Source organism: Somniosus microcephalus, chromosome 8 (assembly GCF_052327205.1).
Source record: "Somniosus microcephalus isolate GS21.2 chromosome 8, FLI_Smic_1.0, whole genome shotgun sequence".
NCBI lineage: Eukaryota > Metazoa > Chordata > Chondrichthyes > Squaliformes > Somniosidae > Somniosus > Somniosus microcephalus.
Genome location: NC_140994.1, coordinates 168,797,082 through 168,869,170, shown reverse-complemented (window position 1 = coordinate 168,869,170; position 72,089 = coordinate 168,797,082).

Here is a 72,089-nt window from a genome sequence, read left to right as displayed (position 1 = left end):
CCAGCCGGAGGTGAAATTCTTGGGTCTGACCATCCGCGCCGGTGAGAGAGCCATAGATAAGGCCAGGCGAGAATCGGTGCAAAATCTACCGATCCCCAACACCGTAACGGGTGTGAGGTCCTTTCTGGGACTGACCAGGTACTGCAGAGACTTTATTGAGGGCTATGCAGCCACAGCAGCCCCGCTGCTCCGACTCCTTCACAAGGGAGTGGAGTGGTCCTGGGGTGAGGGTTGCCAGGCAGCATTTGAGAAACTCAAGAGAGACTTGCAGACCGCGCCAGCCCTGGGGGCCATAGGTGGGGGAGATGAGTTTTTCCTGGAAGTAGCGGCTAGCGGGGATAGCTTGAGCGCTGTACTGCTTCAAGAGCGACACGGCAAGCTGAGGCCAGTGGTCTATTCCGCCAGGGTGCTCACTGATGTGGAAAGGAGCTTTTCCAATTGCGAGTGGCATCTCCTAGCCACGCATTGGGCTGTGAAAAGATCTCTGATCTTCACAGGCACCTCTCCCATCACTCTCATCACCCATCACACACCTACCCGAATGCTTCTAGATGGAAGGATTAAGGATGGGACCGTAAGCAGTGCATGCATTGCGTGCTGGACCCTCCTCCTTTCATAGATGGAGCTGAAGGTAAAGGGTCTCTGTGAGCCCAAGCTCGCGGCCAACATGGTATATCCCGGAACAGCCCATCGGTGTTCTGTAGAAGGGATATGGGAGGTGAACGTAGGTTTACGGGCCGGGATACATCCCACGGGCCGCGAGATCTACGTAGACGGTTCCAGCACGGTATCAGCTGGCGAACGACTCACAGGGTGTGGAGTTTATGACCCCACGGCAAGCATTGCCCTGGCGATTAAGCTCCCCAGCACCATGAGCGCCCAGCAGGCTGAACTGGCTGCGGTAGTGTACATCGTTCCACATCCCGAGATCTTCCCCACCCCATACACGATTTGCTCGGACAGCATGTTCACATGCAACTCGTGTACGGAGTACCTCGCCATCTGGTCCCGCCGCGGATATACCTCTGTGGACGGGCGACCCTTAACCGTGAAGCCCCTGTTGGAAAAGATCTTAGCTGCGGTGGGAGAGAAAGGGGAAGTCTTTATTCACAAGGTAAAGGCTCATTCTTCCACGGAACCCCGCAGCGAGGGTAATCAGCAATCGGATACGCTAGCCAGGGAGGGTGCCCGCACCGGTACCTTTTGGAATCCCTATGGGTCCAAACCCATGGCAGTGATCCGAGGCAGGGATGGGGCTCAGGAAACCACAGGGGTAACACTGCCCGCAGACCTCAAGACCGTCCAAACCCTAGATCCCGCCCTAAAAACAGTCCTCAAGGACATCACTGAGGGCAAAGAAGTAGAAAGTCCATACGGTACAGCAGCCCTCTCCATCAAGGAAGGCATGCTGTTCCGAGAGGAACAGTGGGTTGTGCCGCAACAGCACCGGAGGTAATTCCTTCAACTGGCCCATGAGGGTCCAGGAGCAGGACACCCCGGGCCTGAGGTCACCTGGCAACAGGTGGAACAGGCGGGGTGGTGGCCGGGACTTCGGGACGATGTCCGCGAGTTCTGCGCCAATTGCCTAGTGTGTGCTGCGAACAACCCAGACCCCCAGAAAAGGAAGGTGCCCATGGGGCATATCAGGAGGGTAGAGGGACCATGGCAGTCGATGCAGGTCGACTACATCGGGCCCCTGCCCACCGCCCAGGGTGGCTATAATTACTGCCTTGTCCTGGTGGATGTGTTCACCAAATGGGTAGAAGCCTTCTCATGCCGAACAGCCACGGCACTTAGTACTGCCAGGATCTTGGTCCGGGAGGTGTTCTCGCGGTGGGGACTACCACAATTTGTGGAATCTGACCAAGGGGCTCATTTCACTGGCCAAGTGATGCAGGACACCCTCATGCTCTTGGGCATTGAAGGGAAGTGGCACGTGGCCCACAACCCGCAGTCACCTGGGATTGTGGAGCGCATGAACCGCACCTTAAAGGAAAAGCTGAGGAAGGAGACGAGGGACTCACCCCAGAAATGGGCGGAGGCCTTGCCTCTAGTCCTCATGGGGATCCGGCCTAGCCAGTCTAAAAGTACGGGGTACTCCCCGCACGAATTAATGACTGGAAGAGTCATGCAAACCCCCACCCATGTACTAGCCCCGGTGCTCATTGAGGGGCAGCTCCAAGAGGTGAATCGGGACAAGTTTGCCTGAAACCTTTTTGAGCGCCTGAAACAGATCCATGGGCAAGTGGCTGGGAACATGGGGAGGCAGCATCAGGGGAACCGATTGCTGCTTGAACCCCGAAAAACAATCGGGTGGGAAGTTGGAGATCAGGTCATGGTGAGAAACTATGCCCAAGTAGGGAGTCTAGAACCACTGTACATGGGGCCCTACAGCATTGTAGACAAGGCTAGCCCCATGGTATATGCAATGAAGTTTCCCCGGCGCACTAAATGGTTTCACATTAATCAGTGCAATCTGTTTAAACCGGGTGCAAAAACATCAGCAACCGAAGCCAGGTCTGAGGATAAAGATCCTCAGCCTGAGGCGCGCGATGTGTCACAGACCACACAAGCTGGCGTTGTAGCCTGCTTGGAAGGAAAGGAGGTCCCGCCCACCTTGGGGGAGCTTTCTCCGATGGCCTGGGACTCAGACAAGGAGGGACCCGAACAACAAGGTCCTGCCCTCGACACGATTCTGGAAGAGGTGGAGTCGGAGGACGGAGGTCCCGCCCTCGAGTCGAGCGTGGGCGAGGTAGAAATTGGGGGCAGAGGTCCTCCACCTGTCGGGACAGGTGGGGAGGAGCCGTCTGCCACAGACCCAATTCTCGAAGGGGCGGAGCCTGAGGGGAGGGAGCCGAAGTCCACAGCCGTGGAAGAGCCACGGGCTGTGAGAGCCGAAGTCCCACCCGAAGGTCCACTCGCCAAGGGAGCCTGCCCAAATCCCAAAGGGGCGGAGCCTGAGGGAAGGGAGCTGAAGCCTACAGTCGTGGGAGAGCCACGGGCTGTGAGAGCTGAGGTCCCACCCGAAGGTCCACTCGCTAAGGGAGCCACGTCCAAAGTACCTCCTCGCAGGTCGACCCGAATGCCTCAGCCTGTAAAGTCTTGGCCCGAGTCACCCACTCCCAGTAGACGCCGACTTCAGAAGTCATTGAGAAAACACAGTCCCCGATTAACAGCAAAAGGCTGCGGGGAACCAGAGACGCAGGTCACTGCAGCCCCGCCACAGGGAGCGGCGAGCTGCAGCCCGATCAGGGATTAGGCAAGCTGCCCGGGGATGGGCGGCGCTGTACATAAGTTTAGTTTAAGTTTAAGTTTAGGGTGTGTATATATTAAAGATGATTAGAGTTTTAAGTAGTTTTAAATCTGCCCAGTGTGTGTGTGTTGTTTTGGATCGAGGTCGAAAGACCCGATCATGCCGTCACCTAAGCCAGAATCTCTCGGGAGCCTGGCTATATTTGTGTGGTTTGTTGCAGAAGCCAGTAAAGATGAGAGGGATCCTCATCGCGATCGCGATGGCTGGATGGAGCTGGGCCTATCTGGGCCGCACCAAGGACTCCACCGTCTACGGGTGCTCTGGAAATAGAGGCCCCATCGCGACTGACGGAACCGGCTCACGGGACGCTGAAGAGACTGCTGTCTACTTCCATGAAGGGTGATGACCAGGCTGGCTGGGGTCGAACTCTTCTGAATACTCCAGCCAGACGGGGTTTGCGTACAGAGAAATGTCTCTGATGTGCCCCAGGGTGCGGATCATTGCACCCAGGATCAGCGTCACCATGGGCAACAAGATTTGCCTTGTTTGCAATGGACATTTACCTTTGGACCGCTGGTGGTGGCTGCGCAAGTTGAGCAGCACCATGAAGAACTCAACTGTGGACTGGGAAAGATTGGGTAATAACACCCATCGGACAATTACGGGGACACACGAGGGGTTGAGTGTCTGTTGCGACAAATGGTGGGAGCCAGATGAGGGGATCTACATCTGTATGTGGGGTTCTGAAAGCGCTTGCCCCACAGGCGTCTCCATCTTTTTCCAAAGACAGTGGCAGGATGCTGGGCAAGGAATGATGTGGGACGTCAGCTCACGGGTGTGCGGAGTCCCATACTCACAGATCCCAGTAAACGCCACTGAGCTCATCACCCGACCCCGCAAGCTCCTGCCCACAGTTCCGGTAGCAAAAGCCCTCAAGGAAGGGTGCCCCACCACAACAAAGGGACCCGGGAATGGATTGGTATTGGTACCCACAGGTCAGGTACTGTACCAAGGGGTCCACTACGCGGTGGCTTCGGTGATTTTAAACCACACCGAGGTAAGATTGCCAGCGTGGTGCCCCAAGGAAATGGAGCAATTATACCAGGTCCTGTTAACAAACATGTTTAAACAGTTTTACGAATTCGACTTTGCCGATGTCGACAGAGCCGAGTTGTACATCACACCACATGAGGTCTTGGACAGAATAGGGAGACAAAGAAGGGGTGCAGTAAATGATATTTTTACAGCTTTTAATACAGGAACTTCCGTCATCAACACACTGGATGACGTGGAGCTGCAAACCCAGATTAATGGTTTGAAAACACAGCTAAGAAAGATACTGACTGATGAGAATAAGGTAGTGGGTTCTGAGTTACATGAGGACCAGGCCATGACAATACACCTAAAAGAGATAATAGCGGAGCTGGAGAAACACGCCTAATGCTCTCATTAGGGAGGATTAGGGGGGCCATGTGCCCCCGCAGGTGGCATATATAGGAGGTGGGACATGTTGTGTCACCACTGCAGCGCCCCACTACCAGCATGTACAGCACGGTTGGTGTCCGGCGAGTGACAGCAGCTTCTGTTTCAAGCCCAGGGCAGAAGTTCAAGTGGCCCAAGAGCGAATTGTCCCCATCCCTGAACCTTCCACTGTTCACCTCACTGTGAAAGAGAATTTCACGGATTTGCAGCGATTCGTTGCACATTTTGGATATATCAGTCCCCCTCTCCCTGAACACCTCAGCAAGATATTAAAAGCCGTTGTTGTTTCACAGAAACACTTCTACACACTGGAGCAGAAGACTTTAGAGATAGGGGCAGACATATTGGATATAGTGACCCCACCATGGTCAGACCTGTTCACTAATATAGAAGACCCTTCCTGGATTAGGATAGCCTCCCACATTCTTGTAGTGTGCCAGGGTGTCATTGTAGTTTATTTACCGTTTGTACACTGTAAAAAGGTCAAACATTCGCAAAAGTTTGAGAATAGAGGGGAATGGAGGGAGCATTATGTGCGGGTAGAAGAAGAGACACCCGTTTAGATTGATGATGCTTTGTATAAAGTTAAAGTTTTCCCTCCCTCCTCTGTATTATTTTTGATGTGTATTCATGTGTTTTGGGGATTTTCGTATGTATTTTATTTTATTATTGAAGTTTAATTAGATGTGATGTCATTATTAGAAGGTAATGTATATGCACTAGGTGATGTATGGGTATCAGGACCCCCTCCACGCCTGGAAGCAAGTTGTTAGATTTTAACTCCAAGGTATTGCCATCTATAGATGCTTAATGTACACTAGATTTTTCTGAAATGGGAAATGCATGTGTCGTGGGGTCGTAGATAGTTAAATACTGGGGACGGTTAGATTGTGGAAGGACAGAAAATTTTGCTCACCCAGAATTATGATACTCCAAGCAAGTTACACTATCATCAGGGGGGAGTGTAGGATTCGCAAAATTGGATTTCATATTAATAAGGATTAAATGGCAGAAAAGGCCATGATTTTAAAGACTGTTTTAAAAGAAGTCCAGAAAAAGGGGCATACAAAATGGCCACCATACCATGTGATCAGCTCATTGGGACACTTTAAAATGGTTCCTGCGCAACCTCAGACAGCTATGTGGATTGAACCAACAGTAAGTTCTGGAAGCCGTTTCGGAGAGAACGAAACCAGACCCACAGGCATGCATATGGATTAGATGCAGATCCACTCAAGATCGGTTTGGAGACAGGGGCCATCTAAATGTTGACCCAGACGAAAGAGTACAATATATATTCATGAGGACAACACCAAGGGCTCGGTAACGAGATCAGCAGGACATTCAAAACAATGAAAGCCATTTCCAACCAGAGATGGGCCTGTTACCAGCCGCTTAAAATGGTTTTTAATATAATAACTGCCCCGCTGTGCTCAAAGCCCGCCAAAGTTAAAACAAAGACTAACCTGATTTTGGGCAGGAAGTGAGGCCTCGGGAAGAAAGGTATATCTGGAGAGACTTTTCGGCAGTTGGGGCAAGCACTCGGAAGCAGTCGGGACAGGCAGGCCAGAAGGAGTTGACACGGCAGTGGGACACGACTCGACACGGCAGTAGATTGGGCAGACACACAGCTTGGGAGAAGACGCTGGAGGAAGCTTGAATCAACAAGCTTGAACAGCCACAAGGAGAGTCGAGCTATAAGACAGTTTACAGTCGGACAGTCGTTGCAGCCCCAGCAGCCGGTCCAGCTTTTCAGCTGGGCAAAGAGGAGCTGGCTTGGGGAAAGATCAGCAGACTCCTCTCCACCGTCGGAGGAGAAAGATAATTATGACTGTATAAAGAAAGTCGCTCGAAACTAGCGTCCCGCCCCGGGGAAAACTATTGGGAGATCATCGACCATCCCCGGGCCGTAGCTGAAGGTAGAAGGGGCCACACCAGCCCAAAGCTCCTCTAAACAGGGTCGAACCGACGATCCTCGACCCCGCCGACATCCAGGCCCGCCAGTGTCCAGCCGCCCCCGACCCCCACCTCAGGAGAGAGGTGTGGCGCAGTTCGCAGGAGCTCCACGATCCACGTGGAGACGAGACGCCTGAAAAGACCAAACACAGACTCGTTTTCAAAACCTTGCACTTCCTAGTGGGATTGGTGAGCATGTTTCTGGCCCTTCACAATCAGATCTAGATAGGTTTAATAAGGGGGTGGATTTAAGAGTACAATTAACATGAGTTGTTGTCCCTCGATGCTCCGTGTGTTTCCTTATTTCTTGATGATCTTTGTAGAATATAAGATGCCTGTATTTGCCTTAGTTAGTATAATGTCGTTATGATTTGTTTGTGTTTGTTTTTCCCTCCCATGTACCGTACTCTTATCTGTGTTGCATTTGATTTGATATATTTTTCCATTTGCAATAAAATTTCATTTTGATTCATCAAACTTGGTCTACACGAGTTTTCTCTACATTGTAGTTCCTGCGCCTAAGTCCAGAGTACAGAATCTAAGGGGCGAGTGGGTCGAACCACTCAAGGTTTACTGTGCAAGAGAGAGAGGCCTCTAGAGAGAGAAACCTCTGGGAAACCTCTCGTTGACAGTGGATGGGCAATGGCAAACATGCAAAGACCGAATGGATGAGCTACAGGAGTTGTTCATCCCTGTTTGGCATAAAAATAAAACAAAAAAGGTGACTCAACTGTGGCTAACAAGGGAAATTAGGGATAGCATAAGTTCCAAGGAGAGGACATGCAAATTGGCCAGAAAAAGCAATAATCCTGAGGATTGGGAGCAGTTCAGGATTCAACAAAGGAGGACAAAGGGATTAATTAAGAAAGAGAAAATGGAATATGAGAGTAAGCTTGCAGGGAACATAAAAACTGACTGTAAAAGCTTTTATAGATATGTGAAGAGAAAAAGATTGGTGAAGTCAAGCGTAGGTCCCTTGCAGTCAGAATCGGGGGAATTTATCATGGGGAACAAAGAAATGGCTGACGAGCTAAATACATATTTTGGTTCTGTCTTCACAAAGGAGGACACAAATAACCTCCCAGAAATACCGGAGAACATAGGGTCTGATGAAAGGGTGGAACTGAAAGAAATCAGTATTTGTAGGGAAATGTTGTTAGGAAAATTGATGGGACTGAAGGCCGATAAATCCCCAGGGCCTGATAATCTACATCCCAGGGTACTTAAGGAAGTGGCCCTAGAAATAGTAGATGCATTGCTGGTGAGCTTCCAGAACTCAATAGACTCTGGAACAGTACCCATGGATTGGAGGGTAGCTAATGATACCCCACTATTGAAAAAAGGTGGTAACGAGAAAACGGGGAATTATGAGCCTGACATCGGTAGTGGGGAAAATGCTAGAGTCCATTATAAAAGATGTAATAGCAGAGCACTTGGAAAGCAGTGACAGGATCGGACAAAGTCAACATGGATTTACAAAAGATAAATCATGCTTGACTAATCTACTGGAATTTTTTGAGGATGTAACTGGTGAAATAGATAAGGGAGAACCAGTGGATGTGCTGTATTTGGACTTTCAGAAGGCTTTCAATAAGGCCCCGCATAAGAGACTAGCGTGCAAAATTAAGGCACATGGGATTGGGGGCAAGGTATTGACTTGGATAGGGAACTGGTTGGCGGACAGAAAGCAAAGAGTTGGAATAAACGGGTCGTTTTCCGAGTGGCAGGCAGTGACTAGTGGGGTACCGCAAGGATCGGTCCTAGGACCCCAGCTGTTCACAATATATATTAATGATCTGGACGAGGGAATTGGATGTAATATCTCCAAATTTGCAGATGACACAAAGCTGGGTGGGAGGGTATGCTGTGAGGAGGATGTCATGAAACTCCAGTACGATTTGGACAGGTTAGGTGATTGGGCAGAAACATGGCAAATGCACTATAATGTGGATAAATGTGAAGTTATCCACGTTGGTGGCAAAAACAGGAAGGCAGATTATTATTTGAATGGCAATAGATTGGGAGAAGGGGAAGTGCAAAGAGACCTGGGTGTTCTTGTGCACCAGTCGCTGAAGGTAAGCATGCAGGTGCAGCAGGCGGTTAAGAAGGCAAATGGTATGTTGGCCTTCGTAGCAAGAGGGTTCGAGTACAAGAACAAGGATGTCTTGCTACAGTTGTGCAGGGCCTTGGTGAGACCGCACCTTGAGTATTGTGTGCAGTTTTGGTCGCCTTATCTGAGGAAGGACGTTCTTGCCATGGAAGGAGTGCAGCGAAGATTCACCAGGCTGATACCTGGGATGGCAGGAATGACGTATGAGGAGAGATTGCGACGATTGGGCTTATACTCACTGGAGTTTAGAAGATTGAGAGGGGATCTCATCGAAACCTATAAAATTCTGTCAGGCCTGGACAGACTAGATGCTGGAAGGATGTTCCCGATGGTCGGGGAGTCCAGAACCAGGGGTCATAGTCTAAGGATAAGGGGTAGGACATTTAGGACTGAAATGAGGAGGAATTTCTTCACCCAAAGAGTGGTGAACCTGTGGAATTCTCTGCCACAGAGGGCAGTGGAGGCCAGTTCATTAAATATATTCAAGAAAGAGTTGGATATATTTCTTAAGGCTAAAGGGATCAAGGGATATGGGGAGAGGGCAGGGACAGGGTACTGAATTTGAATGATCAGCCATGATCTCATTGAATGGCGGAGCAGGCTCGAAGAACCGAATGGCCTACTCCTGCTCCTATCTTCTATGTTTCTATGTTTCTATGTTTCTAAGAGGAGTGAGCCAAAGATAGATCCTTGTGGGACTCCGAAGACAATAGTATGGAGGCCGTAAGAAAAGCCATTACTAGAGATGCTGTGACTACAATCAGATAGGTAACAATGGAAACAAGCAAGGGCAATCCCACTGAGCTGGATAACAGAGGGCAGATGTTGGAGGAGGATGTTGTGGTTAACCATGTCAAAGTCTACAGGGAAGTTAAGGAGGATGAGGAAGGGTACTGCACCACAGTCACAGTCATAGTCATAGTTACAGAGGATGTCATTTGTGCCCTTGGTAGGGCCATTTCAATGCTGTGGAGGGATGGAAACCTAATTAGAAAGCTTCAAACAGGAAGTTGCGGAAAAATGGGCACAGATGTTCAAGGACTTTGGAAAGGAAAGAAAGGTTGGGATGCAGTAGTTTTCAAGGGCAGGTGGGAAAGGGTGAGTTTTTTGAGGAGGGTGTGGAATTCCATCATCTACAACACAATCCCACCACATAGCACATTTTCTCCTCCTCCCCCTTTGTGCTTTCCAGAGGGAGTGATCTCACTCTAATAACCGTGTTTATTCTTCCACCATTCTACTTCCAGCTGTCCATCTGCTGGCACTTTCTTGTGCAACCACAAAGATTGTTCATTTATCTCCTCCAGGGCTCCAAACATTCCTTCTATTCGAGACAGACGTTCCTGTATTTGTTCTGAGTGCAGTATTCTACATTGGGGAAAGCAAAGGCAAATTAGATGATTGCTTTGCTGAAGATCTTCGTTCTGTCTCCATGTGTGATCCTAACCTCCCTGTGGCTCATTATGTTAACATGCCCTACCATTTCCACTCTGACCTTTCCATCTTAAATCTCCTACACTATTTCAACAAAACTCACTGAGCTCTAGAACAGAATCTTATCTTTCTGCTGAGCACTCTGGAGTCCTCTTGCCTGAACATTGACTTGAGTATCTTCAGACCTTTGCTATATTCTCCATTTTCTTTACAACAGCAGCTTTTTCTGAAGTGAGGAGGGTCTGACAGTGTCCAGGGTAGGAGAGGGAGAGGCGAGTTGATGTTTAGGGCAGGGACCCTTTATTAGAGCACAGTTCAGGCGGGGGTCTGATATTTGAACATTCTTTTGTCCTTTTTATATCTCTGCATCATGGGGGTGAAATTCAACTTCAATTGAGTAATTTGGTCTCCATATTACAAAAAGGATATAAAGGCACTGGAGAAGGTGTAAAAAAGATTTACATGTATGATACCAGAACTGAGAGGTTATAGCTATCAGGAAACATTGAACAGGCTGGGGCTCTTTTCTCTAGAAAAGAGAAGGCTGAGGGGTGACCTAAAATTATGAAGGGGTTTAATATGGAAGACATGGAGAAAATGTTTCCACGTGGCGAAGTCCAAAGCTAGGGGTTATAAATATAAGATAGTCACTAATAAATCCAGTAAGGAATTCAGGAGGAACTTCTTTATCCAGAGTATGGTTAGAATGTGGAACGTGTGACATAGAGTAGTTGAGGCGAGTAGCCTAGATATATTTAAGGGGAAGAGGCCAAAAGGAATAGAATGATATGTTGATAGGGTCAGATGAAGTAGGGTAGGAGGAGGCTCATGTAGAGTATAAACATCGGCATAGACCAGTTGGGCTGAATGGCCTGTTTCTGTGCTGTAAATTCTATGTAAAAATTGGGCGCCTGTATAACAGGCAGGGGATCCGCTACCTTCCATTTTGCATCCCAATGCTGAATTTTAACCCCCCCCATTTCAATGATGATCAGTTAAGCAATTTGAAGATAGTTCAACCTATTAACTCCTTCTCTATGATTTATTTATCAGTTAATTCTCTTCCTCTCCCCCCTCCCATTTTTCTCTCTATTTCGCTCAACCTTTAGTCTTCAGTCCTGACGAAGGGTACGCACCAGAAATGTCTATAACCTGCATAACCTGCATTTTATCTTCACAGATGTTGAAGATGTGGCTTATTCTTGCTCTTATTTTATCTTTCTAGCATGTTTTGCTTTTATTTCAGATTTTCAGCATTTGCAGTTTTTCCTTTTTTACTGTATTTGTTATGTGAGTTGTTGACGGAAGTGATGGGGGAATTTTAACATGGAGGAGTACATGGGTTTGGGTGTGGGTGGGCGGTAAAAGTTGGCAAAATTGCGAGTGCATCTGGGAGCCAGCTCTAACCCACCAACTTTCATGTTTAACTCGGGCATGTTAGGCTGGTTGCGTGCACCATCCTCGGGAGAGGCAGGTTACCTATTAATATATGGTAATCACTCTATTGGAGCAATATTTCAACACACTTTTAAATTTATCGGCGCATCTAAAAGTTTCCCGGGCTTCCTGAAACCCACCATTGAAACTAAGGCAAGAACACAACGGTAATTGAGGGGGCTGATTAAAATTTGTGCAAATACTCCAATAAATACTCAGTACCCACAACTGCTTTTTTACCTACAGTGGGAAAGGGTTTGTTCATAGTACTTTTGCTGAGAGTTTACTTTCTACACTTTGGCGGTTTCCTGAATCAGATCAGGATGGGTTGCACCTTAGCTGTCTTAGATTGGACCTCAGATGAGGAGCAAGCTGACCATCAGATCTGCAGATGGACATTAGAGAGGGGACCACCAGCAGCAGCAGCCTGCTGTTGACAGACCTGCAGCTGGTCAGCAGGGAGGGGAGCAGAAGAGAAGGGAACAGCAGGAGGCACTACGCATGAAACAGAGTGTACAGGCAGAAGCTGAGCTTCCTTGATCTGTCAGAACAGCAGTGCTTCCAAAGGTTCAGGTTGTCGCGTCAGGTGGTGGCAGACATCTGCAGCATCCTAGAAGAAGACTTGCTCTCTGCTGGACCTGGTGGCCACGCGTTACCAGTGGCTGTCTAAGTGACCACCGTCCTCAACTTTTTTGCCTCTGGATCCTTCTTGGGCTCTGCTGGCGACATATCCAGGATCTCCCAGTCGACAGCGCAAAAATGCAGGCGACTGATGGGTTGTTTGCCATGGCCGGTAATTAAGTGAACTTCGCCTGTCAGAGTGAGTGGGTGCTCAGGTTTGCGTCTCTGGCTGGCTTCCCACAGGTGCAGGGCATCATTGACTACACACACATGGCAATCCGCGCACCCCCAGATCAACCAGGAGTTTTTGTCAACCGCAAGGGCTTCCATTCCATTAATGTGCAGCTGGTATGCAACCACAAAAAGATATTTATGCAGGTGTGTGCAAGATTCCCGGGGAACTGCCATGATGCTTTCATCCTGTGGCAGTCCAAGTTCCCTGATGGGTGAGAAGTGGAAACACTTTGAGTCCCCACTTGCATGTCTCCTTTCACCATCAACCCTCTCCTGGGCCAGCCGCAATTCACTGCTACCATTTTGCTGGAGAGCAGGTTGGTGCAGATCAGTGAGGTATTGTAAGGCCAAGGCTAAGGTATCTGTCATACTAGTTAAGATGTCAGACATGTTGGCATCCAGAGTGTGAACGGCTGTAGTCAAGGCATACATGGACTCATTTGATTACCGCGATTGATGTTCCACAGAGTTGGCCACTCTAGCCATGCAAGAAGACATCGTCACAATGCCCTATGACATCAATCCACTCGTGCTTGAGGCAGACTGTAGTTATGATGGGTGATTTTAATCTACATATAGATTGGGCTAACCAAATTAGTAACAATACTGTGGAGGAGGAATTCCTAGAGTGTATACGAGATGGTTTCCTGGACCAATATGTCGAGGAACCAACTAGAGATCAGGCCATCTTAGACTGGGTATTATGTAATGAGAAAGGATTAATTAGCAATCTTGTTGTGTGAGGCCCCTTGGGTCGGAGCGATCATAATATGATAGAATTCTTCATTAAGATGGAGAATGAAGTAGTTGACTCAGAGTCTAGGGTCCTGAATTTAAATAAAGGAAACTACGATGGTATGAGGCGCGAGTTGGGTAGGATTGATTGGGGAATGTTACTCAAAGTGTTGATGGTGGATAGGCAATGGCAAACATTCAAAGATCGCATGGATGAACTACAGAATTTGTTCATCCCTGTTTGGCATAAAAATAAATCAAAAAGGTGACTCAACCGTGGCTAACAAGGGAAATTAGGGATAGCATAAGATCCAAGGAGAAGACATATAAATTGGCCAGAAAAAGCAGTAAACCTGGGGATTGGGAGCAGTTTAGGATTCAGCAAAGGAGGACAAAGGGATTCATTAAGAGGGGGGAAATAGAGTGTGAGAGTAAGCCAGCAGGGAACATAAAAACTGACTGTAAAAGCTTTTATAGATATGTGAAGAGAAAAAGATTGGTGAAGTCAAGCATAGGTCCCTTGCAGTCAGAATCAGGGGAGTTTATAATGGGGAACAAAGAAATGGCAGACCAATTAAATACATACTTTGGTTCTGTCTTCACAAAGGAGGACACAAATAACATTGCAGAGATTTTGGGGAACATAGGGTCTAATGAGAGGGAGGAACTGAAAGAAATCAGTATTTGTAGGGAAATGGTGTTAGGGAAATTGACGGGATTGAAGGCCGATAAATCCCCAGGGCCTGATAATCTACATCCTAGGGTACTTAAGGAAGTGGCCTTAGAAATAATAGATGTATTGCTAGACATCTTCCACAATTTGATAGACTCTGGAACAGTTCCCATGGATTGGAGGGTAGCTAATGATACCCCACTATTCAAAAAAGGTGGTAGAGAGAAAACAGGGAACTATAGACCAGTAAGCCTGTCATCGGTAGTGCGGAAAATGCTAGAATCCATTATAAAAGATGTAATAGCAGAGCACTTGGAAAACAGTGACAGGATCGGACAAAGTCAACATGGATTTACAAAAGGTAAATCGTGCTTGACTAATCTACTGGAATTTTTGAGGATGTAACTGGTAGAATAGATAAGGGAGAACCAGTGGATGTGGTGTATTTGGACTTTCAGAAGGCTTTCGATAAGGTCCCGCATAAGAGATTAGCGTGTAAAGTTAAGGCACATGGGATTGGGGGAAAGGTACTGACTTGGATAAAGAACTGGTTGGCAGACAAGAAGCAAAGAGTTGGAATAAACAACTCTTTTTCCGATTGGCAGGCAGTCACTAGTGGGGTACCGCAGGGATCGGTCCTAGGACCCCAGCTATTCACAATATATATAAATGATCTAGACGAGGGAACTAGATGTAATATCTCCAAGTTTACAGACGACACAAAGCTGGGTGGATGTGTGCTGTGAGGAGGATGCCGAGAAACTCCAGCATGATTTGGACAGGTTGGGTGGTTGGGCAGAAGCATGGCAGATGCAGTATAATGTGGATAAATGCGAGGTTATCCACTTTGGTGGCAAAAACTGGAAGGCAGATTATTATCTGAATGGCAATAGATTGGGAGAAGAGGAAGTGCAACGAGACCTGGGTGTCCTTGTGCACCAGTTGCTGAAGGTAAGCATGCAGGTGCAGCAGGCGGTTAAGAAGGCAAATGGTATGTTGGCCTTCGTAGCGAGAGGGTACGAGTACTAGAACAAGGAAGTCTTGCTGCAGTTGTACAGTGCCTTGGTGAAACCACACCTTGAGTATTGTGTGCAGTTTTGGTCGCCTTATCTGAGGAAGGATGTTCTTGCCATGGAGGGAGTGCAGCAAAGATTCACCAGACTGATACCTGGGATGGCAGGAATGACTATGAGGAGAGATTGGGTCGATTGGGCTTATACTCGCTGGAGTTCAGAAGAATGAGAGGGGATCTCATTGAAACTTATAAAATTCTAACAGGACTGGACAGACTGAATGCAGGAAGGATGGTCCTGATGGCCGGTGAGTCCAGGACTAGGGGTCACAGTCTAAGGATAAGGGGTAAGCCATTTAGGACAGAGATGAGGAGGAATTTCTTCACCCAGAGAGTGGTGAACCTGTGGACTTCTCTACCACAGAAGGCAGTGGAGGCCAAGTCATTAAATATTTTCAAGAAGGAGTTGGGTATATTTCTTAAGGCTAAAGGGATCAAGGGATATGGGGAGAAGGCAGGGGCAGGGTACTGAATTTGGTTGATCAGCCATGATCTCATTGAATGGCGGAGCAGGCTCGAGGGGCTGAATGGCCTACTCCTGCTATGTTTTCTATGTTCCTCTATGTTTCTATGTTTCTCTGCACTCATGGACAGTGTGCTTGGAAGGCTTGTCAGTGCATCGCACATTGTCTGTTGCTCCTCAATGATTGTGCTCTTCATCGACAGCTCCCAGGGTATAGCATCTGTCTCCAGCTCAGTAGAGCTTGGAGAGGGCTACACCCGCCGACGCGGACACTCCACAGCTGTCCCTGCCACCACCGTCTGCTCTTGCTCACTTGTGAACTGTGAGTCACCAGGTGAAAACCCAACTATCTGTCTAACTGGTCGCACCAAAAGTGTGAGCATCTGAGCTGGTGCATGGTAAGCATGAGTCCTGTATGTTGCACCCTCAGAAGGAATCAGCTCCTCTGAGAATTTGTTGTCTGCAATGTCCATGGACTCTTGCTGCATGTGAAAAGGCCCTGGCGAAGGGAAAAGATATGAATTAGTACTGGCAAGATATCTATGTTGCAGCTTATCATTATTTCACTTGCTGCTGAACACAAGTCAACATGACTGAATGTTGCATGACATGTGTGTGCATTATATTTAATTCTGTCACCAGGTAGTGGCAAGATCCCCATCTCCGATGCCCAGTGATGTCGAGACACCACTGATCTCCAGCGCTACTTCCTCTGCAGTTGTTAGTTGTGAGGTCTGTGGAGGCGCACCTGTGGTTCTCTCCCTCTCCCTTGTGCTTTGCGCTCTCGTCTACTGTAATGGGGGAAAGAGTAGACCTGTGAGTGACTGTAATGGCATGTGTTCAACTAATGAATGGACTGCATTTGGTGACAGTGACTATCAACGAGAGGCCATGCGATATCGGACATCCCCCGCAACTCCCAATACACCTCGCGGTTAATATCAGGGCCAATGTGTCTGTAAGTGTATTTATTTGGCTCTGGTTCACTAGAACTGCAAGTTGACCCTTCACCTTGTACTCGCATGTCAAGTAAAATGTAAGATGAGTGGCAATTATTTTTCAAAGTAGTTTAATGCCAGCAAGAAGAGAAACATTTCATAATTGGATACATACATTAAAAAGAAGTAGAAGTGTTTAGTGTGGTCGCTCCTGTTCTGATCTCACAAATCATCTGATGCCACTAAATTTTATCTGAACTTTAAAAGATAAACCGCAAAGCCTTTTAATATTGAATTGTTTGATTTCCCTTTTCACTGTGTTGAGTGCAAAGCTCACGAAAAAGAAAGATTGAACAATCTTTAAAGTAAAACTTTCTTGCTTAAAACAGCCTAGCCATCATGATTGTGCCCTTTGAAATTTGATTAGTTGGCAGATTATGATCTAAAAAATGGTAAGCTTTTCAAACAGTTTCCTGTGGCATCTTCTTGCTGTTATTGTGTTATTTTAAGTGTAGTCATTGTTGAACTAACACTTTTATTTTTGGGTTGAGGTTCTGCCACCATTTATTCTGCAGTTTGTTGCTGCTCAGTGCCATTCCATTAGTTATGTGGGAAAATCTGTAAAAGGAGCAAGGTGATTTCATTAGCTTCTCATTTTATTACATAAAAAAGGCATTCATACATATTTTTGTGAAGAAGAATTTCTTTCCCAAAGTCAATTACTTAAACTTTTCAGAGTTGAACATGGAGCAAGCAGGCAAAGTGGAAGTGACAAAAGCAGGATTTTGCTATGTTAAAGACTGCATGCTATAAATCACTGAGAAAACAGTTTCCCAAGAAGTATATCCGTGGGGGTAATGACAGCCTAATGCTGCTGACCATGTCCTCATTTATCCATAGTCTGTGATCATGAGCCCAGTGTGTTGGGCTGCAATACAGCTTGAGTTTATTTCGAAATAGTATTTGCATTGTTATTTCACTAAAAGTTTATGTCAAATATGGTGAGACTCCTCTCAGTGTTAATTTGTCCCCATGGGTTTGCTTTGGCAGGCCCAAACACGAAGTATATATGTCTCAGGACTACAAGTTGCAGTCAGCTCATACTCAGCATACTCATGGATAGCAGCAGCAAGGGACAAAGTGTGACTTCTATGTTCAGCTTGCAGTCATTGACTTGCAACCCGAACCTTGTGTAGATACTAGTTACCATCCTTGGCAGATGTGATGTCCAATATGACTCCTCAGCCTCAAGAACCAGATACGTGCAAAATAGCACAAAGGAGGCGACAAGAGCGTGCTGTACAAGACTCAGAGTCACGATTACTGAACCAGACCTAAAGCCAGGGTGATTGATAAGGAGGTTATGACACAGAAAAACTTGATAACAATCCTATTTTGATACAGTTCTTCAAGTAACAAACAGTAAAACATTTTTTTTACTGTTTTCTGCCAATTTTCTACCTTTCTTTTTCCTCCTGAGGATGTTGCCTCTTCAGTGGATTATAGTTCTGTGGTCTTTGGCATCATCCACATACAAGCCAAGGTAAGAAAATTAGCTAGCAAAAGCTGACAAAGCCCCCAATGGGCTTTGAAAAATCCATGGAATTTCAACAAGGTAGTAAAGGTATTCATTCCAACCATGTCAAGAATGGCTCTGATTATAAGACCAAGACAGTTCTCCTTACTCCTCATTGCTACCCCTTCCACTAATGACAGTGTTTCTGGCCACTGTATGCTGAAGGTGGCAATTAATATTCTTGCAAGAATTCCAACCTACAGTATAAAGCATCCTGGATCTCTGCAACTAACAGTCCATTATCAGCTAAGGAGGAGGGGGCGGGGTGGGGGTGAGGGGTTGGGGGGGTGGGGGGTAGTGGTGGACAAGCAGGAAGGAGACAAATCGCAGTAATTTGCATTGATTTTTGTCAGCAAATGCCGACCATGCCTTCAAAATGCTTTCAGCATGAAGCGCCGAAGGTTGGAATGAATACCTCGACTACCTTGCTGAAATGGCCATGGATTTATCACAGCCCACTGCTAGCCTGCACAAACCCTCTGTGCAATTTTCCAAACAGAGTTAGGTACAGAGTATATAAAGTAGAGAGTCACAGTCACTACCACCACTTTTCTTACCGTTTAGTTTTTTGTTGTAAATTGCTGTCAATTGAAGCTGTAAATCTGTCCAAATTTAAGATGCCACTGCAAACAGGAACTATGGCTGCAATTTTCCCTACCTCGGCGGGTCTGTGGCGGGTGACGTCAGTAGCGGGTCGCGGCCCCACTGCTGGCTCCATCCTGGCCCTGAAATGACTTTCCGATGATTGGGCTTGTTAAGCCCACCCAGCACGTTTTCCGGCCAATTGAAGGATGCGGATCTGATGGCGTCATTTGATGACGCGTCATCAGCCAGTTTCCTTAAAGGGACCATGCGCAAATTTACTTTGACATTTGTACTGTTAGTGTTCTACAGCATTGAGGTGCCACAAACACCGACAAGCACTGCACAGAGGTGCACGGCTGCACCCAGGCTCTCCCATGACTCCCTCATATGCTTATGGAGAGAGTCACAGTACAGAGGGAGGTCCTCTTCCCTTCCAATGGGCAGAAGAGACCTCACCAGGAGGCCAACGCAGCCTGGTTGCACATTGACAGGAGGGCACAAGCAGGGATGTAGTCAGGAGGACTCGGCTGCAGTGGCGCAAACCTTTCAATGATCTCAGTAGATCACGAAACGATACTGCATAGCCACACTCAACATCATCCTGCTGTGCCACCCATCACATCCCCATAACTCTGCCTTCCCTACCCTACTCCTGCACATCCTTACTCACACCAACTTGCCTTGCACCTCCATCCATTCCTCTCTATCTACATTATCACATCCCCATCTCACTAGCCAACCTCTCATACTCACTCTCATCTTAGTCCAATCATACCAACTAACAACACACAAAGGTAGGCACTTGTGTGTTTTAGACAATGTTCATGTGAAGTTTCTGTTAATGTGCTGTCAAACATTGAAATCTTTATTTTCAACACTTTGCTTTCTTGGATAGATTTGCGTGCACCTTTGGAAGTAACTTAGTAAGTTGCAGTTGTAGGGGGTGGCGTGTGCCGAGTCAGTTATGCCCCTGACTGCCTGTGAGCAGTTCGAATCGCTCCCACACCCCTGGGTTCTCGACACCGGACTTAGGTACAGGCGGCGATACAGAAAACGAGTAGACAAGTGGTTTGGTGTAAGAAAACCAAGATTTTATTAAAACAGAAATAAAAATTACAAATACTGAAAAGTCACTATGTAGTTACAGGCTTATCAAAAGAATATACTCAAATGGGAATGGGGAACACACGGCACATCGAGTCAACAACACACATTAATAAAATCCCTTAGCCCTTATCCCACCTATAATACCTAACTAGATTAAGCTAAGAGGGGCCAGGAATTCATGCTCACCAAGTCAAAATCTGCTGAGTTATAACGGTTGTGGGGTTTGGGGTTTGCTTTTTGTGCTCTCTGGGGCCTGCCATGGTCACGTGGTCTCAGGGCGCTGCGAGAACGTCATCCCGGTAAAGTACCCCGAGATTAAAGTCTTTGCTTGGGTACTTTACCTCGCAGGGATGATGGTTCTTCTTCTTCGGGTGGCGGTTGAATTTTGCATGAAGATCGTCGAAGGTCGGCTGGATTGAAGGCCGATTATTCTAAATGTTCTTCAATCTTCTTCCAAATCATCTCGTCTCAATTCATCTCATCTCGTCTCATCTCGTCTCGTCTCATCTCGTCCAGCCTGGTCTGCCCGTGTTCGCCTGGTGCTGCGCCGGGCGTCCCTGATGGATTTGGGGAAGACACGGGCAGTGGCCAGGTAGCAAGCACAGGAGGAAGAGAGAGCAACGTGGCTACCAATGGGCCCATAATTATACTCCCGTTGAAAGCCCTTATCTGCGTGCCAAATCAGGTCAGTCTATTGTCCAACTTTTGGCGGGCTGTTTTAAATGATTATACCAATCTAAGTTAACTGGCTTTAGATGGCCATTTATCGCACCTGATGGCCCCGATGTCCGGGTTGTATTGTCATTAATGCATTTTAATCGGCCTGTCCAGCCTTGGTGGCTCCCTTGAGCTATTTCCGATTATTTATGCGGACAAACTAATGGCCTCATGCTTAGGCCTAACTGGGCTGATCTGTTTCGATCTGACGCAATGCATATTCAATGTTTGCCTAGCTGTCTGGCTTTCCAAACACAAAGTCCTTTTCACAGAAATGCATTTTAAGTTTCAATTTCCCAAAACTGCCTGCTTGTGCTGCAGAGTTCATGCTTTAAAAAATCTTACAGGTGTTTGGTCACGATGTGCGGACGCCATCTTTTTGGGTACCCTTTCTTTAAATTGTCCATACAGGGTCCCTTTTATTAATAACCTTGGGGGAATGTGGGAATTTTGAGAACTTTACACTCCCCCCTGTGATACTAAAACTTGCTTGAAGTATCATCCTTACAAGGTGAGCAAAATTTTTGACACTCCTTAGTCAATCTTCCCCTGTAATTACCCATTTTTGATCCCACAACACATGCACTTCCCATTCCGCGAGAATGTAGTGTACATAAGTATACATAGAATAATTAGTCTTTTACACACATCCAAGCACGGAGGGGCCCAACACCCCTGCACCACTTGGTACACATACATCTTTATTAACAACGAGTTGCAAAAATCTTTATTAAAAAAACAACAAACAAAAAAAAAAACAACAATCTTTAATCAGAAATACAATAAACTCAAACAGGAGTATCTCCCTCCACCTTCACATAATGTTCCTTCCAGATCATCTGGTTTCAGAATTCTAGCATCTGACCTTTTCTCTTGCACTGAGTGCAGACTAGATACAACACTATCCCTAACTGGCAAACCACGAGAATGTGGGAAGCCAACCTGATCCACGAAGGGACCTCTATGTTATTGAAAATGTCCCACCAGGGTGGAATCACAATATCCAATATCTTAGCCCCTATCTCTACTGTTTTCTGCTCTAGAGTGTAAAAATGTTTCTGTGAAACTATAACGGCTTTGAGTATTTTGGTAAGGTGTTCAGGGAGAGGGAGAATTTCATAGTCAAAATGCGCTACATACTTCTGAAAGTTGGTAAAATTCTCCTTTACAGTGAGATGAACAGTGGAGGGTTCAGGAATGGGGACAATTCGCTCCTGGGCCACTTGAACTTCTGCCTCGGGTTTAAAACAGAAACTGCTGTCACCAGCTATGCTGTCCATGCTGGTAGTGGGACGCACCTGTTGTGACACAATATGTCCCACCTCCTATATATGCTACCTGCGTGGGAACATGGCCTTGTGCCATTGCCTCCATGGTACAATTTATAGGTTTTGCGCCAGCAGCTCTGAACCCGCACTGTGGTTTTGAATAGGCATTCAAGTGCTGGGGACACAGGATTATGTGTGCTCCCTGGCTCCGGCTCCCTGAGAGGTCAGTACCTGTCATAGCGTGCTCCCACTTTATGACGTAAGGTGGGACCGCTGTGAAACGAATGTGTGCACCCCCTTGAATGACTGCAATGTTCTCAACCCTGTATACCGGTGAAGGTCGGGCTGTCCTACCCATGACCGGCATCCTAACTACTACTCTCATGATCGTGTGGTTGGACCGTACACAATCCACTGAGACTGGGTAGGCCTCGGAAGCTAGCCGGAGTTGGCACGGGCTTAATGCATTCTCAAATGGATGGAGAGCTGCGAGGTGCTTGTTGATGATCCAGGAGGGGACTAAACCCTGTTTTAAATCCTCCAGATTACTGCGGCCCTCACCCAGCAACCACGCCCCATACAGCACGCACACCTCATTCTGCGCAGCCTGGTCAGAAGCATTCCTGTCCTCCCTGATGTGGGCATTTACCGTCTTTGCATGCTTCTCCAACTCTGCTATAATCTCCTTTAAATGGACCATCATGGCCTGGTCCTCATGCAACTCCGAGCCCACTACTTTGTTCTCGTCCATTAATATCTTCCTTAACTTTGTTTTTAAACCGTTTACCTGGGTCTGCAACTCTATGTCATCCAAACTGTTGATGACAGAGGATCCAGTGTTAACCGCAGTAAAAACATAATTCCATACTCCCCTTCTTTGTCTCCCTGCATCACCCAATAACTCGCGGTGTGTGGTGTACAGTTTGGTTTTGTCGACATTGGCGAAATCGAACTCATAAAACTTCCTGAACATGTCCTTTAATAGGGCCTGGTATAGCTGCTCTGTTTCTTTGGGGCACCACTCCGGTAAATGTACCTTGGTGAGATTTAAAATCACGGAGGCTACCGCGTAGTGCACCCCTTGGTACAGTACCTGATCGGTAGGCACTAGTACCAGCCCATTCCCTGGTCCCTTGGTGATGGTGGGGCACCCTTCCCTGAGTAACCTCGCTGCCTGCGCCGTGGGCGGGGGCTTACGGGGGCGGGTTACATGCTCAGTGGCATTGACTGGGATCGGGGAGAATGGGACCGTGCACGCCTTCAGGCTGGTATCCCATTTCATCCCCTCCCCGGCGTCTTGCCACTGCCGGTGGAAAATGATAGATATGCCTGCGGGGCAGGCCCTCTCTGACCCCCCACATACAGATATAAATCCCCTGGTCCGGTTCCCACCACTTGTCCCAACACACACTTAATCCTCCGTGAGTCCCCGTAATCGTCCGGTGGGTATTGTTCCCCAACCGTTCCCACTCGACTGCGGGGTTTCTCATATCTTTGCTCAGCTTTCTGAGCCACCACCACCTATCCAGAGGAATGTGTCCCTTGCATGTTAAACAGATCTGTTCTGATAATGGACCGCAATTTGTGTCCGAAGAATTCAGGAAGTTCTTAAAAAACAATGGGGTTAAGCACTACATGTCCGCCCCATACCATCCCGCCACCAATGGATTAGCTGAAAGGTTTGTCCAGACCTTCAAGAAGGCCATAAAGGCCATGGGTAATGAAGACATAAATTAAACCCGAAACGTCAACTCAAATTTCTCTCCACGGATGTTGCCTGACTTGCTGAGTTTTTCCAGCATTTTCTGTTGTTATTTTAGATAGCTTCTTGTTTGCGTACAGGAATGCAACACATGTGGTTACAAACCAAACTCCCGCCATGATGTTTTTCAATAGAAGATTAAGATGCCGGCTGGATTTGATCAAGCCAAACATCAGAAGGGACGTAGAGAACCGACAATTTCAAGGCATGAATGAAAGGCCAACTAGAACCTTCCAGATAGGTCAACAAGTTTTGACCCGGGACTACCGTACCGAGAAATGGCAGTCTGGAACTATTTGCACATGACTAGGACCGCTGATGTATACCGTGGACATTGGAGAAAGCATAATAAGGCGCCATGCTGACCAGATCATAGAGTCATCCGAAAAGGGACAACCTGCACCACAACTCTATACGCCTAATGATGAAGCAGAGATACCCATAGTATCTACCTCCGATCCGGTGATACTGGAACCAGATGAACCCGACACTGGCATTCAAGCCGAATCGACTTTGCCAAAAGAACCTACTACACCACCAAAAACTACTACACCACCGAGGCGTTATCCGGACCGAGTCAGGAAGCCTCCAGAGAGACTGACTTATAATTGATTAACTGCAGCAAATGTGTAGATTATTGTTCTTGTAAACATGTTAATTAATGATTACTTAAAATGTTATGTACTAATTATCTAAAAGGGGAGGAATTGTAGTGTATGTACCTTTAAGAGCCCCTGTGTACTGTAATACCGGTAGTGACCACTCGGGTATATAAGCCTGTATAGCGTCTTGTATCTTTTAGTTCACCTCCAGACTTTGTTCAGTAAACACCTGTTAAACCAACTCCTGCATTCCGTGTCTCCATTAACACACGGATACAACAACAACTGGCTGTTTTCTCCTCTTAGGTTTAAACAGTTTGCACTGGTTAATATAACCAGCAGCCTGTTTTGAAACCTCGTCTGCTGCCCCGAGCGGGCCTTCTAGGGACTCCCCGTTCTCTTCCCTTACCGGGACGGCCTTACAGACGGGATCTTGGGCTTGGACCTGCTTTAGGTCCGGGGCCAAAGCTACCCCCTGTGCACCTCCCTTGTCCCGGACTGTGGCTACCGGGCCTGCTCTACAGGGATCTCAGAACTCTCCTTCCCTGGCCCCCTGCTCGGTCACCTCATTGGTCCTTTGGTTATCCTCCCACGTGGTAGGGAGGGATCCTAAAACTATGGCCATTTTCCCAGCCTGCTCATTCCCTGTGAGTCCCATTGGGCTAAATGGGACCTCGTTAGACCCGGGTGGATTGGTCGGGTCTTCCGGATGGACCACCGTGCTGGAAGCTCCAGTGTCCACCGAATATCTCCCCTGCACCGTCTCCACCCGTGCCTCAACACAGGGCTTGTGCCCCTCATCGTTTTCAAGGGGACACAGGTCGGCAGGCTGCGCTGGCTCTAGTCATGGCTGTGGCTTGGATGGGGCTGACGGGGTCAGCGCACTTGTAGTGGCTGCTACCCTCCCTTGTCCAGTCAATATGGACCTCATGACGTCCAACACTGACTTGATCGCTGCGGGAGGGATTCGCGCCTCCGCCTTTTGGGCTGGGGCCATGGAATTCTTTCCCTTGTTGTCTTTCCAAGGGTTTTTGCACTCCTTCCGCCAATGACCATCCTTCCCATACCCGTAACAATTTGTCTTTGTGTTGGGGGGGTTATTCCCTTCCTGGTGCCACTCTTTCCTACCCGGACCGAGTTTTACCACATGCACCTTCCCCTTGGGTGGGTGTGCATCGGTTCCCCTACCATTTTTATAAGCTAGAGTCAACTGTCTGATCACCGTAAGTTCAGTGGTCTGGGGGTTCTTGGGGTCAAACCAGACTTCTGCCTTGGCCCGGGTCTGTGGCAAGCTGTTCGCCACCAGGCAATGGAGCCAATGGACCAGGGGATCCCCGTTCAGGAACACCCGGTTCGGCGTCCCCGGACAGGCACTCCAGTACACCGGCCATAACTGGTCCGCGAAAGCCTGCGGGGTTTCCCCTGCGAGTTGGACCGTCTTCTCCACACGGGAGAAAGGACTTCCCTCATTCATCCCCATGGCCTCTAGAACCGCATCCTTGAGCTCCTCATACCCGCTCTGCCCCTTCTTACACTCGTCAGAGAGGGATTGGAGGAGACTACTCTCCAGGGAGAATAGCAGCATTTTGGCCTGCTCAGCGTCATCGCAGTCATTGACGCTGGCTGCCTGCTCTACTTCCCTGAAGTGGATCGAGGGGTCTCCCTTTTTGGAGAGCTTCGGGATATGGTTCACCATAGCCCTAAGCTGTTGGGTGCTATAGGGTAATACGAACTGGTTTTGGAGGGGTCCCTCATCGTCGCCATTGACGGGTGGGCCAAACCTCCGATGCCGGGTTGGGCACATCGGTCCCGGCTCCGACCTCTCTGGCGGGGGTTGCTCCACCTCCGCTTCCACCTCTGGCTCCACCCCCCCTTGCTGCCAAACCTCGCTGAAACTTGGTGCTATGGGTAGTGGTCGTGAGATCACCTGTCCCTCAACCGGGTCGTCCCTGGGCACTACCGGTGATGTTTGAACTGTCCTCCCCTCGTTCCCCATAAAATCCGCCTGACCTGCCTTCGGGCTTATAAGGCATACCATGCCTTTTGCCTTCCTGAGGGCCCGGCTCAGACTTTCTATCCACTCCTTGTAGGGGCCGTGGTCTGCCTCCTCAAACCCCTGTTCGCTCGCTAGTTTATAAGCTGCCTTTACCTCCTGCACTTTCTCTTCCTGTTCCCTAACTTGCCTTGCCAGGCGGGTGTACTTTTCCCGCAACCTTAACTCATTTCCCTTAGCTTCGGTGACTTGGCACTGTAGGTATTCCAACTGGGCCTTGTGTTCTCCTTTTAAATACAACCTCTCCTGATTCAGGGCCTGCAATGCTACTATTAACTTCTCCCCTGCTAGAGCCTTATCCTGGATCTCCAGGGCTGACTCCTTTAACTCGGCTGCCTGTGCTGCAACGAGCCTGTCCAAAAGCTGGACCTGCTTTTTGAAACACATCAGCCAGACAGCCTTCTCTAAGGACTTCTTGTGTTCCTTCCCCTCTTTCCACTTAGCTGCTGCATCCACCGGATGACCAGCCCTTAACAGAGTGGTGATCCACTTCTTAGTGATATTCACCTTGCTAAACACATAATCAGAAATCCTTTCCTTCATCATGGTTTGCTCATCCGAACCATTGTCTACTGTATCGCAACCCTGTTGCCGGTGTCCTGCCATGGTCGCCATTTTCTGTAGGGGGTGGCGTGTGCCCAGTTAGTTATGCCCCTGACTGCCTGTGAGCAGTTCGAATCGCTCCCACACCCCTGGGTTCTCGACACCGGACTTAGGTACAGGCGGCGATACAGAAAACGAGTAAACAAGTGGTTTGGTGTAAGAAAACCAAGATTTTATTAAAACAGAAATAAAAATTACAAATACTGAAAAGTCACTATGTAGTTACAGGCTTATCAAAAGAATATACTCAAATGGGAATGGGGAACACACGGCACATTGATTAATAAAATCCCTTAACCCTTATCCCACCTATAATAATAAACTAGATTAAGCAAAGAGGGGCCAGGAATTCATGCTCACCAAGTCAAAATCTGCTGAGTTATAACAGTTGTGGGGTTTGGGGTTCGCTCTTTGTGCTCTCTGGGGCCTGCCGTCATCACGTGGTCTCAGGGCACTGCAAGGGCGTTGTCCCGGTAAAGTACCCTGAGATTAAAGTCTTTGCTTGGGTACTTTATCTCGCAGGGATGATGGTTCTTCTTCTTCGGGTGGCGGTTGAATTTTGCATGAAGATCGTCATGGGTAAACTGGATTGAAGGCCCGATTATTCGAAACGTTCTTCAATCTTCTTCCAAATCATCTCGTCTCAATTCATCTCATCTCATCTCGTCTCGTCTCGTCTCGTCCGGCCTGGTCTGCCCGTGTTCGCCTGGTGCTGTGCCGGGCGTCCCTGGTGGATTTGGGGAAGACACGGGCAGTGGCCAGGTAGCAAGCGCAGGAAGAAGAGAGAGCAACGTGGCTACCAATGGGCCCATAATTATACTCCCATTGAAAGCCCTTATCTGCGCGCCAAATCAGGTCAGTCTATTGTCCAACTTTTGGCGGGCTGTTTTATATGATTATACCAATCTAAGTTAACTGGCTTTAGATGGCCGTTTATCGCACCTGATGGCCCGATGTCCGGGTTGTATTGTCATTAATGCATTTTAATTGGCCTGTCCAGCCTTGGTGGCTCCCTTGCTTATTTATGATGCTGCAAGTCTTTACACAAGTTTCCATGCAGTCTGACCTCATTACCTCTCCCACCATTGACAGATCGCTTCTGTCATCTCTACTTACGATTATTTATGCGGACAAACTAATGGCCTCATGCTTAGGCCTAACTGGGCTGATCTGTTTCGATCTGACGCAATGCATATTCAATGTTTGCCTAGCTGTCTGGCTTTCCAAACACAAAGTCCTTTTCACAGAAATGCATTTTAAGTTTCAATTTCCCAAAGCTGCCTGCTTGTGCTGCAGAGTTCATGCTTTTAAAAATCTTACAGGCGTTTGGTCATGAGGTGCGGACGCCATCTTTTTGGGTACCCTTTTTTTAATTGTCCATACAGGATCCCTTTTATTAATAACCTTGGGGGAATGTGGGAATTTTGAGAACCTTACACAGTGAATGGTGAGACATAATGGTACCCCTTGTATGGTAGTGAGTGTGAAAGGAATGGTTTGGCCATTGTAGGGATGCTTTATGGTGTTGGTGTGGGGTGGAGCCAACCTGGTATATTTTGTGGCAGCCAGGGTGTACAGCATCAAGTGAAGTAAATGTGGCCATGGAGAGGCCATCCCTGGCCTCCCAAGCAGCAATGTGCTCAGATGCTGATGCCCTCTGTCCTGTGCAGCATCAGGCGATTGTGGAGAATGTTGGTGTGGTTGTTGGTGCTGCTGGTGTGTGTGGTGATGCTGGTGTTGGGGCTGATTCTGGGGACCAAAGTGATAGAGTATAAAGTGCACCCATGCTGATGGAATAGATGTCAGGTGAAGTAGAGATGACAGAAGCGATCTGTCAATGGTGGGAGAGGTAATGAGGTCAGACTGCATGGAAACTTGTGTAAAGACTTGCAGCATCCTGAATCTGCTGTATAAATGCAGTTTAGAGATGCTATGCTTAAGGGAATATATCCGAATCAGCTGGGAGCTTTGAGTTGACATTTGAGGCTGTCAACTCATCAGCTGATTCAATGGCCACTGACCTCCTGCCTCAGCTTCACTGACAAGGTCTAGGCACAGTGTGAAACCCATGGGAGCCCTGTGAAAGTTGAAAAGGTGGGAAAAAAGCTTTATTACGTGGATGTAAACAAGCCACTAATGATTTGAATTGGGGCCCCCATCGCTGCCTGTTGGGTCTGCTCAGCACTGGCAGACCCAACACCGGGAAATGCAGGCATGCGCGTTTTGACAGTGATTCCTGACCCGCTGTCAATCATTTAAATTTCACTGCTGACCCACCACCCACCCCGCCCACTGAGCCTCGGCAAAATCGCAGCCTATGTATTCGATTCTACCATACAATTTCTACAAGTTGCAATACTCAAACTATTTGTCAGGAATTGTAGTGAAATTTATTGATCTGGTTTACCCATTTTGTACTTCTCTGATACCATGCAACATTTGCTGGCATAGCTCAGCTACTCAAAGCCTGAACCAAATGGAAAGCACATCTCTAATTAGTCTAACCAACTTACACCCACAATCAGAGGAAGTTGCTAGGAGCATTGCCATAAGATCAGAAGGAAAAAATGGTTGGTGAGTCATCTTCAGTTGCTTCAATAATTGTCAAGTTGTCAGCTGCAGAACATCATTGGCAGTGTTAGGGAACAGGTCACCCTGTCTATTCTTTCAACTGGTAAATGTTGTGCAACATGAGATAAGTGCAAACTGGGGGGGGAAATCTGACAAACTGAGTTTTGCAACTTGCCGAGGTTCTATTCAATTGACTGAAAAGTGCAACAAAAAACTGTATGTTAAATTCTCAGACCTCCCTCCTGTCGGAAATGGCCTGAAAATGGAGTGTAAGAAATTATCGGCCGTTGCTGCCATTGCAATGCCCATTGCTATGTCACTGTAGACGGTTCGAGTGCCCGATTGAAGAGGGCACCCGACTGACTGAAATATTTAAATCCATATCCCTTGATGACAATAGGACTCCAATGCCATTTTTGTTCTGAACTGGATGGAGCACGTGGTGCACATGATCACAGCTGGGTTCAGGAGGAGATGCAAAAATTAGTTAGATTTTATTTTTGTGGAGCCTGGAGGAGCAGGAGGGCCCCTCCTTTTTAGTTACCTTCTTGTGACCTGGAGGCCGGCCAGGACGTCCGATATTGCACCGGCCCAGAGCCAGCAGGCCGCAACCAGTTTTATTAGTCCAGCTGTCAGGAGACTGAATTGTCCACCTTTCCAACCAAGAATGATGTCCTCTTTAGAATGCAGAAGCTAACTTCAGGGAGAGCAAATAGAACAGAAAGAATAGTTACAATTGTTACTGCATATTCGAATTATCACGCTTACGATGTTGCAATAATTCTAGTGATATAAGCACAATTTATAAATGACAACTGTGTAACATGTAATAACTATTTAACCCAGTTAGCATACCAAATGTGGTTAATCCCTCTCAGGTCACTTTTCTTTTTAAAGTTTGTAATATGACAAATATTTGGGACATATTGTCACAGCTTCAGCAGATTATTAATTTGTATTTACAGGGCAAGACTTTACATGCACTGTTGTGTCAGAGTTCACGGTGACTAAACACAGACGTGAGTGCAAAGGAGATTAAAAAAAACAACTATTTATTTGGTACCGCTACATGAATAATTATGTTAATTTAAATTGGTTCTCGGTGTACACCTTGATTAGTTGTGGCTGAATTTAGCTTGAGAGACAGCTGGAAAGCTAGTGTGCAATGCAATCTCTATTTAGCAGTGGTGCTAAAATTATCCAGTGTTGTTCATATCCCCAAATAAATCAAATGCGTCAGAGAATTTTTGACGAGCCTTGGACTTGATTTTCAAAGAGGTCTCAGTGGTATGTGTTAATCTGTGACTTCCTAAGTATTTGTAATTAGCTTTGAATCTACTTTTCCTTGAAGTATTTTTTTAAATATTCTCCAAGTATGAACATGCTATTTTACTATGAGGGGGACTTTGCAAATGAGTCCAATCCTGTCCTTGTCTATCACCCATAAACAGACTTCCAGCAGAGGTTACTAATTGATGATCAGGAATAGAAGCCCCGGATGTAATCCCCACCCCCTCCTAGTCCGGGTGTTGAGATCTTAATAACACCAATACTGTCACCCCAGCTGAGATCAGCTAACTCAGCAAAGACCAGACATCCTGTGACTTTTTTAGCCCCTATAGTTCTGTGCCACACTATGCGGTGATACCCACTGAATCACCAGAGAGTCCTAAGTGTTAATTTTGAAATATATAACCATAAGTTTCTCTGCAAATTGTGCTATTCAGCAGTAGGGAAGCATCTAATTTTCCAAAATTCAAGTGCTTGTAAGATTCAAAAACCTTCAAAATGCTAACGTGAAAGAATGTGTTATGCTTTTAATGTAGTTTTTTGGAAACTGGATCCAATATACCTTTGGAACGTAAGTTTAAATCCAGATGAGACTAATTGCATGAAAGCTTGGGTATTTATTGCAAGTCCAAAATACACATTTAGCACTAAGGGTTAGCAAATTGTCAGTCACACACCATCCACAAAGATCGTGTGGGTTATGCAAATCTACATAAGAAGTCTTCTTGTGAAGTTGCAATTATGGCATATCCTTAGGCAGAGTAGATGGAGCTTTATACTGTAGTTAACACATGTATACCCTCATAGTAATTGATACTAAAAGAAAATAGGGCTCAATGTGGTTGTGATGTTTGTTAGAAGTCTGGCCTATCTATATCTCTTCTATTTGATGGCTTCAGACAGACTGTTTTAACAAAAAACACTGAGAAATACTTATTTAAAAAAGGGCAAAGGAGATTTAAATACATATCTCCTAAACTCCAAAACAGTTGTCAATCAAACTTATACACAAATAAAAACCACAACATGCTTGTATTTGAATTGAATCACTTGGTCCTTCTTTTCAGTGCCTGCATAGAGCCAATGGCCTAGGCTTTCCCCTTGGCCATTGCACTGGTAGAGATGAGGCAAGGGGCTTCTTCTATCAGCCGCAGCAATGCCTTCCTGACCCCAGCTGTATTTCCAGCCTCAGGGTCATTGCCATATGGAGGAGGGCTCCCCAGACTTTGCCAGAAAGTCATACAAATCTGTGAACAAAGACATGCTGCAGCAGTCCTGGGGGCCTGCCACAACAGGGAGAAAGAGACAGCTAGTGTGCCGACTGTGCAATAAAAAATGTTTACATCTTTAAATTTCAAATTTTCTTGCTGGTACCTGCCTCTCTTCCAGTTCTGCCCTGGTGCCCTCTGCACTGACTGCTGAATACAGGTACTAACAGACTTCACAGAGGCCCCATTTCCATTATTTACATGTCTACCTTTTAGTTGCCAAGACACTCCTGCTACTAAATAACATTGAAATTATAGAATGAGACTGTTACACTATGTGAAACTGTCAAGAAAGCACTGAAACTCCACTAACCTACAGCTGCGATTCATTACTGATGATCCCTTTAAATAACATCTCTGGAGCCGGCTTCCTGTTGCTTCACACCAGCTCTCCCTGTTGCTGTTTACTGCAGGTGCTAAGGTAGGTGGCGACAATGAATTTCGCAGATCGGGTGGTCAGTAAGCATTGCACACTCACTGACATCATGATCCACCTGGCTTTGAGGCTTCTGGCGATAACTGTTAGTGGCGGTGCTGCAAAGGAATGGGATTTGGCATGTGGTGTTGGATTCACCTCGGCTCCACGATAATGCTCTAGCACCCCATTAGTGCCATCTGCTGGCGCTAAGGTACTGAATTTTTCCCCCAGGTCTTCCCAATACCATGATACATTATGAACAAGAAATGCATTATTTTTGTTGCAGCAATGAGCTGGTGATGGTTTATAAGAAGGAAGAAGACTGTGCCCCTTTAAGAACATTAGAAAAATGATAGAAATCCACTAAAGTAATAGGTATGCTGCTGGGACATTAGTAGCAAGAAATTAGTTGACTAATTTAACCCATTTTGTAGTCATTGAATGCCTCAATTGTTATCTTGAAAATAATACGCTGCTGATTTGACTTCATCAGTGACATTATGCAATCTACTTGAAAAAGATGGATATGTGCAGATGCTCCAACCCACTTGATTATTTTGCTTATATCTATAGTACAGCCAGAAACAAAAACAGAACAAAAGCCATTATGTAACCAATGACAGTAGATCTTCAGTATGTTCTTAATTTTGGATTGAAGTTAGTTTTCATATCTGATAAGAATTATCATGGTCTGACACAGTTTGGCAACACCTTCTCTCATTGAATATGAGAAAGGATAATCATTCAACTTATTTTTTAATTGAAGTTGGTATTGGGGTCATTTGTTAGAGCAGCTAGGGGGAATGCATAGGGTAATGTAAAAGCATTTGGTCCTTCATTAGACCCCTTTACCCAAATGAGAAGCAAAGACCTAGATATCCGACAGTGTGGGAAAAATGGCCAGTGCCTCCACGGGGCAAGGCTAACTCCCACCCATAAAAAGAGCGCAGGCAGCACCATGATTTAAATGATCGAAGCGCAGAACCTACTATGCAACTCGTTGTTTCAGGCAGTACGCTCAGCACGAGGCCCAATGTAGCGTGACTGTAGCATCCCTGGAGTAAGGCAGTGTTGTCTTAAAGCTAGCCTGTCATTTTAGAATGCAGTGGTGAGCCCTTAAAGGGGAACTGCCTTCTAAAATAAATAAAATAAAAATCTTTTAAAAATAGGCAGTCTTTAGCCCTTAGAGCTCATCTGCCTTCTGAAAAAAAAACATTGAAAATACGTCCAAAATGGCAGTCTCTTAAAGCTGAACTGCCTTCTGTATGTAAAAATTAGTAAAAGTGCTTCAGCATGCCAGGGAAAGGGTAGCCAGGGTCTCACATGCAGCACTCTAGCTTTGTGCAGGGGTTCAACACTGGAAGAGAGGTCCTCTACCCACAGGGGGCTAGGAGGCCCTCCAGAAAGAAGAATGTGGGACCAGATCACCGAGCTGGTCACTGCCAGCAGTGTCCACCCCACCACCTGACTCCAGTGCCCAAAGAAGTTTCATGACCTTAGACCAGCGATCAAGGTCAGTGAATGCATCTTAAAAGCCATCTCCTACCAACTGCACCAGTAGCCTTACACACTGCTCAATGCACGATTCCCTCCCACCCACATCATTCACCTACCAACAATCTGTACCAAACACAAGGCACACCTCCCAATCCTAGCTTCCCCTCACCCCCTTGGAGGAGGTGGTGCTGGCCATTCCTGGCTGGGGCTTGGCTGAGCCCCGGGGCTGAATGAATACAAGATGGTGATATCCTCATACGTTATCCTCTTTCTCACATCCCACTTCCCCCTCATCGCACAATCTTATCTGATTTACAAGGTGCACATGGTGTAAGCATGCAGCACTTGCTTTCCCATCCTTCCCTCACCAAAACTCTACATGTGTGTCTTCCTCAGTTCAGACACCCAATAAATCCAGCCTGCCCAGCTAATGGTTGACCAAGAAGAAGGAGAGGAGAGTGAAGAAGAAGAAGAAGATAATGAAGAAGAAGAAGCGGAAAGACCGTTACTCAATTTGACACTCCCAGCCACCAGCTCCTCGAGGTCGCCCTGCAAGGCCATCTGCAGTGTCCCCCACTGAAAGTCAGCAGCCTTCCACCAGCCATGCACAGCCACTGGGGTAGCACTGCGTGACATCAGTAGGATAGGCAAAGGCACACGCAAGACAATCACTGAGGGAATGCACAAGGGTGATTAGTTGATTTCTTGAGGTCATATTGGATGCATATATGGATAAAGTTGAATTGGAAAGTTTGATTTGTGCTGGCTTTTATTTCAGCATTGTGGCCAAGAGGATGCTGTGATAGTCAGTAACAGAGGGAAGGAAAAGTGTGGGACAAATGTTGAAAGGGGAATTGGGGTTGTGGTCACTGGTACCGCAGGTGGATGATTCCATCTTGGCTATCCCAGCCAGAAAGGTTGCCTCCTTCCTCCCGCTTCCTCCTCTTCTGCTTCTTCCTCTTCTGCATCTTCCTCTCCTCTCTGCGAGCAGCTGGTCCCCTTTGCTGCCTCTGCTTCATCTCCATGTACCCTCCACCCCCCGCCCCCGCCAGAGACTCTTCTCAGAGGCCAAATACTGCAGATGCTGGAAATCTGAAATAAAAGCAGAAAATGCTGGAAGTACTAAGCAGTCAGGCAGCATCTCGACCTGAGACGTTAACTCTGTTTCTCTCTCCACGGATGTGCCTGACCTGCTGAGTATTTCCAGCATTTTCTGTCTGCTCAGAGGCCTTCCTTTACCACACAAAGCCTTGCAAACAACCAGCAGCACTCCCTGCACACTTTAACAACTTTTTTAATGTATTGCACCAAGCCACTACTTCAATAAAATATTTAAAAAATAGTCCAAAAGCTGAAATCCAATCTTACCTGAAAGATGTGTGTGTCCCTTTAAGAAGTGATGACAGCCTCTCTGCAGGGTTGCTTTGCACAGGTTTTTCTGTGCGTATTCAGGACACGGCATTATGGAATACGAGAATGTCCAAAATAGCAGTCGTGGTGTCAAATGAGGCGTTGCATGCCGATTAATGTCGCGATTTTCCTATTTAAATTTGAGAGGCCAGCGCTGTCAATGGCAGCACTATGGCCCTCACCAAAGTGGGCAGAAATGGTGCAGAAGTCATTTTTTCAACAAAATCGGCCTTAACGGCCGGCGCTACTCCGGGGAATTTCTAGGCCAAAGTGTTTATTTGGCAAGTAACAGCTCAATTGTTCAATTTGGAAATGGTGGAAACATCTGAGAAATATTGATACATGAAGCTGCACATGATGTTGTGCATGTATCTCTTAAGCAATGCAAATCAAATGATAACAATGCTCTTTATTTTTAAATAAAGTACAACTGAGAAGGGTCAATACTTCTGCTTTAACAAGTCACAATTGTTGGAGTGCCAACGATATATTTAACAGACTTCGGTACCACATTGGGCCTTATATTACACTCTCTTTGGAGCCTTTACATAATTTTAGCTGTAATATATCAAATGTGGTGGGATTTTGCAAAATAATAATTATAACAATCATTTTGAGACTGTAATATAGTAGGGCAGTCAGTGGTGAATAATGAAGAATTAATCACTCTTTGTTGTTAGTCATTAAGACCTCCTGGTATTGATGAGTGATTTGTTATCCAACTGTTACTCTGTGTAATTTATATCAAGTTCTAAATATGGTGAAGTGACTTAAAAGTATATTGCTATGATCTGCTATGATATTTTTCCCCGCATATTTCTCTATTGTTCGGACAAGATTACTGTGTATATTTTTTGAACCACAGTGTAAAAACAGGTGGTTTTACCACTGATGCAAATACAATGCACACCACATAATCTAGTTAGTGCTAGCAGAATAGATATCATTCAATATCTCAGCAATTGGGGGCTACAGTGGAAATGCTTAAAAGTAGTGCTCATGCCAATATCATCTGAACTCACAAATTTAATGTAGAGGGTTTTCATGGTATAGAAAATGCTGGTGTGAAGCAGGAGAATTTGAGGATGTGCAGGCCACATTGCAAAGGACAGAGGAAAGTCAGAGGGCAAATAATGCAATGCCAGGATAGGCTAGATGCAAGAGAAAGAAGCAGAAGACAAGGATAAATGAAGGACCATGTAATGAGCCTAAGGGCAAGGCAAGAAATATAAGAGACAGAAAAAAGAGACTGAGGAAAGAGCCCACATCAGTTTCTTGCTGTCAGTCTTTCTACTCAATCTATTTTACATTTTTAGCATATCTTGCTTTTCTACCAGTGTTTCCTGCTTGGAAAATATTCTAAATGTAATATATAAATGCCTCTAGCAGCATTTTCCCATTCAATATCCTGCATACAGCATAATTGTACAACTGAGCAGTCAGTTTTACCTCTCTTCACACTCACTGTCATGAATATATTTAACAGTAAAGAGAAATCCCTTTACAAAACTTGGAGCATGAAATTTTTATTGGGACTTGGAATGTTATACATCAAATTAAACTTTGAAAATATTAATCTAGAAAATGTTAATTGATTTCATAAATTGTTTGCATTTAAATGGCTGAGTGAGTTTATCTGGTGAGTAACTGTACCATATAAACCAAGATGAACAAGAACAACTTGTATTAATATAGCGCCTTTAACGTAATAAAACATCCCAAGGTGTTTCACAGGAGCATTATCAAACAACATTTGATACTGAGCCACATAAGGAGATATTAGGACAATTGACCATAAGCTTGGTTAAAGAGGTGGGTTTTAAGGAGTGTTGTAAAGGAGGAGAGAGAGGTAGAGATGAGGAGAGGTTTAGGGAGCGAATTCCAGAGCCTAGGACCTAGGCTGCTGAAGGCACGGCCACTAATGGTGGAGTGATTAAAATCGGGGTTGCGAAAGAGGCCAGAATTGGAGGAGCGCAGAGATCTTGGAAGGTTGTAGAGCTGGAGGGGGTTACAGAGATAGTGTGAGGCAAGGCCATGGAGGGATTTGAAAGCAAGGATGAGATTTTTTAAATCGAGGTGTTGCTGAACCAGGAGCCAATGTAAGTCAGTGCGCACAGGAGTGAGGGGTAAACAGGACTTGGTGTGAATTAGGAAACGGGCAGCAGAGTTTTGGATGAGTTCAAGTTTATGGATGGTGGAAGATGGGAGGTTGGCCAGGATAGCATTGAAATAGTCAAGTCTAGAAGTAACAAAGACATGGATGAGTGTTTCAGCAGCAGATGAGCTGAGGTAGGTAGGGAGATGGGCAATGTTACAGAGGTGGAAGTAGGCCTTGGTGATGGAGTGGATATGTGGTCAGAAGCTCATCTCAGGGTCAAATAGAAGGCCAAGGTTGAGAATGGTCTGGTTCAGCTCAGACAGTGACCAAGGAGAAGGATGGAGTCGGTTGCTATGGAACGGAGTTTGTGGCGGGGACTGAAGTCAATGGCTTTGGTCTTCCCAATATTTAGTTGGAGGAAATTTTTTGCTCTTTCAGGACTGGATGTTGGACAAGCAGCGTAACAAATCACAGACAGTCGAGTGGTCAAGAGAGGTCATGGTGAGGTAGAGCTGAGTGTCGTCAGTATACATGTGGAAGCTGATACTGTGTTTTTGGATGATGTTGCTGAGGGACAGCATGTAGATGATTTTGTTCTTGATCACTGTTCAACAACACCAGGTGTACGGATGTCAGTCAAAGACCAGACTTTAATGTGGCACCTCTTGCAGTCAAATTGCTTACCAACACAAGAGTTGTAACCCAAAAGCTACTGCATTACAGAAACAGTTAAACATTTGAAAACAATAAAATGCTACCTCTTTACAGGTTGTAGGTGTGTCAATTAAATGATGGCTGTTATTACTTCAGTGTAAAGATATATCGTGCGTTTACAGAAGTAGAGGAATCAAAAGATACTTTTCAACACAAAGAACTCATATCTTAGTCTTCTTCTTCTTCTTCTTCACTCTCCTCTCCCTCTTCTTGGTCAACCACTGGCTGGGCAGTCTGCATTTCTTGGGTGTGTGAAATGACAAAAGCACAAGGGTGGAGTTATGGTGAGGGGAGGGTAGGAAAGCAAGAGGTACATGCCAGAAGGAGGATAATGTATGAGGACACCAGCATCTAGTATCCTTTCTGCCCTGCTGCTGGCCAAGGGCTCAGCCATGCCTCTGCCAAGAATGGCCTGCACCATCTCTTCCAAGGGGGTGAGGTGAGGCTAGGAATGGGAGAAGAGCCTCATGTTTGGTACAGATTGTTGGTAGGTGAGTGATTGGAGGGGGTGGTGCAGGGAGAATCGTGCATTAAGCAGTATGTGATGCTAGTGATACCATTGGTAGGCAACGGATTTTGCATGTGCAGTCACCGATCTTGACCAGTGGTCTGAGGTCATGAAGCTTCTTTGGGCACTGGAGCCAGGTGGTAGGTGTCAACACTGCTGGCAGTGATGGCCTTGGTGATGTGGTCCCACATCATTCTTTCTGGAGGGCCTCCTGTTCCCTGTTGGTAGAGGGCCAGTCTTGCAGTGTTGACCACCTGCACAAAGCTGGAGTGCTGCATGCGAGAACCTGGGTGCTTCTACCCTGGCATGCTGAGCCATTTGTGTTAGTGCTGAAGAAGTTTTCCCATTTTTTGAGGTTCAGAAGAGAATTCAACTTTAAGTGCTGAAGACTCCCATTTGGGACTTCTTTTACATGTAAAAATATTTTTGGAAGACAGTAAAGGCTGAAAACTGCATTTTCCACTTCATTTTAATTTTTATTAGTTCTGAGTGCATGGCCCCTTTAATTCATAGCCCTTTTAATTGCCTACAATTCCTTACGAACTCCACAGCCTCGCTCCCAGAGGCTGTACGAAGCTGCAACGCTGCTCCTGGATGGGAACATCAGGCTGGATGCATCCACTAACACCACCAGGAGGACGTTACACTGTAAGTTAGTGCTGAGCTAAAAATCTTTAGCCCCCAGTGCGAATTTTTGCCCGGTAGCGCTGCGGCCATTTTCAGCGGACGTAAACCCAAGGCTGCAGTGACACCGGTAGATTTTTTTCGATGTCCAATTTCTGGACCATTATGAATGCACAGGTAGTTTTGCATCAGCAAAGAATAGCTAAGTTGTACTAAGGCTGAGTGTATTGAACACAGTAAAAGGCAATGGGCCCTTACAACATCCCTGCTGCAGTGATGAAGACCTGTGCTCCAGAACTAGGCGTATCTCTGGCCATGCTTTTTCAGTACAGCTACATCACTGGCATCTGCCCAACAATGTGGAGAATTGCCCAGATATGTCCTGTCCAGAAAAAGCAGGACAAATCCAACTGGGCCAACTACCACTCTATAAGCCTATTCCCAATCATCAGCAAAGTGATTAAAAGAGTTGTCAACAGTGCAATCAAGTGGCAGTAATTCACCAATAACCTGCTTGCCGATGCTCAGTTCAGGTTCCTCCAAGGACAACTTGGCAAGAGCTGAATGACAGTGGTGTGGTGAGAGTAACTGACCTTGACATCAGGCCAGTATTCAACCAAACGTGGCACCAAGGAGAGCAAGTAAAACTGAATTCAGTGAGGATCAGGGGAACCTCCTCCAGTGACTGGAGTCATACCTGGCATAAAGGAAGATGGTTGGTGTTGTTGGAGGCCAATCTTTTCAACCTCAGGACATCATTACAGGAGTTCCTCATAGCAGCGTTCTAGGCCCAACTATCTTCAGCTGCTTCATCAATGACCTTCCCTCCATTATAAGGTCAGAAGTGGGGCTGTTTGCTGATCATTGCAATTCTACAGATTTTCAAGTATGGATGGTGTGTGACTTGTGGAGTATGTTATATATTTTTTAATTCATTTTTTGGATGTAGGCATCACTGGAAGGTCAAAACCCTGTAACACCCTACCTGAAAAACATTATGGGAGCATCTTCACCACACAGAATGCTGCGGTTCAAGAAGAAGGCCGACCACCGCCTTCTCAGGGGAAATAAGGATGGGCAATAAATGCCAGCCTTCACAGTGATGCCTGCAACTAAAGATTGATAAAAATTATATAAATTCTTGGGCTCTTGCACATTAAACAGATATATGCATTGCATCTAACAATTTACCTGAGGCTCTAGGTTATGTATTTCCTTCATATTTCATTCAATAAATTTTTCATATCACTTAGGGCTAAAAGTTTATTAGCGCTTGGGGTGCTAACTTCAGCCAGGCGCTACTTTTAGCGCCCCAGAAAAATTAGCGCCCCGCGATGGAAATTGAGTGGTAGCACCCCAAGAGGGAAGTGGGGCGCTACTGGAAGTGCCCTGCCTCCCTCGTGGGGCGCTGCGAGGGAATATCGCGGCACATCGTGCCACAGTATTGCAGGCCTTCCTCCCCTTCTTAAAGGGGAGGGGCCTTGCACAGCGTGACCCAGGGCCCAGCTGGGCTCCCGGGGATCGGGAGTGCTGGCAAAAGAGTCCGACACTCAAGAAAAGTGCCGGGCTCATGGAGCACAGCCGGCACTCCGCGGAGAGGGGGGGGCGGTAAGGAGGCCGGGGATGGGAGCGGAGGCAGGTGCTGGCAGGCAGCCAGCAACAAAAATGGCCGCCCCGCACCTTGCCTTTAAATAGCGCCTCCCCGGCTCCTGAAGATCGCGGCCGGAGCACTGTGTACGGCAATGACATCATCACTGGCGGCGCAGCGCCGCGGGGCACTACTGGTTACCGCCGCCGCTAACCTCCCGCTGAATTTCACGTAGGTGGTGCTAACAGGAGGCGCAAAGCAGCCAAATTTTTCCCCCTTAAGAACATAAGAATTAGGAGCAAGTGTAGGCCATACGGCCCCTCGAACCTGCTTCGCCATTCAGTAAGATCATGGCTGATCTTCGACTTCAACTTCACTTTCCTACCCAATCACCATATCCCTTGATTCCTCTAATGAGAACATTAATTGTTTGTCATATGAATTTGAGTTCTTATTCAGAAACAAAACCTTTTCTTAAAATGCCACGTAAACTGTGAAATGGCTGCCATTTAACAGCATGTACTCTCTCAACATGAATCTTATGTTACCATGGCTCAGTTAATGCTGCTCTTTCCTTGAAGTCAGAAGGGTGTGGATTTAAACCCCACTCCAGGACGTCAGCACATAATGTAGGCTGATACGTTGGTGCATTATCAAGAGAGTACTGTATTGTCAGTGGTGCTGTCTTTCAGATGTCCTATTAAAGTGAGAATTTTTTTGCCTGTCTAGGTAGTCAGAAAATATTCCTTGCAGATAGCAGCAGGGAGTTCTTTTGCTGTCCTGGCCAATATTTCTCCATCAACCAACACTACCAAAAACAGATTAACTGGTCATTTATCAATTGTGAGACATTGTTATGTGCATGTTGGCTGCTGCATTCACTTACATAACAGTAACTGCATTTAAAAAGTAATTTGTTGGTTATGAATCTCTTTGGGACTCCTTGAGGATGTGAAATAAATATGCAAGTTCTCTATTTTCTATTGGTGAAAACAATTGAAGAAAAAACCTGTGATTAATTATGTCCCACTCAGATATTTTAATGGTATCTGTCATTTTCAAGGAAATTCTTTGACATTTTTGGCAGAAAACTTTCTTATTTTACAGAAGTTTGGAATTATAGAAAGTTGAAAACTTCGACGGCAGCAATGGATTTTGAGCATAGAATTAATATATGTAAAAAATGTGATCAAGAATCTGTTATTTAACTGTAATCAAAATAACATTGGGTTAGTTATTAGGTTCTGTATTTATACTTGAACCGTCAGCACTTTTGTCATTTAATCACTCCTGCCCTCCTACCCTCCACCCTATCACAGACCTCTCCCTTTTTTTCTTTCCTCCCCCACTCCCCGCCCCATTATCTCTGACTCTGCACTTGCTTAAAAGCTGTTCATTTGGAACATCATCCAGTTCTGATGAAATGGCATTGACCTGAAACTCTGTTTCTCTCTCCTTCTGAGCATTTCCTGCATTTTCTGCTTTTATTTCAGAGTTCCAGCATCTGAAATATTTTGCTTTTGTTTTTATATATTTATCAGTCGGCATTCCTGTCAGCTTTATTGTATGAAGAAGAAATTTGAAATATTGAAACCCAAGGAGAAAAAAAACTTGATAAATCCACTGCCAGGTGCTTGAGTAGGCGCCTAAAATGAAATGGCAAGCTCACATTGTAATCACAACCTCTTCATTATGCAAGACAGGATCTGGCCACACATCTCAGCTTCATACTCAGTATAACTCTTTGGAGTGTCAGCCATTGTTGTGATGTATCATGAGGCAAAAAAAATCAGTATTTAACTTGGTTTAAAATCTAAACAAATTCGGTGCATAGCTTAATTAAATTCCCATAGCTTGGAATGATATTTTTAAAAGTTGTATAGAGTCCTCGAATGATCAAAGATGGGATTGACATATAAATGCCTTGGGTTAGAATTTACGCCAGAGATCTCCCAATCATTCACTGTAACTTTGGCAGGAGGTTCATGGCAACTCTACAGAAACGGCTTTATCGGCTGTAACCCCGTCTCTCTAGGATTGCTGTGGAGCTTCTGACAAAGTTACGGTGGTTGGTCGGGCGAGGCCCTGTGGAAAATAATGGCACCTGTACTCATTGAATAAAGTTTGAGGTATGCTGCAGACAGTCTCCTGAGAAATGTTGTACAAACAGGTTACAAACTTCTACACATAAAAAGTGAACAATTGCAAATACTGAAAATATGAAATAAAAACAGAAAATGCTGGAACCACAGCAGGTCAGTCAATATCTGTGGAGAGAAGAGACAAGTTAATGTTTCAGGCCTGGTGCTTCTTCAAAACTGAAAAATGAAACTTGAAGAAGCATTTTAATACAGTTTGAACAAAGGGGAAAAGGAGGAATTAAAAATAAAAGACAAAGTGGAAATATCAGTGGAATAATCTGTAACCTACTTAAAAAGATCAGGAGATTGTCAGATAACTAAGGTGATCTTTACAAACCTTTACATACTTTAGCGCATATGGTTACACAGGACTATATCTGCACAAGTAAAAACATTACTAAATGATCATGGTATGCAAACCATTATATACACTATTCCAAGCTTAGGATTATATTTACCTTTGTTCTGAGAACCAAGTCCTATGTTATTGTTTAGGTCTTAGTGAGCTGAAGTAGATCACTTCCTTTTGTAGTTTGAGAAAAAATACTAAGAGAATAGAATGAACAGCCAGTTATAACTTGTTTGATTTTACTCCTGGTAGGCTGTGTCTCAAAACACATATTGCTCCCTCTCTGGTTGCCTGCCAAGCAAAATTTGCATTCTCCCCACTGCTAGTTTTTCTGACATAGTTATTGCCATAGTTGTCTACAGCAGGTGAAGAGTTATTTCCAGGACATGATCGTTTGGCTCAGTGCCAAAACTAACTGGACTTCCCACCACACAGTTAGCTGCAGGCCTTTTTCATATTGTTATTTATACCAACCAAATTATCAGATATTATTAATATATTGTGCAAGTACTGAAATGAACATTTCACGCTTTTGGTCAAAATGTGGCTCTTAATCAATTTTCAAATTCGACCTCTTGAAATATTGGCCCGTAATTCCCGATAGGAGGCTTCCTGCATGTGGATGCCACCTTTTGGGAAAAAATCTACGAACTTACCTGAGGGCTCCCGAGGTCCGGACACTGCCACTCCTGGGCCTATCCACAGTCGAAATGCGCAGGGCCCACGTATCCCAGGGGCGCAGGCAGTTCGCAAGCATCCCTGGGATCACATGGGCCAGGCCAATAATAGGAAAAGGGAATCGCCCATCATACTTTTGACAGATAGACCTGTCAAATATATGAATGGAGATCACCCCAAAAACACACTAAAACATTAAATAAATTTTTAAAAAACCATCATGTTTTTAAAATGAGTTAAAATTACATTAAATTAAATATTTTAAACAAAAAATTAATTTTTTGAAAAATAATTAATGTTTTTTATGGGGCTAAAAATAAACTTATCTTTTTAAAAGTATTTTTTAATTATAAATGAGTGAAAAAAAATTATTTGTTTTACTTTTTTCAACTCTTATGCTGGTAAAGGTAGGCCTTACGCTAGTCCAAAAATCTATCTATCTCAGCCTTGAATATACTCAACAACTGAGCATCCACAGCCCTTCCCTCAAGAAGTCAGTAAATATATGATTCGCAACTGCACCAACGACCACAATTTGCACTTGTATTGCACTCCTCATTTATAGGAAGACGTCTCGGAGCACTTATTTTGTATCAGTCTTTACAGTAGAGGACACTAAAAATATCCCAACACTGGATAAACAGCGGGCAATGGGGGGGGAGGAGCTAAAAACGATTAAAATCACTAAGGAGATGGTACTCAGTAAAATAATGGGACTTAAGGCGGATAAATCCCCTGGACCTGATGGCCTACATCCTAGGGTCTTGAGAGAAGTGGCGGTAGGGATTGTGGATGCATTGGTGATCATTTTCCAGAACTCCCTGGATTCAGGAAAGGTCCCGGCAGATTGGAAAACTGCTAATGTAACACCCTTATTTAAGAAGGGAAGTAGACAAAAAGCTGGAAACTATAGACCAGTTAGCCTAACATCTGTGGTTGGCAAAATGTTGGAGTCCATTATTAAGGAAACAGTAACAGAGCATTTGGATAAACATAATTTAATAGGACAGAGTCAGCATGGTTTTATGAAGGGGAAGTCATGTTTGACAAATTTGCTCGAATTCTTTGAGGATGTAACATGCAGGGTGGATAAAGGGGAACCAGTGGATGTAGTGTATTTGGACTTCCAAAAGGCATTTGACAAGGTTCCACACAAAAGATTACTGATCAAGATAAGAAATCACGGGATTGGGGATAATATACTGGCATGGGTGGAAGATTGGCTATCTAACAGAAAACAGTGAGTTGGGATAAATGGTTCATTCTCGGGCTGGCAATCAGTAACTAGTGGTGTTCCACAGGGGTCAGTGCTGGGACCCCAACTCTTTACAATCTATATTAACAATTTGGAGGAAGGGACCGAGTGCAACATATCCAAGTTTGCCGACGATACAAAGATGGGAGGGAAAGCAATGAGTGAGGATGACATAAAAAACCTGCAAAAGGACATAGACAGGCTAAGTGAGTGGGCAGAGATTTGGCAGATGCAATATAATATTGAAAAGTGTGAGGTTATGCACTTTGGCAGAAAAAATCAAAGAGCAAGTTATTATCAAAATGGAGAGAAACTGCAAAGTGCTACAGTTCAAAGGGATCTGGGGGTCCTGGTGCATGAAACACAAAAAGTTAGTATGCAGGTGCAGCAGGTGATCAGGAAGGCCAATGGAATCTTGGCTTTTATTGCAAGGGGGATGGAGTATAAATACAGGGAAATCTTGCTGCAGTTATACAGGGTATTGGTGAGGCCACACCTGGAATACTGCGTGCAGTTTTGGTTTCCATATTTAAGAAAATATATACTTGCTCTCGAGGCGGTTCAGAGAAGTTTCACTCGGTTGATTCCGGAGATGAGGGGGTTGACGTATGAGGAAAGGTTGAGTAGGTTGGGACTCTACTCATTGGAGTTCAGAAGAATGAGAGGCGATCTTGTCGAAACATATAAGATTGTGAGGGGGCTTGATCGGGTGGATGCGGGGAGGATGTTTCCACTGATGGGTGAGACTAGAACTAGGGGGCATAATCTAAGAATAAGGGGCTGCCCTTTCAAAACTGAGATGAGGAGAAACTTCTTCACTCAGAGGGTAGTAAATCTATGGAATTTGCTACCACAGAGAGCTGTGGAAGCTGCAACATTAAATAAATTTAAAATGGAGATAGACAGTTTCCTAGCAGATAAGGGAATTAGGGGTTACGGGGAGAGGGCAGGGAAGTGGACGTGAGTCTAGATTCGGATCAGCCATGATCCTATTGAATGGCGGAGCAGGCCCGAGGGGCCGTATGGCCTACTCCTGCTCCTACTTCTTATGTTCTTATGTTATGTTTACAATAAGGAGCAGGGGATAAGAGCTTGGGAGAAGGGGAGAGGAATAGAGAGGCTGGAGTGAAATAGAAGGCATGGTTGAAGAAGAGGGTTTTCAGCACATATTTGAAAGCAGAGAAAGAGGTAGGAGGAAACTGGATAAAATAAATCCAGAGGGCAGTAGTGCAGTGACTGAACAGAGAGCTACTGGTGTGCAGATGTGTGATACCAGACAAGTGGAGGATCTATGTGTGCAGGGATGGAAGGCAGGAGATCATTAAGGTAGGGTAGGATGAGGCCATAGAGAGATTTGAAAACAAGGATCAGAACTTTGAGATTGGCATGCTGTAGTAAAGGGAACCAGGGAGCTTGGAGAAGGGTGATAGAAGTATGGGATTTATTGTGAGTGAGGAGTCAGGCTGTGGTGTTTTGGATGAGCTGGCGCTTGTGAAGATTTAATGCAGGGATGCCAGCCAGAGGGATATTGGAGATGTTAAGCACTGAGGTGACTAAGGCATGGACTAGGGTTTCATCAGCAGAAGGGAAGAGATGGGGCAGAGGCAGGCAATATAATGGAGGTGGAGGAGAGTGGTTTTGGTAACTGGATGCATAGGAGGAAGTAGAGCTCAAGATTAAGCAGGATGCCAAGATGGGCACTTTCTTACTCAGCTTGAAATGGCAGCTGGGGAGGTTGCTGGATTCCAGGCCAGAGGCTCGGAGATAGTGATAGAAGCACAAGAACATGGCCTCAATGTTGCCAACATTCAGTTGGAGGACGTTTTGCCTCATCCAGGTCTGCGATCAGGGAGCCAGTTTGAGAATGCAGGAGGCAGCAAAATAGAGCTGGGAGCCAATAGAAAACATGTAGAAGCTACCCTTGTGCTTCTGGATAATAGGGTAAGTTCTTCTTTAATATTAACAGCATGCCAGAGTCTGCACTGGGACTACTTAAGATGAAAATGTACTGCAATATTACCAAGGAGTAGTATGTAGAAAGTGAAGAGGAGAGGGCCAAGGATGAACAAATGGACTACTCCAGAGTAGACCATGTGAGAAGCATTGGCAGCAATCTACTGCCTGTGTTGAGTCAGGTAAGAGCAGAATCAGAATACAGAAGTGCTCAGGGGTAAGACATTAGAGGAGAATGGAGAATGATATTAGCATACAAAAGTGGCAGAGAGGTCAATGGGCATAAGAAGAGAAAGAGGGCTACAGTCATAGTCACACTAGAGGTTACTTCAGATTTTGACTAGACCACTAATTTGCATAGACCACTAATTGCAAAGCACAGATACATACACGCCTTTAAATTATCAGGAAATTTGATGCAGACCCCACACTAGGCCATCAAAAAATTGGTTCTTTCATTCCTTTTTGACCCATTAGATAATTTCTTTCCACAAAAGTTTAATGCATACTCTATCCCTGGAGCACTGAACTTAAATTTAATAAATGTAAAGAATAAAGTTATGGACAATGTTTTTCAAAAGGATCAAAGATAAGGGACTATATAAGAAGCACCGGCTTATAGGACTGGGAGATTGTTTTTGACAAATCTAAAAGTTTTCTTTTGATGAAGTTACAAACTTGTAGAGAAAGGGGAGACAAGAGATGTTAATCACTTGGATTTTTAAAAAGGATTTGACAATGTCCCACTTTAAAGACTACTACACATATTATAGACCAATGGGATGGATAGGAACATATCAAATTGGATAAAATGATGGCTAGTTGAAAGAAAGCAACAATTAGTAATAAATGGGGATACATCTAACTGGGAATCAGTTCTTAATGATGTGCACCAGAATTAAATTTGGGGCCACAACCACTTATCCTTTTCAGAAATGCCTTAGGGACCGAAGTTAATTTGAAAATATATAAATTTACATTTGATACCAAAATAATGAGATGATAAGAATCAACGTGCAGTGGAAGATGTGGGGGGTGAAATTCAACTTTGGTGGGGTTCAAAACGGGGGATAGCAGAAACACCCGTTATACACCTGCTCAATTTTCCTTTCGGCTAAAAGGTTGGCCAATCCATTAGCATGCACATTGCATCCAGCCGAAGTTGTGGCCTGTGGCCTCATCCAAAGAGATTTTTGATCACTCTACTCCAAAAGAATATTATGTTGTTGGCAAAGGTTCAGCAGAGAGTTACAAGATTTATGCTAGAATGTAAAAACACTGATCTAAAAGATCAATGTGTAGCCTGTAAATTTTTATTTTGAGAACATATTTGTGAGGGGGGTGGGGAGAGGGACCTAACAGAGGACAGGGTTTTTAAGATTATGTGAATGGGTTTGTCAAGTTGGAAACACATGCGTTTTTCACCCATTCCAGAACCAGAAAGCATCGACTCAAGATAAGGAAAACAAAGTACAAAGGCATTTCAGACCATTCCTTCAGCAAAAGGGCGATTTTTGGAAGTGTGTTTGAACAGGAACTTTAAGGAATTTCAAAAAGGAAATAGATAAGCTCTGGCATATGATAATGATTTGTGGTTATTAAAATGATATGGTGATGTCTTACAGCAAAGAAAGGTAAAATTAAAGGGGCAGGCTCGATGGACAAATGGTGTTCTCCTGCTTGAATTATGTAGCAATTTTACTTGAAGAGGATATCTAGGCCTAGAACTTACTGAAGTCTTTATTATCTGGATAATTCCTGAACTACTACAATTTGGTAGTCTGTGGGTCATAATATACAAGTGTACTAAATACTAACTATAATTTTTGCCAAATAACAGCATTTTTATGAATGGCAGAGTGTGCAGTATGCTTAATTGTAGAGAACTGTCCCACAGACTAGTTAAGTAACAGCCTGACATACTCATACTCATATGAGCTTTTTGCTGACAGTTCCATAGGGTCTTGCCTCATTCACAATTCCTCTGATAATAAAGCAGTCCATGCCCACCTACAATATCACCATGGAGATGAGGGCTGACATGTGGCCAGTAACATTTTTGTCACATACAGCCAGGATATTGGTCATGTCAAACAAGAGAAAATCCAGCCACCTCCCCTTGACCTTCATTAACAACACCATCACCGACTTCCCCACTATCAACATCCTAGGGTCGTAACTGACCAAAAACTGAACTGAACCAGCCATACCAACATCACAGTTACATGAGGACAGAGGCTGCTTACTCTGCAATGAATGGCTCACCTCCTGACCCCTCAAAGACTCTCCACCATCTACAAGGATCAAGTCAAGAGGAATTTCTTCACCCAGAGAGTGGTGAACCTGTGGAATTCTCTGCCACAGAGGGCGGTGGAGGTCAGTTCATTAAGTATATTCAAGAAAGAGTTGGATATATTTCTTAAGGCTAAAGGGATCAAGGGATATGGGGAGAAGGCAGGGACAGGGTACTGAATTTGGATGATCAGCCATGATCTCATTGAATGGCGGAGCAGGCTCGAAGGGCCGAATGGCCTACTCCTGCTCCTATCTTCTATGTTTCTATGTTTCGATGTTGATAGAATGCTCACCACTTGCCTGAATGGTGGCAGCCAAAACAATACTCAAGAAACTCATCACCTTCTAGGACAGAGCAGCTTGCTAGATTGGTGTCCCTGCCAATGAAGTCAATATCCATCCCCTCTACCACAGGCACACTGTGGCTGCAGTATGTACAATCTACAGGATGGACTGCAGCAACTCACCATGGTTATTTTGACAGCACTCCCTTCCCTGCGAACTGTACCAGCAAGAAGGACAAGATCAGAAATGTTGTCAGAACATTATCACCTCCAAGTTTCCCTCCAAGTCACACACCACCCTTACTTGGACATATATTTCAAGTTCATCAACATCAGGTCAGAATCCTGTAAGTGCCTACCTGGAGGCAGCATCACCACAAGGATTGCTGCGGCCCACCACCACCTTCTCAAGGCAACTAGGGATGTGCAATAAATGTGGCCTTGCCCGTGTCACCCACATTCCTAGAACAAATACAATTCTAACTAAAATGAATTCCTTTGAGACTTTTTTTTAACATATTCCTTTGAATATTCAGAAGTAAAGCATAGAACCATAGCCATCAATGATTTTAGTGTAGAAGCTGACCGTTTGTCCCATCATGTCTGGATGGCTCTTGCTAGAGAAGTGGTAAACAAAATGTAACTTCATGTTACAGAAGATATTGATAGATTGTGGCGTACCGATCACAGAAAGGACACAATCCACTTTTCGGTCCGTAGACTATAAATCAGGTGTCATGCCTTTAAGAAGGATCACACCTTTAAGAAACTCGATCTGCAACATAGTTAAGCCCAGAGCGGGGGAGGAGCAGTCGAAGCTGTGGACTGATGAAAGGCAGTCGGACTTGGTGTAGTCTCTGACGCCATTTTTGTGTTCAACATGCAGTCTCAACAATTAAACCTTTTCTGTTGAACCTCTCCGAGTTCAGTATTTTTTGCTAGGAGTACGTAGACTCCTACATTGGTGACCCCGACGCTCAGGACGACTCCTAAGCATAACCATGGCTGACACAAACGCAGTTTCTGTGAAGCTGCCGGAGTTCTGGGAGAACCTAGCCACCGCCTGGTTCCTTCAAGCCGAATCGCAATCCCGATGCCGCGGCATCACCGCCGACGCAACGATGTACGACTACCTCCTCGCCTCCCTGGGCAGCTCCACAATCACGAAAGTCTGGACAACACTACAAAACCCTCCGGAGGAAGGCAAGTACGCACATCTCAAGGCCGCGCTCCTTAAAAAATTCACAGCCTCCCAATTTTTGCGCAACTGCCACCTCCTCGACCTCCCGGGCCTCGGTGACTCCACGCCGTCAGACTTGCTCTCAAACATGCTTACTCTGACCGACGAGAAACCGCCCAGCTCCCTCTTCCGCACGCTCTTTATCCGCCAACTACCTCCCAGCATCCGCCCGGCGATCGTGGTGTCCAGCCTCACGGACCTCGAGGCCCTGGCCGACGAAGCCGATAAGCTCCTGTCCGCCAGCTCCAACCACGCCGTCACCCTCGACCTGGCCTCCGCAGCGTCGGCGCGCACTCCACCCTCTATCGCGCGGCCACACAGCTCGGCCACGAGGCCCCCCAGGCCCCCACATCCCCCAAGCCCTCCGACCCAGGGCTACTGCTGCTTCCATACCCGGTTTGGCGCACGGGCACACCGCTGCAGCCATCCCTGCACATTTCCAACCGCCCCCACACCGGCCAACACGATGGCCGTGGGGCAAGCAGGCGCACTGCTGTACGTTACGGACAGCGCCTCCGGATGCCGTTTCCTATGCGACACGGGCGCGCAGCGCAGCATCATCCCCGCGTCCGCCCTCAAGATCCAGCGAGGCGGCCACGGCCCTGCGCTGGCTGCCGCCAACGGTACCGACATCCGGATGTACGGCACCCGCACCGTCACCATCGACCTCGCAGGCCGCCGCTACCACTGGGAGTTTATCACCGCCAAGGTGCTCTCCCCGCTCCTCGGTGCGGATTTCCTGTGCACCCATGGCCTGTTGGTCAACATGCCTCGGCGCCGCCTCGTGGACATGAACACCATGTCACCTATCCCGGGCGCCATGGACCCCCCCCAACCAGCCGAAATGGCGTGGCAGTGCCGCGCCCGCTCAACGGACGACTACTCAGCACTCCTGGCTGAGTTCCTAGCCCTCACCAACCCGGCCTTCTCCGCGAAAGTTGCTAAACACGGTGTAGAACACTTCATCCCCACCACAGGCCCACCGGTGTATGCCCACGCCCGCAGGCTGGACCCGGCCAAGCTGGAGATCGCGCGGGCCGAGTTCGCCACAATGGAACAGCTCGGCATCATCCGCCGCTCCACAGCCCCTGGGCCTCCCCACTCCACATCGCCACCAAACCCGACGGGGGATGGCGCCCCTGCAGGGACTCCCGGCGCCTAAACAACGCCACCACGCCGGATCGGTACCCCATACCGCACATTCAAGACTTCTCGGCTAGACTGGCCGGCCGCTCAGTCTTCTCCAAAGTTGACCTGGTGCGCGGTTACCATCAGGTGCCAGTCCACCCCACGGACATTCCCAAGACGGCCATAATCACCCCTTTTGGGCTATTCGAGTTCCTCCGAATGCCCTTTGGCCTCAAAAACGTGGCCCAGGCCTTCCAGAGGCTCATGGACTCGGTCCTCCGGGACCTGAAGTTCCTCTTTGTCTACCTGGATGACATCCTGGTAGCTAGTTCCTCCAAGCAGGAACACATCGAGCACCTCCGCACCCTGTTCCAGCGGCTCAGTGAGCACAGGCTCATCATCAGCCCAGCCAAGTGCCAATTCGGCCTCAGCACGATCGAATTCCTCGGCCACCACATCACGCAGGACGGAGCCATTCCCCTGCCCGCCAAGGTGCAAGCCGTCCAGCAGTTCCCCCGGCCTTCCACCAACAAAGGCCTCCAGGAGTTCTTGGGGATGATCAACTATTACAACCGCTTCATTCCCGGAGCGGCCTCCCTCATGCGGCCCCTACACAAAGCCCTCCGGGGTAAGAAAGACAGAATGGCGATCGAGTGGTCGGCGGACATGTTGACTGCTTTCGACTCGACCAGAAAGTCGCTCGCCGACGCCACCATGCTCGCTCACCCACAGCCCAATGCCAGGGTGGCCCTCACCACGGACGCCTCCGACCACGCGGTCGGCGCTGTGTACGAACAGTGGGTCGACGGGGCCTGGCAACCGCTGGCCTTTTTCAGCCGCCAACTGCGCCCCCCCGGAGGCCAAATACAGCGCCTTTGACCGCGAGCTCCTCGCACTGTACCTGGCAGTCCGCCATTTTAGATTTCTTCTGGAGGGCCGCCCCTTCACTGCGTTTGTCGACCACAGACCCCTGACATTCGCGATGGCAAAATCTGCAGACCCGTGGTCAGCCAGGCAACAACGCCAGCTCGCCGCGGTGTCCGAATTCACCATGGACATCCGGCACATCTCCGGTCGAGACAACGTGGTGGCCGACTGCCTATCCCGCCCCGCCGTCCACGGCGCCCACCTGGCAGTGGACTATGCTCAACTGGCAGCGGAGCAACGCACCGACCCCGATCTGCTCTCCGCGCCCACAACCCTCCCAGGGCTGCGACTGACCGACGTCGCCTGCGGCCCGTCCGCCGTCACAGTCAAATGTGACACCTCCTTGGCGCAACCCCGCCCCGTAGTCCCGGCGTCCTGGCGAAAACGGGTGTTCGACATCGTCCACGGCCTCTCACACCCCGGCACCCGCGCGTCCATTAGACTGGTGGCCAACCGATTTGTCTGGCGTGGCCTGCGCAAAGATGTGCGCGTCTGGTCCAGATCCTGCATAGCTTGCCAGCGTGCCAAAATCCACCAGCACGTCAAAGCCCCACTCGAGGAGTTCACCGTGCCAGAAAGAAGGTTTGACCACGTCCACATCGACCTCGTCGGCCCCCTGCTGCCATCACAAGGTCACACGCACCAGCTGACAATCGTGGACCGTACCACCCGCTGGCCCGAGGCCATTCCACTGACATCCACCACCACCGCCGACATCGCGAGGGCGTTCATCGGTACCTGGGTCGCTCGGCTCGGCATCCCCTCCAACATGACGTCGGACAGAGGCCCGCAGTTCACCTCTGATCTGTGGGCCGCCATCGCCCGAAACCTCGGGGTGGCCGTTCACCGCACCACGGCTTACCACCCCCAAGCCAACGGACTGTGCGAGCGATTCCACAGGTCCATGAAGGCGTCCCTCCGCGCCAGCCTCGAGGACGAGGCTTGGATCGACCACCTCCCGTGGGTGCTACTTGGCCTACGCTCCGCGGTCAAGGAAGACCTGCAAGCCTCAGCGGCGGAACTCGTGTACGGCCAGCCGCTGCGCGTACCCGGAGAGTTCCTGCCCACCGCCACAACCCCCTGGTCGGCTGACCAGCAACGCCGCGCTTTCGCCAACCGAGCACAACAGTTCGCTCCGGTACCCACTGGCCGGCACGGCGAACCAGCAACCCGCGTACCACCTAGCCTGCACATGGCCAAATTTGTTTTCGTGCGCCATGACGCCCACCGAGGACCTCTACGGCCCCCATACGACGGACCCTACAAGGTACTCCAGACGGGGAACAAGTTCTTCCTCCTCGAAGTGGGCGGCAGAACTGACAAGGTGTTGGTCGACTGGCTCAAGCTGGCGCACCTAGGGCCCGACGAACCCGTTCAAGTGGGCCAACCCCCACCGCGGGGCAGACCGCCTAAGAGCCCGACGCGTCCGACCGCCCTGAGCCCGACGCGTCCGACCGCCCCGCTCCCGACACCAACCGCCAAGAGCCGTTCCGGCCATGCCATCAAGCCACCACGCCGGTTCGTACACTCCCTACTAGCGGATTCTGGGGGGAGGTGTGTGGCGTACCGATCACAGAAAGGACACAATCCGCTTTTCGGTCCATTGACTATAAATCAGGCATCATGCTTTTAAGAAGGATCACACCTTTAAGAAACTCGATCTGCAACATAGTTAAGCCCAGAGCGGGGGAGGAGCAGTCGAAGCTGTGGACTGATGAAAGGCAGTCGGACTTGGTGTAATCTCTGACGCCATTTTTGTGTTCAACATACAGTCTCAACAATTAAACCTTTTCTGTTGAACCTCTCCGAGTTCACTATTTTTTGCTAGGAGTACGTAGACTCCTACAAGATCAATAATACTATTTAAATCTATTGTCACTTCTGACTGACCAATCCCGAATGGCATCTTATGGTATCAGTTAACCATTTACTCTCAGCACTTGAGATGTGTTTGGAATTTGTGGCAGTGTGCAGCCTATTATTACTGAAGCAGGACACGCCATCACAAAGCAACCATCAAATGGAGAGTGAGAAAAGGAAGTGTAAAATGCTGAGAGAGGGGCTGGAGAGAGAAGGAAATACACTTGGGTGGAGTGTGAGCCATGGAGAGCATTACAAGAGACCCCCGGGAAGGGGCAGAAAGGATTGAGTAAACTGATGATTTAGAAAATCATATTTGACTCTTGCATGTGTAGGAATTAAACACAAGCGGGGTTGGGGTTATTGTCACTGGCCAGTCAGAAGCCACTGAGCTGCTCCAGGGAACCCCGTGTGGTTTTGAAGCGCTCCCCTATTCCTGGTTCTGACCGCCGGACTTATTCGGTAGCGGTGTAGACAGAAAAACGTGACTCATGGTTGGGTGCAAAACAGACCAGTATTTATTGAAACAAAAAGAAAGAAACAACTTAAAAATAATCGATACAACACACTTATGCCTGGTACAGCACTTTTGCTTAACACAACACTGTTACTTCAATACAACAGTTTTAATACAGCACACTTGGTGTCCACTACAGCACTTTTCTGCTTAGTGTAACACTGTTACTTAAATACAGCACTTTTAATACAGCACACTTGGTGTCCACTACAGCACTTTCCTGCTTAGTGTAACACTGTTACTTAGATACAGCACTTTTAATACAGCACATATAGCGTCCACTGCAGCACTTTTCTGCTTAATGCAACACTGTTACTTAAATACAGCACTTTTAATACAGCACGCTTAGTGTCCACTACAGCACTTTCCTGCTTAGTGCAACACTGTTACTTAAATACAGCACTTTTAATACAGCACACTTGGTGTCCACTACAGCACTTTTCTGCTTAGTGCAACACTGTTACTTAAATAGGGGAGGAGAAAATGGACACAACGAGGGAAAATTGACTAAAATTACAGTTTTAACAAAATTCCCCTTAATTCCCACCCCTATACCTATTCTAAGTTGCCTTGTAATGGGACAGAAAATGTATGCTCACCAATGAACGCCTGCCCCATGCCCTTGTGGTCTTAGATTCTTCACCACCCCGAAAATGGAAATACCCCAGTGTTTAAAAGTAACTGCTGGTATTCCACTCCCTTGGGCAGGCTCCTGAGTTGTAGATGGGGCACGGAGGTGAGACTGCAGAGAGAGAGCAAGATGGCTTCTTGAGAAGCTATCTTATACCCCATTTGGGGCCGAAATCTTCCCGCCCAAATTCGGATGCATCTGGGCTTAACAAAAGGGATCTGATGTCCCTATTGACTGTGATGGGGTTTGGATGAATTGCCCATTTCCCTTATGATGGGTTTTTGAATGTATGATGGGTTTTTGAATGCAACCCCATTCATCGTGATGGGTATGAATAGAGCTGTCTTGGTTTGAAAAAAACATGTCTATTTCCTTAATTGCTGAGTAAACAGCCCTTGGATGTTAGTGTAAACAATCTGATTGTCCTGTGGTCACACCCAACCGCAATTGATTGGCAGTCTCAAGTGGTTAATCCTTTGTGTCAACATTGTAGACCCTCTATAAACAAACATCGATTGTCCTGCAGGGAAACTCCCCAAACTGCCTTTGATTGACAGTTTAAATAGTCCATTGCTTCAGCGGCTGGGGTTTTTTCTAAATCCTTTGTCAGCCATCTTTGATTTTCCCTTTTCATATGCACACAGACTGTGTGGTGTCTTCTGCCATGAGGTCGGACAGCCATCTTTGATTATCCTTTTTCACAGACACACACAGGCTGCCTTTCAAGTCCTTTTTGTCAGCCCATGCTTTGAACAGAGACTGTCTTTTGTCTTCTGCCACGAGGTCTGACGGCCATTTTGATCCCTGGATTTTTAAAGGTATATTCTACCCAGGTATTCTTTAATCAAAAATCAATCTTCGGAACTGTAGAAAATTTCAAAATTATTGCAAAATCTTACACATGTGCAATGTCTACTTTGCTGATACTCTACAATTCTAATGTACATGAAGCAGGTTCAAGTCTATTTCAAGGGGGTGACTAGGTGTGTGGATGAGGGTAGTGCAGTGGATGTGGTTTACATGGATTTCAGTAAGGCGTTTGATAAAGTCCCGCATAGGAGACTGGTCAGGAAGGTAAGAGCCCATGGGATCCAAGGTGCCTTGGCACATTGGATCCAAAACTGGCTTAGTGGCAGAAGGCAGAGGGTGATGGTGGAAGGTTGTTTTTGTGACTGGAAGCCTGTGTCCAGTGGGGTACCACAGGGATCGGTGCTGGGTCCCTTGCTGTTTGTGGTCTACGTTAATGATTTGGATGTGAATGTAAAAGGTATGATCAGTAAGTTCGCAGATGACACGAAAATTGGTGGGGTGGTAAATAGCGAGGCGGGAAGCCTCAGGCTACAGGACGATATAGATGGGTTGGTCAGATGGGCGGAACAGTGGCAAATGGAATTTAACCCTGAAAAGTGTGAGGTGATGCATTTTGGACGGATTAACAAGGCAAGGGAATACACAATGAATGGTAAGACCCTAGGAAAGACAGAGGATCAGAGGGACCTTGGTGTGCAAGTACATAGATCCCTGAAGGCAGCACAACAGTTGGATAAGGTGGTGAAGAAGGCATATGGGATTCTTGCCTTCATTAGCCGAGGCATAGAATATAAGTGTAAAAAGTCACACAACACCAGGTTATAGTCCAACAGCTTTATTTGAAATCACAAGCTTTCGGAGCGCTGCTCCTTCTTCAGGTGAAGTGGAGAAATGCATAAAGACACAGCTTATATAGTCAGAGAATCATGTCAGATGTTTACAGGTAACCTTTCCAACTGCCATTAATCACACCTCGGCAGAGAGATAATCACAGCAGTCAAAGGTGTGAATGGTGTCCAAACAGGTCAGTCAGGGAAACATTACATCAAAGAACAATGAGGTGGGGTCACAAGGGGTCAAATATTGCAGATGCTGGGGTCTGTATGAAAAACAAAAAAACAGACAAAAAACATTTTTTTTTTTTTTTTTTGGCTGGAAATCACAGCAGGTCCGGCCGCATCCGTGTAGAGAGAACAAGCCAATGTCGACTCGAGTCTGGATGACCCTGCATCAGGTGGGGTTATATGTAGCGTGACATGAACCCAAGATCTCTGTTGAGGCCGTCCTCATGGGTGCGGAACTTGGCTATCAGTTTCTGCTCGACGATTTTGCGTTGTCGTGTGTCTCGAAGGCCACCTTGGAGAATGCTTACCCGAAGATCGGAGGCTGAATGTCCTTGACTGCTGAAGTGTTCCCCGACTGGGAGGGAACACTCCTGCCTGGTGATTGTTGCGCGGAGTCCGTTCATCCGTTGTCGCAGTGTCTGCATGGTCTCGCCGATGTACCATGCTCCGGGGCATCCTTTCCTGCAACGTATGAGGTAGACAACGTTGGCCGAGTCACATGAGTATGTACCATGTACCTGGTGGGTGGTGTCCTCACGTGTGATGATGGTATCTGTGTTGATGATCTGGCATGTCTTGCAGAGGTTGCTGTGGCAGGGTTGTGTGGTGTCGTGGTCGCTGTTCTCCTGAAAGCTGGGTAATTTGCTGCGAACGATGGTCTGTTTGAGGTTAGGCGGCTGTTTGAAAGCGAGTAGTGGAGGTGTGGGGATGGCCTTAGCGAGGTGTTCGTCGTCATCGATGACATGTTGAAGGCTGCGAAGAACATGGCGTAGTTTCTCCGCTCCGGGGAAGTACTGGACGACGAAGGGTACTCTGTTGGTTGTGTCCCGTGTTTGTCTTCTGAGGAGGTCTATGCGATTTTTTCGCTGTGGCCCGTCGGAACTGTCGATCGACGAGTCGAGCGTCATATCCCGTTCTTACAAGGGCGTCTTTCAGTGTCTGTAGGTGTCCATCACGTTCCTCCTCGTCTGAGCAGATCCTGTGTATTCGCAGGGCTTGTCCATAGGGGATGGCTTCTTTAACGTGGTTAGGGTGGAAGCTGGAGAAGTGAAGCATCGTGAGGTTGTCCGTGGGCTTGCGGTAGAGTGAAGTGCTGAGGTGTCCGTCTTTGATGGAGATTCTTGTGTCCAGGAATGAGATTGATTCTGAGGAGTAGTCCATGGTGAGTTTGATGGTGGGATGGAACTTGTTGATGTTATCGTGTAGTCTTTTCAGTGATTCTTCGCCGTGGGTCCATAGGAAGAAAATGTCGTCGATGTATCTGGTGTATAGCGTTGGTTGGAGATCCTGTGCAGCGAAGAAGTCTTGCTCGAACTTGTGCATGAAGATGTTTGCGTATTGGGGTGCGAATTTGATCCCCATGGCTGTTCCGTGTGTTTGGGTAAAGAACTGGTTGTCGAAGGTGAAGACATTGTGGTCAAGGATGAAGCGGATGAGTTGTAGGATGGCGTCTGGAGATTGGCTGTTGTTGGTGTTGAGTACTGAGGCTGTCGCAGCGATGCCGTCATCGTGGGGGATGCTGGTGTAGAGTGCCGAGACGTCCATCGTGGCGAGGAGTGTTCCTGGTTCAACTGGTCCGTGGGTGCTGAGCTTCTGTAAGAAGTCTGTAGTGTCGCGACAGAAGCTGGGGGTTCCCTGTACGATGGGTTTCAGGATGCCCTCGACATATCCAGAGAGGTTCTCACACAGGGTTCCGTTGCCTGATGCGATAGGACGTCCAGGTGTGTTGGCTTTGTGTATCTTTGGGAGGCAGTAGAAGTCTCCCATGCGGGGAGTACATGGGATGAGAGCATGAAGGATGCTTTGAAGGTTTGGGTCGAAGGTTTTGATCAGTCTGTTGAGTTGGCGGGTGTGTTCTTTGGTCGGATCTGCGGGTAACTGTCTGTAGTGTTCCTGGTTGTCCAGTTGTCGGTATACTTCTTTGCAATAGTCCGTTCTGTTCTGTATGACGATGGCACCTCCTTTGTCTGCTGGTTTGATGACGATGTTGCGGTTGGTCTTGAGAGCGTGGATGGCGTTGCGTTGTGCTCGGGTGACATTCTGGACTGTCTTGTGAGTGCGGCTGATGAATCTGGCGTTGATGCATCTCCTGACAGCTTGAGCATACATGTCAAGCTTAGGGCAGCGACCCTCCGGAGGGGTCCAATTTGACTCTTTCTTCTTCGGTTGCTGCACTGCGGATCCCCCTGTCTGCTGTTCCGGATCATTGATTGTCTCATTGGGTTCGCTGCTGACATCTTGGGATTTGTGGAAGAATTCCCGGAGCCTCATTCTCCTGATGAATTCCTCTGTGTCTGCCGCGAGACCGATGGGGTCCATTTTGGTGGTGGGGCAGAAATTGAGCCCTCGGCTGAGAACTTCAATTTCGTCTGGTTGAAGGGTGTGGTCGGACAGGTTGACGATGGATTTCCCTGTGGTTTCAACCGTGGTATCGGGGGAGGCTTGGTTGCTGCTGCTGGTGATGCCAAGTTTCTCAAGCTTCCTGTTCTTGGTGTGCATGTAGGTAGCGTAGTTCCGTTGCCTTGTTTGTTTGGCGGTGTCTCGTAGCTGGTCTGCTGCATCCTGAGCACAGGCTGAGAACATGGACTCCATCTCGGTTTCGAGGTTGCGGCGTCTGCTGTAGAGCTGGTGTACGAGATGGTTGAGGAGTGTGCGAGAGGTACGACGGCAGAGTCTCTCAGCATAGTCTGTGTTGTAGGTCGACTTGAGTGGGTTAGTGATCTGAAGTCCTTTCGGGATCTTGTCTGCTTTCTTGCATCTCTGTAGAAACTTGATGTCTGTGTCGATATGCGCGATCTTCTTGGAGATCCTCTCCACTTTGAGCCGGCAGTTTGTGGTGTCGATCGTAGCCATGGTGTGGAGATGCCGGAGTTGGACTGGGGTGGACAAATGTAAAAAGTCACACAACACCAGGTTATAGTCCAACAGCTTTATTTGAAATCACAAGCTTTCGGAGCGCTGCTCCTTCTTCAGGTGAAGTGGAGAAATGCATAAAGACACAGCTTATATAGTCAGAGAATCATGTCAGATGAATATAAGAGCAGGGAGGTTATGATGGAGCTGTGCAAAACGCTGGTAAGGCCACAGCTGGAGTACTGTGTGCAGTTCTGGTCGCCACACTATAGGAAGGATGTGATTGCTTTGGAGGGGGTGCAGAGGAGATTTACCAGGACGTTACCTGGGCTGGAGCGCTTCAGCTATGAAGAAAGACTGGACAGGCTGGGGTTGTTTTCCTTGGAGCAGAGAAGGCTGAGGGAGGACCTGATTGAGGTATACAAAATTATGAGGGGCATAGATAAGATGGATAGAAAGGAACTTTTCCCCTTAGTAGAGGGGTCAATAACAAGGGGCCATAGATTCAAGGTAAGGGGCAGGAGGTTTAGAGGGGATTTGAGGAAAAACCTTTTCACCCAGAGGGTGGTTGGAATCTGGAACTCACTGCCTGAAAGGATGGTAGAGGCAGGAACCCTCACAACATTCAAGAAGCATTTGGATGAGCACTTGAAATGCCATAGCATACAAGGCTACGGACCAAATGCTGGAAAATGGGATTAGATTAGATAGGGCTTGATGGCCGGCGCGGACACGATGGGCCGAAGGGCCTCTTTCTGTGTTGTATAACTCTATGACTCTATGACTGTACAATTCACCCCTCCTGCCTGCTATAAAGTTCTACTACCTCTCGATAAATCAACTCTTGTTAAAAATGATCAACACTATTTAATTATATGAACTAGTAATTGCTGATGCAACATACAGTGGAGGCATTTTTAACTTTACGTGATAGTTCAAAACGAATGATAGTGAATTGGCAGCCCATTTTACATCTCTCCCAATGTTTTCCATAGGATTACATAGGATATACGACACAGAAACAGGCTATTCGGCCCAACCAGTCCATGCCGGCGTTTATGCTCCACACGAGCATCCTCCCGTCTTTCCTCATCTAAATCTATCAGCATAACCCTCTATCCCCTTTTCCCTCATATGTTTGTCTAGCCTTCCCTTAAATGCATCTATACTATTCACTTCAACCACTCTCTGTGGTAGCGAGTTCGACATTCTCACCACTCTTTGGGTAAAGAAGTTTCTTCTGAATTCCCTATTGGATTTCTTGGTGACTCTTTTATATTGATGGCCTCTAGTTATGCTCTTCCCTACAAGTGGAAACATCTTCTCTGTATCCAATCTTTCAAAATTGTTCATAATTTTATATAGCTCTATTAGGTCACCCCTCAGCCTTCTTTTTTCAAGAGAAAAGAAACCCAGCCTGTTCATCCTTTCCTGATAGGTATACCCTCGCATTTCTGGTATCATCCTTGTAAATCTTCTCTGCACCCTCTCCAGTGCCTCGATATCTTTTTGATAATATGGTGACCAGAATTGTACGCAGTACTCTAAGTGTGGTCCAACCAAGGTTCGATACAGGTTCAGCATAACTTCCCTACTTTTCAATTCTATGGGCTCGAATTTTATCGGGCCGTTGAGGCAGGATTGGAGGTGTGTGGGGGGTTATAATCGCAAAATCGGGGGGCACAAACCCATCCCGCCCCCAACCCGCCTCCATGCCCGCTTCACAGGAGTCGAGTACCCGACCTGTGCTGGGAGCCGCCTCCCCAAGGCGGGAAGGGGATTAATGTTAATTAACTGCCTGTTAACAGGTAGTTAACAGGCAGTTTTTATCCTAATCCCTATTTCTATCCCTGAAGCGTGGGCTTCCCGATGGCTCCAAACCGCACCAAGTAAGCGAGGCGGACCGTCGGGCTGAAGGACTTGGGCGGTTCCAGATGTCCGGTGTTCAGATGAGTGATGGGTGCATGAGTGCAGAGGTAAGTGTGTTTGGTGTGTGTAAAGTGTTTAAATAAGTTTTACTTACCTTTACAGGCTTCCTTCCTTCAGGTCTCGGGAGTCCCTCATCTCACCGGCACAGAAAGCAGAATGGCCGTGAGCTGTCAAAATCTGCAGCATTCTGCTTTCTGTTCTGGTGAGATCTCTAAATCAGCCTGAGAGGAAGGAATTAACTTAGAGTACAGATTGTCAGTGCTTGGCAGCTTCAAAGAGCTGTCAAACACTGATATTTCATCTGTCAAAAGCTCTTGACAGATGAAATGTCAATCTGTGATGTCACCTGTTGCCGGGTGACCCTTAATTGGCCTGGGCGGGCTCAACAAGGTCAATCAAGTGAAATTCGAGTGGGTTGGTCACAACTCGATGGGGGCGGGACTACAACCCCAAAAGTTGCAGTCCCGCCTCCTACACGCCTCCATTGATAAAATCCAGCCCTATGTCTCTAGAAATAAACCCTAGCGCTTGGTTTCCTTTTTTTATGGCCTTGTTAGCCTGTGTCGCAACTTATAGTGATTTGTGTATTTGTACTCCTAGATCCCTTTGTTCATCTACCCCACCTAGACTCGCACCCTCCAAGTGATAAGTGACCTCCCTATTCCTCCTACCAAAATGTAATACCTCAAATTTATCTGTGTTGAACTTCATTTGCCAATTATATGCCCATTTCCATTGACTTCCATTGAGATGGAAAAGGAGCTGCCAATTTGTTATCGCCCATCTTACACTATGACACAAAATCAAAATTACTCCCAGTAAATTCATAGACAATCTTAACTTACATCAACATGTTAGGGATTATTCTAATTCTTTTTTTGACAAAAGCAGTTTGTCGACATAAGCGAGACAAATTGGTAGATTTCCATTTCCTTCCCACCTCGCCTCTAAACTGCTCCCAATATTATTTCAGTTTTCATCCCTGAACATCCGGCCCTTACAACTCTGGATTTATCTCACTTTCACATTATCTGTCCCAGAATCTGCACGACCAATTTGTCATCTCTTTACAGCTTCTCAAACCAATGTTAAAATAAAATTTACAAGAAATATTTTTGTTTGCCCGAAACTACTACTCACCAGCCGGGAAATAACAATGCTACTAAGGGAGGAGGGAAGTCTCGGCATTCTTTAATTTAGCCAGAGCCCCGCAGAATATTGGGAGCTCCAGGCAGATGGCATCATCTGTCTCTATTCAAAAGATGACTGAAGGTAAAAAAGACTACGATCGCAAAAGATAAAGCACTCACAATGACGCTCTGCATGTTTCTCCATCTCCCTGTTTCAGCAGATTTACTCTCACTGCAACATGAAGAGAAGGGCCTGTCGACATAATTGGTGATAAAAGAAGGCCTTTAGTACTGTTACATACTTTTAAAAAACTGTCATATCTAGTGTACCAGAGTTTATGTCAAAATAAACAGTAAGCTTTTGGTATTATTGCGTAGAGAAGGGAATGGAACTTTTTGTCAAAATAAGCAAGATGTTGACATAAATGTGTCTTAGATAAACAGGTAGGGCTGTACTGTATTTTACCTTTTTAAAATTTGTTTATGGGATGTGGGCGTCGCTGGCAAGGCCAGCATTTATTGCCCATCCCTAATTGCCCTTGAGAAGGTGGTGGTGAGCCGCCTTCCTGAACCGCTGCAGTCTGTGTGGTGAAGGTACTCCCACAATGCTGTTAGGTAGGGAGTTCCAGGATTTTGACCCAGCGATGATGAAGGATTGGCGATATACTTCTAAGTCAGGATGGTGTGTGACTTGGAGGGGAACTTGGAGGTGGTGATGTTCCCATACGCCTGCTGCCCTTGTCCTTCTAGGTGGAAGAGGTCGCGGGTTTGGGAGGTGCTGCCGAAGAAGCCTTGGCGAGTCGCTGCAGTGCATTTTGTAGATGGTACATACTGCAGCCACGGTACGCTGGTGGTGGAGGGAGTGAATGTTTAAAGTGGTGGGGTTGCTTTGCCCTGGATGGTGTTGAGCTTCTTGAGTGTTGTTGAAGCTGCACTCATCCAGGCAAGTGTATTCCATCACATTCTTTACTTGTGCCATGTAGATGGTAGAAATGCTTTGGGGAGTCAGGAGGTGAGACACTCACTGCAGAATGCCTAGCCTCTGACCAGCTCTTGTTACCACAGTATTTATGTGATTGGTCCAGTTAAGTTTCTGGTCAATGATGACCCCCAGGATGTTGATGGTGGGGGACTCGGCGATGGTAATGCCATTGAATGTCAAGGGGCGGTGGTTAGACTTTCGTTTGTTGGAGATAGTCATTGCCTGGCACTTGTGTGGCGCGAATGTTACCTGTCACTTATCAGCCTAAGCCTGAACGTCGTCCAGCTCTTGTTGCATGCGGGCACGGACTACTTCATTTTCTGAGGAGTTGTGAATGGCGCTGAACACTGTGCAGTCATCAGTGAACGTCCCCATTTCAGACCTTATGTTGGAGGGAAGGTCATTGATGAATCAGCTGAAGATGGTTGGGCCTAGGACACTGCCCTGAGGAACTCCTGCAGCAATGTCCAGGGGCTGTGATGATTGACCTTCAATCACCACAACCATCTTCCTTTGTTCTAGGAATGACTCCAGCCAGTGGAGTGTTTTCCCCCCGATTCCCATTGACTTCAGTTTTACTAGGGCTCCTTCATGCCACACTCGGTCAAGTGCTGTCTTGATGTCAAGGGCAGTCACTCTCACCTCACTTCTGGAATACAGTTCTTTTTACCAGTTTTACAATCATTACACTGTAAAACCCACATATTTGAAACCTTGATCCTCGCACCAAATTCCATTCACACATCACCACTGTACTCTCATAGATACATAGAAGATAGGAGTAGGAGTAGGCCATTCGGCCCCTCGAGCCTGTTCCGCCATTTAATGAGATCATGGCTGATCATCCAAATTCAGTACCCTGTCCCTGCTTTCTCCCTGTATCCCTTGATCCCTTTAGCCTTAAGAAATATATCTAACTCCTTCTTGAATATATTGAATGAATTGGCCTCAACTGCCTTCTGTGGTAGAGAATTCCACAGGTTCACCACTCTCTGGGTGAAGAAATTCCTCGTCATCTCAGTCCTACATGGCTTACCCCTTATCCTTAGACTGTGACCCCTGGGTCTGGACTTCCTGACATCGGGAACATCCTTCCTGCATTTAGTCTGTCTAGTCCTGTTCGAATTTTATAAGTTTCAATGAGATCCCCTCTCATACTTCTAAACTCTAGCGAATATAAGCATAATCGACCCAATCTCTAATCATACGTCATTCCTGCCATCCCAGGCATCAGCCTGGTGAATCTTCGCTGCACTCCCTCCATGGCAAGAACATCCTTCCTCAGATAAGGCGACCAGAACTGTACATAATACTCAAGGTGTGGTCTCACCAAGGCCCTGTACAACTGCAGTAAGACATCCTTGCTCCTGTACTTGAATCCTCTCGCTATGAAGGCCAACATACCATTTGCCTTCTTAACCACCTGCTGCACCTGCATGCTTACCTTCAGCGACTGGTGCACAAGGACACCCAGGTCTCATTGCACTTCCCCTTTTGCCAATCTATTGCCTTTCAGATAATAATCGGTCTTCCTGTTTTTGCCACCAAAATGGATAACCTCGCATTTATCCACATTATACTGCATCTGCCATGCATCTGCCCAATCACCCAACCTGTCCAAATCATACTGGCTTTTCTCTGCATCATCCTCACAGCGCACACGCCCACCCAGCTTTGTGTCGTCTGCAAACTTGGAGATAGAAACATAGAAACATAGAAGATAGGAGCAGGAGTAGGCCATTCGCCCCCTCGAGCCTGCTCCGCCATTCAATGAGATCATGGCTGATCATCCAAACTCAGTACCCTGTCCCTGCCTTCTCCCCATATCCCTTGATCCGTTTAGCCTTAAGAAATATATCTAACTCCTTCTTGAATATATTTAATGAATTGGCCTCAACTGCCTTCTGTGGTAGAGAATTCCACAAGTTCACCACTCGCTGGGTGAAGAAATTCCTCCTCATTTCAGTCCTAAATGGCTTACCCCTTATCTCTAGACTGTGTCCCCTGGTCCTGGACTCCCCCGCCATCGGGAACATCCTTCCTGCATCTAGTCTGTCTAGCCCTGTTAGAATTTTATAAGTTTCATTGAGATCCCCTCTCATTCTTCTAAACTCCAGCGAGTATAAGCATAATCGACCCAATCTCTCCTCATAAGTCATTCCTGCCACCCCAGTTATCAGTCTGGTGAATCTTCGCTGCACTGCCTCCATGGCAAGAACATCCTTCCTCAGATAAGGCGACCAAAACTGCACACAATACTCAAGGTGTGGTCTCACCAAGGCCCTATACAACTGCAGCAAGATATCCTTGTTCCTTTACTCGAATCCTCTTGCTAAAAAGGCCAACATACCATTTGCCTTCTTAACCGCCTGCTGCACCTGCATGCTTACCTTCAGCGACTGGTGCACAAGGACACCCAGGTCTCGTTGCACTTCCCCTTCTGCCAATCTATTGCTGTTCAGATGATAATCTGCCTTTCTGTTTTTGCCACCAAAGCGGATAACCTCGCATTTATCCACATTATACTGCATTTGCCATGCATCTGCCCAATCACCCAACCTGTCCAAATCATACGGGATTTTCTCGGCATCCTCCTCACACCACACACGCCCACCCTGTTTTGTGTCGTCTGCAAACTTGGAGATATTACATCTAGTTCCCCCGTCTAGATCATTAATATATATTGTGAATAGCTGGGGTCCTAGCACCGATACCTGCGGTACCCCACTAGTCACTGCTTGCCACTCGGAAAAAGACCCGTTTATTCCAACTCTTTGCTTTCTGTCTGCCAACCAGTTCTCTATCCAAGTCAGTACCTTGCCCCCAATCCCATGTGCTTTAACGTTGCATGCCAATCTCTAATGCGGGACCTTATCGAAAGCCTTCTGAAAGTCCAAATACACCACATCCACTGGTTCTCCCTTATCTATTCTACCAGTTACATCCTCAAAAAGTTCCAGTAGATTAGTCAAGCATGATTTACCTTTTGTAAATCCATGGTGAATTTGTCCGATCCTGTCACTGTTTTCCAAGTGCTCTGCTATTACAACTTTTATAATGGACTCTAGCATTTTCCCCAGTGCTGATGTCAGGCTTACCGGTCTATAATTCCCCATATTCTCTCTACCTTTTTAAATAGTGTTGTTACATTAGTTACCCTCCAATCCATGGGAACTATTCCAGAGTCTACAGAATTTTGGAAGATGACCAGCAATGCATCTACTATTTCTAGGGCCACTTCCTTAAGTACCCTAGGATGTAGATTATCAGGCCCTGGGGATTTATTGGCCTTCAATCCCGTCAATTTCCCGAAAACTATTTCCCTACAAATACTGATTTCATTCAATTCCTCCCTCTCATTCGACCCTATGTTCCCCAAAATCTCTGGAATGTTATTTGTGTCCTCCTTTGTGAAGACAGAACCAAAGTATGTATTTAATTGGTCTGCCATTTCTTTTTTCCCCATTATAAATTCCTCTGATTCTGACTGCACGGGACCTATGCTTGACTTCACCAATCTTATTCTCTTCACATATCTATAGAAGCTTCTACAGTCAGTTTTTATGTTCCCTGCAAGCTTACTCTCACATTATATTTTCCCCCTCTTTATTAATCCCTTTGTCCTCCTTTGCTGAATCCTAAACTGCTCCCAATCCTCAGTTTTGCTGCTGTTTCTGGCCAATTTATCTGTCCTCTCCTTGGATCTTATGCTATCCATAATTTCCCTTGTTAGCCACGGTTGAGTCACCTTTTTTGTTTTATTTTTATGCCAAACAGGGAGGAACAAATTCTGTAGTTCATCAATGCGATCTTTAAATGTTTGCCATTGCATATCCACCATCACCCCTTTAAGTAACGTTCCCCAATCCATCCTAGCCAACTCGCGCCTCATACCATCGTAATTTCCTTTATTTAAATTCAGGACCCTAGTCTCTGAGTCAACTACTTCACTCTCCATCTTAATGAAGAATTCTATCATATTATGATCGCTCCTCCCCAAGTGGCCTCGCACAACAAGATTGCTAATTAATCTTTTCTCATTACATAATACCCAGTCTAAGATGGCCTGATCTCTAGTTGGTTCCTCGACATATTGGTCCAGGAAACCATCCCATATACACTCTAGGAATTCCTCCTCCACAGTATTGTTACTAATTTGGTTAGCCCAATCTATATGTAGATTAAAGTCACCCATGATAACTGCTGTGCCCTTATTGCACACATCTCTAATTTCCCATTTAATGCCATCCCCAACCTCAGCATTACTGTTTGGCGGTCTGTATACAACTCCCACTAACGTTTTCCGCCCCTTGGTATTTCTCAGCTCTACTCATACAAATTCCACATCATCAGAGCTAATATCCTTCCTTACAATTGTGTTAATCTCCTCTTTAACCAGCAATGCTATGCCACCTCCTTTTCCATTTTGCCTGTCCTTCCTGAATATTGAATACCCCTGGATGTTGAATTCCCAGCCTTGGTCACCCTGGAGCCATGTCTCCGTAATTCCAATTACATCACCTTATTACGAATGCTCCTCGCATTAAGACACATTGGGGATGATTTTCACTCAGACATCGGGAAGGAGGCAGGACTGCAACTTTCGGGGTTATAGTCCCGCCTCCATCGAGATGCGGCCAATCCACATGATTTTAACTTGATGGACCTTGTTGAGCCCTCCCAGTGGGCTCAGCAGGCCAATTAAAGGCCACTCGGCAACAGGTGACATCACAGACTGAAATTTCTTCTGTCAAGATGTTTTGACAGATGAAATATCAGTGTTTCACAGCTGTTTGAAGCTGTCAAACACTGACAGTCTTACTTCTAACCTGAGTCCTTCTACACAGACTCAGTTAGAAATCTCTCCAGCACAGAAAGCTGCAGGCTGTCACTTTTGACGGTTCGCAGCCGTTCTGCTTTCTGTGCCAGTTAGATGATGGACTCCCGAAACCTAGAGGAAGGAAGGCTAAAAAGGTAATTTAAACTTCCTTACACACTTTAGACACACCAAACACACTTACCTTTGCACTCATGCACCCATCACTCACCTGAACACCGACATCTCGACCCCTCCAAGTCCTTCAACCTGACGGCCTGACTCCTCTAACTTGGCGTGGTTTGGAGCCGTCAGGAATCCCACAGTTCAAGATTGAAAATATGGATTAGGCTAAAAACTGCCTGTTAACTACCTGTTAACAGGCAGTTAATTGTCACTACGCCAATCCCACCTCGGGTAGGTGGGTCCCATTGTGGGGCGGGTACCCGCCTCCTTTGAAACTTACATGGAGGTGGGTTGGGGGCGGGATGTGTTGGGACCCCCGAATGCGGGACTTCAACCCCCCGCACGCCTCCAATCCCGACTCCACAGGTCAGTTAAAATAGAGGCCAAAGCCTTCAGGCTTGTTTTTTTAAACACTCTTAATCCTTTTAGAATTATTGGGACAGAAATTCGGGCCCCCACGGGTGAGTACGCGTTGGGTACTCATGCGTAGGCCCAACAAAAGTTCCGGTTTCGTGCATGCACTGCACATGCACGGAAAACCGGAACGTCCGTTCCCTTAAAGGAAGGGGTTCACAGGTCAAACGCGTGCGTCGGAGAGGCAGCACGTTCGCCTGGAACTTTCATTTTGTTTGCAGGTTTCTCCGGGAGGGTAAATCTCCAAAAGCAACGCTTGTAAAAACAGTCGCAGGTGAATTAAGTCAAATTAAAACATTTTTTCCACAGGTTTATTATTTTTAAATAATTTAAAGAAAGGTAAGTTTATTTTTAGCCCTGTTAGGAAATATAATTATTTTTTTCAAATATTTAAATTATTGCTTAAAATTGTTATTTTATGTAATTTATAGTTATTTTAAAAATGCGATTTAAAAAAAACATTTATTTGAAGTTTTAGTTATATTTGGGGCTGAATTGTATTCATAGATTTGACAGGTCGTCCTGTCAAATCTATGAATACAGATTCCCTGCTACCTTTGGCTCTCCATGGCCCACAAGATCCCAGGGGACGCTTCGAACTAAATGCACCCCGGGATACGTAAGCACTGCGCGCCAGCAGTTGGAGCAGGCCCAGGATTGGAATCCCACGCGGGCCCACAGCACAATGGCCAGCACGCTAGGTAAGTGCAGTTCGGAGGCTTGCACCCGCGGGAAGCCTCCAACCCAAATTTCTGGGCCATTATTTACTGTAGCCCTGTTTGATTTACACCCTTGATTTCTCTGCCTTCCACTTTTGCTTTTCTCCTTCCTGTCTTTTGTTTCTATCCTTGCTTCGCTTTCCTCTGTCTCCCTGCATAGGTTCCCACCCCCCTGCCATTTTAGTTTAAACCCTCCCCAAAAGCACTTGCAAACACTTCCCCTAGGACATTGGTCCCGGTCCCACCCAGGTGCAAACCGTCCAGTTTGTACTGGCCCCACCTCCCCAGAACCGGTTCCAAAGTCCCAGGAATTTGAATCCCTCCCCCTTGCACCATTCCTTTAGCCACATATTCATCTGAAATATCCTTCTATTTCTACTCTGACTAGCACGTGGCACAGGTAGCAATCTTGAGATTACTACCTTTGAGGTCCTCTTTTTTAATTTACCTCCTAACTCCCTATATTCAGCTTTTAGGACCTCATCCCATTTTTTACCTATATCGTTGGTACCTATGTGTACCACGACAACTGGTTGTTCACCCTCCCCCTCCAGAATGCCCTGCAGCCGCTCTGAGACATCCTTGACCCTTGCACCAGGGAGGCAACATACCATCCTGGAGTCTCATTTGCGGCCACAGAAACACCTATCTAGTCCCCTTATAATAGAATCCCCTATCACTATAGCTCTCCCAGTCATTTTCCTCTCGTCCTGTGCAGCAGAACTACCCATGGTGCCAGGAAGTTGGCTAATGCTGCCTTCCCCCGATAAGCCATCCCCCTCAACAATATCCAAAGTGGTATATCTGTTTGAGAGGGGGGTGGCCACAGAGGACCCCTGCACTACCTGCCTGTGCCTACTACTCTGCCTGGTGGTCACCCATTCCCTTCCTGCCTGTGCAGCCTTTACCTGCGGTGTGACCAACTCCCTAAACATGCTGTGCACGATGTCCTCAGCATCGCGAATGCTCCAGTATGTATCCATTCGCAGCTCCAACACCGCAATGCAGTCTGTCAGTAGTTGCAGCTGGATACACTTCCCGCACACAGGAAGTGTCCCTGATTTCCCACATAGCGCAGGCGGTGCATACCACGGCACCGAGCTGTCCTGCCATGACTTACCCTTTAATTAATTCAAATTAATTTAAATTAAATCAATACCACTAATTACACTACAATTAAATGATATACTCAAGGGCCCTTGGTTATTAGCACTCCCCGATACACAACACAGACCTTAGAAACTATAACCACAAAAATTAA